The following is a 72,089-nucleotide window of genomic DNA, read 5'->3' as shown; positions in this document are numbered from 1 at the left end:
TCGTCTCCTTGACGATTAGTCCATTCCGATCGTAGCAGATTAGGGTGTGCTTGTGACTGAGTTAGTTTTCTTCCTCAACAAGCTATCTCCTGGACCCGGCTCACTCGGAAGCGAGTCGATTCCTTTTGTCCCGACTGGGGTCAGGGATCGAACCAAGGTTGAACCAGGTTCGGTTATATTTTCTCCATATCACGAGCCCCCCAGACCAAGCGTTCGGATGATCCCGAGGGCTTGGTTTTTAACTGGGGTACTCTGTCGAACAATAGTTTTGCATAATCCCCGACCCATTAAATGTCGTATCACATTTAATGCGGCTGTATCGCTTTTTCCTTGAGCATTGTAAGTATTTTCACTTTTTGTGGGGATGACGCCACGCGTCCTCTGTAGCCGAAACTATTGTTGCTCACGAAATCGAAGCGAAGGTTTCTGAATGCCTGTTTTTGGTTCGTGAGTTCAAACTTTCGAACCGTCTCTAAATCTCGATCGTTGATGTTGAGTCCATCTCGATCATACACGTCCTGGATCACTCGTGCGAGTGCTTAAAAGCGGTTTGTTGTCTTCGTAGGTTTCATTCTCCTTGTCTGGAATTTTGAAACCTCATCGTCTTTTTCGCGCTCTAACGATCTTCTCACTCTCGAGCATTCTGCTTCAGTGATTCAGTAAGTCTACTGACTCTTTAGCGATCTTTACTTTCGTCTCCAGGTTTCTTTTTCTTGTTAAAAACCACAACCAGACTTTTGTAATGGAAAGTGGTAGGGTTTTTTTCTGAAATTCCTCCTGAACTTAGTGCTGGTAAGGGCGACTCTGGTGACGAGGCCTTTGCCTCAATCCCTCCTGAGCAATTGGATAGTGACCAGAAAACCTTAACTACCATTTGGCATGACTTTGAAGAAGTTAGCCAACAGAAAAGGGCAGAAGAAAGTGATAAGGCTCCTTCTGCGCTTCCTGAGTGTGGACCATCCAAAATTCCACGGGCGACTGCCGAATCCTCTGGGCAGTCTAAACAACCTATCAAGTCCACTGATGGACCTGGTTCTGTTGCTTCCCCCTTTACTGAGGAGAACCTTCTGCTAGCCATCGAACGCTTCGACTTTCCTTCCTCATTCCATGTTAGGGCCCCCGTTTCTGATGAGAGGGTTGATTCGACCCTTCCTAGCGAATTTTCCCTGTACATAGATACTTTGGAAAGCGGGGTTCGCTTTCCTTTCTTTAATTCTTTTTTTTCTGTTGTTCTAAATCACTAGGATATATTTCCTGGCAAGCTTCTTCCCAATAGCTGGCATCTCATCGTCGGCTTCTTGGGTTTATGTTTTGAACTTGGCATCACACCTTCTCTTCCTCTTTTTGTACATTTTCATGTTCTTTCTCTTTCCTATCCTCTTGGCTGGGTTGATCTTTCCAAGCGCAACAAAGTTGAGCTTGACTGGTCGGGCAGCATTCTTGCCAGGGGAACCTGCCCTTCCAATCACAAAGGGTGGCGCAAGCGGTATTTCTTCTGCCGAGCGCCTCAATCAAACCTTAACTTCCCGACCACCTGGAAACTATACACTTCATACTCTAAGGGCAACCGTGTCCCTCAACTATCCAAAGAAGACAGAGCTGCTGTCAGGAAAATCAAGTCAATTCCATGGTATCAAGAGATACATAGATATGAGATGGAATACAACTCCATTCTTCAATACTGAGGGCTCTAATTGCCGCGTTTTGTTTTCTTGAATATACTGCGAACTTTTTCAACTTTCTGACTTTTGTTCTTCTTTGCAGTGCCTCCAAGAATCAATCCAGACAACCTTCGGGTGAAGGCTGCCAAAGCCATTCTAACTGCAGAGCAATGGTCTCCTCGAGCATTGATTGCAGAACAGGTGGCCTCTATGCCTCCCCCCGACCCTTTTTATAAGGGTACAAGAAACTTTAAGCCAGTGGTTGAGGCTTCGGGGAGAGGGAAGAAACCGATGGTAGAAGAGGTCGAAGCCCCCTCTCCCATCCGAACCAAAAGGAAGCATGACTCGGTCGATGCTTCTGCCCTAAAAAATCCAAAAAGATAAAGATTCTGAGGAGATCTTCATCCCTCAATGGTCACTGGCGGTGACAGACCGAGTCACGCAGGACCACGAGAAGGCTGCCAAGTGGAGCTCTCTCGGCCTTATGCCTGCCGATCAGCAGGCCTTTGAAACCTTTCAAGACGACGATCTGGTTCATCTTTCCACGAGGTATTATTTTTCTTGAGTTTTTACTACTGGCTTTGTAATCTCTTCTGGGATTTTTGATAATTTTCTTGCTTTCCTAGGAATGCCGTATTGAGCTTCTACCAGCATATGGAGGTCTTGAACCGAGTTGGTCGTAGCGGTTCTTTGCTGCAGTCCTGTGAAGAGAATTTGGCAAAGGCCAATTCTGAGGTTGACCGGTTGAAGAAAGCAGCCGAAGAGTCGAAGGAGGAAATGACAAGGCCATTAGTTCTTTGAGAAAAGAACTTGACTTGTCGATCAGTCGTGCTGCTGCTACAGAACGCGAAGCCAAGAAGCAGAAAAATCTTGCTACCGCGTGCGGTGAGAGCCTCGAGCTTCAAGTCATGGAAAATGATTGCCTGAAGAAGATGGCAGTTCCTAGCAAGCCCGAACATCTTTCACAAGATCTTCGGAGGGACTGTATTTGGAAGTATCTGAATAGCGTTCCTTTCAGTGACCTGATGGGTTCATTCAACCTTCAAGCTTATCAAGAGGGGCAGAATGATGTTTGGAAAAATATTCTTGAATTTAACCCTCCCTTTGACACAACTCCCTTTTGGGGCGTGTGTCACAAGGAACTCTTTGAGAAGCTTGAACTGCCTTTCCTTGATTGGGTTTTGGAAGAAGAGGACCCTATACTAGCATATCCAAATATCGAGAAGTATCTTGTTGATTCGCCGCCTCTTCCCGAAGAATCTCCAAAGCTTGCCCCAGACAAAGATCCTTCGGCCAAAAATGAGATAGAACAATAGGAAGCTATCTTCTTCTCTCTTTTTTTTGTGTAAAGGTTGGCCCCCCACGGCCTTCTATAATGAAATAGAGATTTGCCTCCTTTTTCTCAAACTCTTCCAATGATTGCCATAATACTTTCTCATGTCGTACCTAGGGAATTGTCTATTCTCTCACGTAAGAGATTTTTAAGAATGAGATAAGTTATCATGTAGATAAACTTGTACCTTAATTGAAGATAACGTTCGGGACATCAGAGAGATACGTTTGGGAGCATTAATTTGATTCATCCGAACCTTTTATGACACTTGACAACTTTATCTCCCGATTGCTCCGTCTTTATGACGAAGCCCAAACGTTTCCTTGTATTCGCGTATAAGTTGTTCTTCCCAAGAAATTGGAAATACTCTCTTATTTAATACGTATGCGACGTTTTGTATTTGGCAGTATCCTCGTATCAGGTGCACATTGTTCCACGTGGAAACTTAGATCAGCTTTCAAGTTTCGAATTTGAAGCGCCGTTATCTCCTGACCGTTGATCCTGCATTTTTCGGAATTCGAAACGTCTCTTCCATCCTATCCCTTGATTAACTTGGGCTTTCAACCGTCACATCACTCCCTGAGGCTATTTAAGTTCCTCAAGGGTGCATCATTTTTATCTTCGCTATCCGCAAGTTATTCTTGTCTGCTAAATTTGCAAAGTAGTATTTTGTCTTCCTTTGCCATCTATGTACTCTTATCCTCCAACAATATCTTCGATCAGAACCTGAACAAGTAAGTCTTCTTCTCTGTCGTTCAGTTTTATCACGAACTTCTTCTTCTCCCTAAGTAATCTCCACAGTATTCATACTTGGGGTTTACTCATTATGGAAGTTCCCTGTTGGATGTTCTTTGTTTCATCTGTTCGTCAGAAATCTAGGGTTTTCCCTTTTTTGCAATATTTTGTTGGATTTCTCGTACTGACAATGCTTGCCTTCATTTATAGTGCCTTCAAGAATTAACTTGGATAATATTAGGGCGAAATCTTGCAAGAAGACTGCTCCAGTGCTGACGAAAGTTGTTCCCTCTGAGGTGATTGTCATTGGTGAATCTTCTAAATGTGGGGAAATTGATGTTGGTGAATCTTCAGATCAGATTCCCACAGCTTTCGCTGATGCTTCTCCAACGCTTCCTTTTCTTAGAAAGACCGTTCGGTCTTCTAAGGAGGATGTGGCTCCTTTCGTCGTTGTTCGCACTACTGAAACCCCTGTTGGCACTACGCTAGAGTCCTCTTCCATGATGAAGACCCTTCGGGATTCTAAGGAAGATGTGGTCCCTGCAGTCGTCGTTCGGGCCTCTGACCTTGACTCTAGTGCTTGTTTGGCATCCTCCTCCAACCCTCCTACTGTGGAGGTTTTCGAAGAGGCCGAGGATTCTGCTTCTAGGAAGCGCCCTCGGTTGGCCGATGATGTGTTTCATCCTTCCTGGTCGTTGAAGAGATCTGACTTGGTGACAGGCAATTTTAACAAGGCACTAAAATGATGCACTGCTGTTCAAATGTCTGCCGAGAGCAGAGCCTTCTCTACGATCCTGGATAGGGAATTTATGAAATCCCTGGTGATGTAAGTTCTTCTTCATTACCTTTAGTTCTGAAGATTTTTCTTTTGCTGTTGACTAACTCTTAAGTTGTTGCAGGAGTCTCACTGGTAATTTCCACAATCAAGTGGAGGCAGCCTTTAGACTCAGTAGACTGAGTGATGAGCTTTCCATGCTTCGGGAAGAATCCAGAGCCAAAGATGTTGAGATTGCTCGTCTTGGAAACAAAGCTTGGGAGATTGCTGGAGAGAAGAATTCCGAGAACGAGCGTCTTCGTTCGGATTTGGATGGTGACAAGGAGAAGATCCGGCAGCTGGAGCGGGAAGTTGGAAAACTTTTAGCAGGGGTGAAAGGATTTGGAGCTGTATCAACACCCCAAAGGCAAGCTGTTACCCTTTTGCCCGAGTCCCTTCCGACTGATGTTCGCAGGGCTTGCATCTTCAAATATTTGCAGAGTAAGCCTTTTGTTGACATGCTGAACGCTTATAACTTGCAAGCATATTGGGATGGTGAGAACGAGGTATGGGAATCGATACTAAGGAGAAATCCTTATTTCAACACGACTCCCCACCGCGCCAATTGTCATCCTGAAGTGTTTGCAAAGCTGGGACTTCCTCTTCCTGCATGGGCCAAGGACATGATGGATTCTCCACCAGCAGGTCCGAAATATAATGCATCATCTTGACGACTCTCCTCCTTTGTCTCCTCTTAAAGGATTAAGCTATGAGGAGCTTGCCTTGAATGCAGGTTTGATCAAAGATCAGGCTTCTTCTGAAAAAGCTAGATAAAGAGTATGGAATTGCGGAGGGTTTTGTAAGTTAAAATTTACAAAATGCTTCGCAATCCCCGAGGGAGATAAACAAATGATAACATATGTCTTCCCGACTCTGTTCTTCTTGAATCTGTGTTGCTTCTTGACTTTGTGTTGCTTCTAACAAAGCTGCTTCGGTCTTGTTTTAGAATTCTTGACGATCACCGACGATGACTTTCCTTTTTGACCGAATGAAGATTGTACCTCAACACTTGTTATCTCATATGTGTATTTGATGTAAAGGTTGGCCCCTTCTGGTCGTTTTAAAGGAATAAAGAATTAACTTCATCTTTGTACTTTGTCAATCACTTGAGTCTCTGTTGCAGTAGGTCTTAGTTGTTTTAAAACAATGCCTTTACGAGATTTCCAGAGAAATTCAATAAGTTTGAGAAGGAACTCACTCGGGTTTTAATCCGATGCCTTGTAGAAAGTCCCACATGGGTTTTAAACCGATGTCTTTACTTAAGGATTTTCGGAGAAATTCAATAAGTTTGAGAAGGAACTCACTCGGGTTTTAAACCGATGCCTTGTAGAAGGTCCCACATAGGTTTTAAACCGATGCCTTTACTTAAGGATTTCTGGAGAAATTCAATAAGTTTGAGAAGGAACTCACTCGAGTTTTAATCCGATGCCTTGTAGAAGGTCCCACACGGGTTTTAAACCAATGCCTTTACTTAAGGATTTCTGGAGAAATTCAATAAGTTTGAGAAGGAACTCACTCGGGTTTTAATTCGATGCCTTGTAGAAGGTCCCACACGGGTTTTAAACCGATGCCTTTACTTAAGGATTTCCAGAGAAATTCAATAAGTTTGTGAAGGAACTCACTCGAGTTTTAATCCAATGCCTTGTAGAAGGTCCCACACGGGTTTTAAACCGATGCCTTTACTTAAGGATTTTCAGAGAAATTCAATAAGTTTGTGAAGGAACTCACTCGGGTTTTAATCCGATGCCTTGTAGAAGGTCCCAATTTTAAACCGATGCCTTTTGATTTTGTCGCTGGATCTAATCTTGAGTGTTGTGTGTGTCCCCAATCAAAAGACAGTATGTTGAAAACGGAAATTGTATTGATTGACTTGAATTTTGTTACATCATGAATGAAAATGATAATCTCCTCAAGGATAATATTTCTTCAAGTGCCTGGCATTCCACGAACGATCCATCTCTTTATGCGTTGTCATGTTCCTTAGCTTATAAGCTCCCAAACCGACTAGTTTAATAACCATATATGGGCCTTCCCATGAAGGGTCCAATTTCCTCTGATGGCGTGGATCTGAAGCTAAGGTATTCCTCAATACCAAGTCTCCCACTATGTATCGACGATTCTTCACTTGGGAATTATAATGTGACGTTATCCTTCGTTGATAATGTTGAGTTCGTGCTATTGCTTTTGCACGAACTTCATCTAACAAGTCAAGGCTATCTAGCAGTCCTTGTTCGTTCGCTTTTTCTTCGAACTCTCTTTCCCGTAGTGTTCCAGCCATTACTTCAACATGTGCCAATGCTTCAGATCCATAAGCCAGCTTAAAAGGGGTTTCTCCTGTGGGTGTTCAGACCGTAGTTCGATAGGCCCACAAAATGTTGTGCAATTCTTCGACCCATAAGGCTTTATCAGCTTCGAGTCTCCTCTTTATCCCCTCAAGTTTTGTTCGGTTTGTAACCTCTACTTGGCCGTTGCTTTGGGGGTATGCCACTGATGACATACGATGCTTGATCAGATAAGTTCCGCAAAATTGTTCAAATTGTGGGTTATTGAATTGAGTGCCATGATCAGTCAAGATTATTTTTGGCATCCCGATCCGATATATGATAGACTCAAGCACGAACTTCTCCACCTTTCATTCAGTGATGGTTGCCAGGGCACTAGCCTCGACCCATTTGGTGAAGTAGTCAATTGCTACTATAAGATATTCTGTTCCGCCCGACGCCTTGGTGAATTTTCCCATGATATCGATTCCCCACATCGCGAAAGGGATGGGGTCTAGAATCGAAGTCAAGGATTCAGGTGGGCTTTTAGATACCGTAGCATGGATTTGGCAATTGCTACATTGACGAACATATTCCATAGCAGCTTGCTAAAGCTTAGGCCAATATAGACCAAGCCTCAAAATTTTGTGTGCCAGGGCCCAACCGCCCATATGAGCACCACAAATTCCTTAATGCACTTCGGCTAGAGCTAATTCCGATCCTTTGAGACCCAAGCATCTTAAGAGGGGTCCGGCATAGGATCTTCTATATAGCCTTTGGTTCTGCATAATGAATCGTACTGACCGCACCTTGATTAATCTCTCTTCTTTCGGATCTTCTGGCAATTTGTCATCTCTCAGATATTCCATGATCGGATCCATCCGGCACCATTCAGCTTCAATATAGGATATCTCCTTCTCCCGATAACTTGGGAATGTTACTTCTTCTATATAGACCGAAGGATCTAAATTATTTTCCTTGGCATTGGCTAATCTGGATAGCTCATCTACCATCTTATTTTCTTTTCTTGGGATTTGACATACTTTCAGATTCCTGAATTCCTTCTGCAATGCTTGCACAATCTCTTGATATTTTTGTAATTAGGGTTCTTTGATGCCATATTCCCCTTGTACTTGATTAACAATAAGCTATGAGTCGCTAAAAATAGTTACCTCTGCTATTGCCAATGCTTATAACAATCAAAGTCCACCTATTAGGGCCTCGTACTCTGCCTCATTGTTACTTGCTTCGAATGCGAATCTTAATGCATATCGAATAATAAAACCAGCTGAACTCTTCAGAAGAATTCCAGCCCCTGCTCCTTGCTTATTACTCGAACCATCCACGTATACCTCCCAAACAGTTGGAATAGTGGGTTCGACAATTTCCTCGATCTGTGCAGTAGTCTCTACTACGAAATCGGCCAATTCTTGGGCTTTAATTGCCGTTCGACCAAGCTACCATTCTTCCAGACAAATCAGGTTTACGAAGAACTTTACAGAGGGGAAAAGTAGTAAATACCTCGATTGGATGAGCCTGAAAGTATGGCCATAGTTTTCTAGCTGCTATCATAAGAGCTAAAGCCTACTTTTCGATCTGAGAGTACCGTGTCTCTGCGTCAAGTAATACGTGGCTGACATAATAGATTGGCCACTGCTTTTTGTCTTTTTCCCGAACGAGTACCGCGCTTACTGCCGAAGGGGATGCTCCTAAATATAGCTGTAAAATTTCTCCCTTTTCGGGTCAGGATTATAGCGGTGGTCTTCCCAGTGTTTCCTTCAGGTCTTCAAAAGCCTTCTGACACTCCTCAGTCCATTTTGCCTCCTTACTGCCCCTCAAATCTTTGAATGCTTTGAAAAAAGGTAGGCACTTTTCTTCTGACTGTGAGATGAAACGATTCAACGTGGCTACTCTCCCCGTTAAGCATTGCACATCTCAAACAGTCTTGGGGGCTTCCATATCGATCAAAGCTTGTATTTTGGCCGGGTTAGCCTCAATACCTCTTTGTGATACCATAAAGCCCAAGAATTTGCCCAACAAAACTCCGAAGGCACACTTTTCAGGATTCAGCTTCATTTGATATTTTCGCATTTTCGCAATACTGAAAATACCTCTGCTAATCTTCAATATGCTTTGTTCTTGCAGTGCTTTTTACCAGCATATCGTCAACATATGCTTCCACGTTCTTCCCGATCAAGTCTTTAAAATTTTGTTGACAGCCCTTTGATAAGTAGCCCCTGCATTTTTCAGGCCAAACGGCATGACTTTGTAATAAAAACTCTCACGATCAGTCATGAAAGCCGTAAACTTTTCATCCTCTTTGTTCATGAGGATTTGGTTGTATCCTGAGTATGCATCCATGAAACTCAATGTTTCATATCCTGCTGTTGCATCTATCAACAAATCAATCTTGGGCAACGGATAATAGTCTTTTGGGCAAGCCTTATTGAGATATGTGTAATATGTACACATCCTCCACTTTCCATTTGCCTTTTTGACCATTACCACGTTGGCCAACCAGATCGGGCATTCAATGGGTTCAATGAAACCCGAGTTCTTCAATTTTTCAACCTCACCCCGAACGGTTTTGTACTTTTCTATGGAGAAATTTCTCCTCTTTTGAATTACCGGTTTCACCTTCAGATCTATCCAAAGTTTGTGCTCTGCAACTTGCCAATCAATTCCTGGCATATCGTCCGCAGACCACGTGAACACATCGTTGTTTTGTTGAAGAAAAGACTTCAACTCCTTTTTGAATTCTTCCAGCTGCTCAGACCCGATATAAGTAATTCTTTTTTCATCATCGGGATACAGCTAGATTTGTTCCAACTTTTCTACTGGCTCGGGCCTTTGCATTTCTGCCTCGTCCCGATCATCCCGTAGTTCTATTGGTAATGCAGTTACCTTTCTTGGGCCCTCCTTACCATTTAAATATGCTACATAACATTGTCGAGAGATTCTCTGGTCAGATTAGACTTTATTGATCCCCATTTCTGTCGGAAATTTTATTTTCAAGTGCTTTGTTGAAATTATAGGACCTAACTTTGATAAGGATGGCCTTCCGAGGCTAACGTTATAAGCCGGAAGCTCTCGAACCACCAAGAAGTTTACCCGAACATTAGCCTCTTTGTGGAAGCTTCCAATTGACAGATCTAGTTGTACTGATCATTCTGTTTCGGCTTCTGCTTGTTCTCAGGGGCCTTCTATTCTTTTGTAGAGGTTTTATTCTCCCCCTGGCGTGCGTCTAGGATCTTCGTCACCTCTGCCTACTTCTGACATCTTTGCACCAGTTCAGCATAAGTGGTAGGCATATCTTGAAGTAATAACTCCAAAAGTCGTCAGTTAGTGAGTCCGGTGAACAAAGCAGTTTTAGCCACTTGTTCATCTAGATTCTCTATCTCCATTGTGACATTGTTGAATCTTTTCAGGTATTCCCGAATCGATTCACTTTTCTCTTGTCTGATAGTGAACAAGGTCTCCTCGGTCTTTTTGATCTGGATTCCGCTTTGGAATCGTCCTATGAATTTGCGCGCCAATTCTTCAAATCCACGATCCTTCTCGACGGGAGATTCGAAAACCATTTTTGTGCTACTCCAGTCAAGGATGAACCAAAAACCCTGCAAAGGATTTCACCGGAATTACCCGCAACAACCATAGTCTGTTGATAATAACTGATGTGAGCGGTGGGATCTCCCGAACCATCGAATGTGGAAAAAGTCAGCAAGCGGAACTTGTGAGGAAACTGATATCCGGCTATAGGCCCAGCAAACGGAGTTTTTCAAATAACCGAATAAATATCATCGGTTATTCTCCCTCTCACCAATCGTCCAAGTTTTTTTTATTGATATTGGCCAATTCTTAACCAATATGTGCGGATCAATCTCCGACGACACAATCATTCTCTCGAGCAGCAGGTCTGATGGTTGGTGAGTGAGTTCGTACTCCTGCACCCAACCTCGTATTTGAATCTGTTGTACTTCCTTGCGGTCCTTCGAACCGACCGTCCCGCCTAGGGAGTTCTCCCGTTCTCCTAGGTTCTCTTTCTCACCACTGGCCGCCTTCTCGGAAATTTTGACCGACATTCTGTTCATCAATCAGTCTTTGCTCCCGTTGTAATGCTCGCCTTCCCGCATCACGGTGATCGGGAGCTTGCGGTGCCAACACTTGTCTGGTTAGCGTACGAAGCATCTGACTCACCTCCAATAACTGGAGTTTCAGTTGATCCATTTGATACTGGAGTGGATCCGGAGGATTATAACCTCCTTGTCCGCCATCTTCCCATACTTCAAGAGGTCGACTCCCCTCAGGGATATCTGGATTATTTGCTCCAGGAATTTGGACGCCAGCATCTCGCTGGGCCGCAGCAGCCGCTGCTGCCGATGATCTAGTCACCATGGCTTTCTGAAGCGATTCCCACAGACGGCGCCAAATGATGCGTCCAAAATCTGCTCAACCCTTAGATCTCCTATGGATGACCTGCAAAAACAAACATCAAAAGTGGCCCGACCGCTGGGATCGGGAGTCCACCTCCGAAGGCCAAGTCAGTTGATGAACTTAATTACAAACGGCTCTGCTTGAGCACAGAGCTAAGGAATGAATAATGAGAATACGATTCATATTGTATGTGTCTCCCTACCTTGTGAGTAGGTGATGTCTTATATAGAGTGTACCTTCAAATCTCCTTCGTTGGATGTATTTGAGCCTTCTTCGGATAGTCGTCAGATCTTAACGGATAGAACTGTTAAGTGATAGATCCCTACTAGGTTGGACTAGTAGATGACTCCTTTGATAATACGATCGTTATATGGTAGTTATCCATATAATAGCGATAAGTGATAGCTGCCAAATGCTGCTACCCGTCTCCTTAACGATTAGTCCATTCCGATCATAGCAGATTAGGGCGTGCTTGTAACTGAGTTAGTTTCTTCCTCAACAAGCTATCTCCTGGACCTGGCTCGCTTCTGAGCGAGTCAATTCCTTTCGTCCCGACCGGGGTCGGGGATCAAACCATGGTTGAACCATGTTCGGTTATATTTTCTCCATATCACAAGCTCTCCGGATTGGCTAAGGATCTTCATCTTTCAATTGTATTGAATTTGGGGACATGGGTGAAACTTTGCCTTATATTTAAATTATACATAACAACTACTACACTAAAAAAAGAAAGAAAAAAAAAAGAATGTATTGGTCTTTGAGGAGAAAAAATTCTGACCTGCCGGATTCGAACCAGCGACCTAAGGATCACCTATTAGGTATTCTCCAACTACAGTCCTCCGCTCTACCAACTAAGCTAAGGTCGGAAGCATATCGATTCCTTTCGTCCCGACCGGGGTCGGGGATCGAACCAAGGTTGAACCATGTTCGGTTATATTTTCTCCATATCACAAGCTCTCCGGATTGGCTAAGGATCTTCATCTTTCAATTGTATTGCAATTTGGGGACATGGGTGAAACTTTTCCTTATATTTAAATTATATATAACAACTACTACACTAAAAAAAGAAGAAAAAAAAAATGTATTGGTCTTTGAGGAGAAAAAAATCCTATTCCCCCTAGGATCTCTTGAGGTATTCTCCAACTACGCACCCCCCAACTAAGCTAAGGTCGGAGCATATCGATTCCTTTCGTCCGACCGGGGTGTCGAACGACGAAGGTTGAACCATGTTCGGTTATATTTTCTCCATATCATTGCAATTTGGGGCCATGGGTGAAACTTTGCAGAAAAAAAGAATGTATTGGTCTTTGATGAGAAAAATTCCCCGCCTCCAACGGACCTAAGGATCACCTGTTAGGTATTCTCCAACTACAGTCCTCCGCTCTACCAACTAAGCTAAGGTCGGAAACATTGTGGCTGCTGGGATTCGAGCCCAGGTCTCCACGGCCACAACGTGGAATTCTCACCACTAAACTACAGCCACAAGATGTTATATAATTAAAATTTTATAAGTAATCACATGTAAATCTCTAACTAAACATCCCGGGGATAGGCCCCCAAAGGCCAAAATGTGGAAAGAAAGTATTGATGAACACCAAAGAAATTTTATTTTGCGGATAACAGATAACTAAATAATTTTGCTTAATTGAAAAATATCAGGCTCAAGAAGGGTCTCAGCCGAAGCATTTTTGATAACGTTTTCACCGTGCATGAATTTTTTCCATTTTAATTCATCCCAATCGGAATGTCTTTATCTTTGCTATTCTTAATTGATACATCCAGTTTCACATTTTGGAAAAAATCTAAGGAAATTCTTGTTGACGTGTATAATGATGATGAGTTTTTGAAAAAAATCAAAGAAATTCTTAGTAGGATATTACCAAACATCATACACTCATTGCATAAATGAAAAAAAATATATATATATATATATATTTAATGAATACAAACAATTATCAATCTGTTGTTGCAGTTAGGATATCTAGTTTTTCACCCAGGAAACCCGGGTTTAACTCTTGGCAATGGAAATGTTACTTTAAAAAAATAAACGAATAAAACATAATAAAAAAAATTCCAATAAGAGCATAAAATTTTATTTACAAAACGCCCTTTGAGATTTTGTATTGACTTTTATGATTATAATAACTCATCAGCAAAAGTCTAAGTAGGACTCAATCTTCAGCAAGAGTTTGGGCAGGACTCGATCACTAAAGGGCATGTAAACATCTTGGAATCTATATAAATAGATCTAAGGACGAGAAAAAGGGGAGCAAAATCATTTAATAAATTGATTGGTTAAATTGCTCCCCTTATTTTGCTCCCCTTTTTCTCGTCCTTAGATCTATTTATATAGATTCCAAGATGTTTACATGCCCTTTAGTGATCGAGTCCTGCCCAAACTCTTGCTGAAGATTGAGTCCTACTTAGACTTTTGCGGGTGAAACTTTGCGAGCACTCATAGCGTAGTCGTTCTTGTTCGTTGTCGTAGTGAGCTAGTTGGGCTCAGTTGGGCTCCGTTACGCTTGCTTTCGAGCCTTCTTTATATTAAAGAAAGGAGCTTCCTAAGACGAGGAGAAGGGGTCGGATCCACGTCAAGAATTGCGGTCCGGGTAAAGCCCTAAAAAAATTCCGACCTGCCGGATTCGAACCAGCGACCTAAGGATCACCTGTTAGGTATTCTCCAACTACAGTTGGAACTCCGCTCTACCAACTGAGCTAAGGTCGGAAGCATTGTGGCTGCTGGGATTCGAGCCCAGGTCTCCACGGCCACAACGTGGAATTCTCACCACTAAACTACAGCCACAAGATGTTATATAATTAAAATTTTATAAGTAATCACATGTAAATCTCTAACTAAACATCCCGGGGATAGGCCCCCAAAGGCCAAAATGTGGAAAGAAAGTATTGGTGAACACCAAAGAAATTTTATTTTGCGGATAACAGATAACTAAATAATTTTGCTTAATTGAAAAATATCAGGCTCAAGAAGGGTTCTCAGCTGAAGCATTTTTTATAACATTTTCACCGTGCAGGAATTTTTCCATTTTAATTCAGCCCAATCGGAATGTCTTTATCTTTGCTGTTCTTAATTGATACATCCAGTTTCACATTTTGGAAGAAATCTAAAGAAATTCTTGTTGACGTGTATAATGATGATGATGAGTTTTTGAAAGAAATCAAAGAAATTCTTAGTAGGACATTGCCAAACATCAAACTCTCGTTGCATAAATGAAAAGAAGAAAAAAAATAATGAATACAAACAATTACCAATCTGTTGTCGCAGTTAGAATATCTAATTTTTCACCCAGGAAACCTAGGTTTAACTCTTGGCAATGGAAATGTTACTTTAAAAAAAATAAACAAATAAAACATAATAAAAAAATTGCCAATAAGAACATAAAATTTTATTTACAAAACACCCTTTGAGATTTTGTATTGACTTTTATGATGATAGTAGTTGCAAAACTTTTACAAAAGGGGGACTTTTTTTGTTTAGTGCAGTAATGAATCTAATCTATCCAGGTTGTGGACATTGATTCATTTCCTTCTATTTGTGGCATTTGGTTTTCCTTGACCTTATTTTTAGCTTGGATTTCATAAACCTATAAATGAACTTAGAATATCTATTTTTTCTCCAGAATAACTCTCTTCCTACAACCAATCCAATTATTAAATGATTTTGCTTCCCTTTTCTCGTCCTTAGATCTAATTATATAGATTCCAAGATGTTTACATGCCCTTTAGTGATCGAGTCCTGCTCAAACTCTTGCTGAAGATTGAGTCCTGCTTAGACTCTTGCTGATGAGTACACTCAGGACTTTTTTATCTGGATAACCTCTTAACCTTATCTGTTCGGTAGTTTGTTATGGTTGGAAATCCGATCGTTCTTGATTGATCTCCATGGTTGTCCGTTATGGTCGAACCGTCCATCAACTCTATTTGACCGGCTCATTAGATTGAGTATTGGTCAAATCGAACCATGGTCGGTCCGGTTTGGATATTTGATCATTAACAAATAGATTGCAACTAATATAAAACTCAAATGAAGTTTCCTTCTTGGTTGGATCAATTAATTCCTAAGCTCGTATTAGTGATCAACCAATGTCGCAAGTCGGAGAATCTGTCAATATTCAAAGAGAGAGAAACCACTATCAGTCAATTTGTAACTTGGAATTGCAAAAGGAGACAACATATGATAATAGTATTTACTGAAAGGGGAAAAGAGGATAACGATGGCTTCCACCAAGTGAATTAGAATCCCATTGTTCAAGATTCTCATGAATGAAGAAAGAAAGAAAGAAATTTGAATTTTAAATATGGTGTTTTGATTTTTAACAATTATTTTAAATGAGGATGATTTAATATTTTAACTATTAGAGTGATTACGATAAATTAAGGTTTAAAATAAAAAATATTTTTAGTCAAGGTAGTTTGGGGTTTTAGAAAAATATTTAACGGTTAAAAGTTAAATTTAACCCAGAAAGTTAATAGAGGGGAGTGTTTGATATATTTGCTAGGTAAGTGATATTATTCAACTAAGAGGGGATGTAAATGCTATTTATCCAGTTAAGAGGGGAGGTAAGTGATATTTACCCTATTTTCTATTATTCTTCTTCTCAAAAAAATCTATTTCCTGATTTGAGGTTTCTACGGAAAATTTGTTTTTTAATTTGAACTTCGATTATATACATTCAAAGAAAAAATTAAAAAAATAAATAGAAAAAAAGGTTTCTATTTGCAGTTAAGGAAAAAATTTTTGGAGATTGAAAAGAAAAATAGTATATCTCAGTTCTAGCGAAAATCTCTTTCCTATTTAATCAAAGACTTTAATTTGTGGTTCATATAGGTAAGGTTGTTTGAGATTGAAAAAAATAAAGAAAACAAATAGTATTTTTTACTCTCTTTTTTATGAAAAAATTCTTTACCAATTTGATTTTAAACATTGAAATAAAAAGAAAAATATAAAGGATACTAATTTATAAGAAAATAAATAAAATAACAAAGAAATTAATCTACAAAATATAATATTAGAAAAAAATATAAAAAAGATTTACCACAAAAAAAATTCATGCTTTCATATAATAATATAATAGTATAATACGCCTTCTAATCTCATTTTGAGATCAGTAATTGTTACCAAACCTAACATGGATTGACAATTGAATATTACTGGATCAAGAAAATCATCTCCTATCTTGGAATATAGGGGTGCATATTACCCACCTTTACGCAAAGCCCAATTTATTTTATGCTTGAATCTTTGAGATTTGTTGTCCAAAAAATATTCTTAGTTGTTTAAATTAATTTATAGGCCTTTTTTTTTTTTTTTTTGTTAAGTTTGTTTTAATTGATGTATTTTCCATTAGCTCAACTTAGGCCTTTATTAGTTATAGTTGTGGACAGCGATCCATATGCCGATTCTTGGGCTTGGCTTAACTTGTAGGCTTTCATATATAAATTGTTCTACTTTTGAGTGGGCCCATCAATGGAGAGTAATTTGTATTCCGATTGATGGTGAAGGCATTTGATCTGTTAATAATTTGATATATGAACATAATGAACTTGAGAGTTGAGGCTGCTACAAAGACGGGCTGGGCTGGGCTGGGCTGGGTCGAGTCTTTCAAAATAAAATCCCAGCCCAGAATGCTGGTACTAAGTTTATTTCTGTTGTGACCTTGGCTTAGGGCCTAAAATTTTTATCCTTGAACCCTGATTAGCCAAGCCAATCAAGCCTTGATTGGCCTAGTCCCTCTAAAGTCTAGCATTGGCAGTAACAAATCTGAAATAAAAATATCTCAGCTAATTGTAAATGAGTTGCCAATTGAACAATAAAATTTTCAAATCTGAACTGTTATTTAAATTTTATATAAGAATCACAGAGAAAAAAAACTTTGGAGCTATTATTGTCGTTCATGTCTTAAATTTGACATAATAATATATCAACAAGATGCACAACGGAGACACAAACTTCCATAATCATTTCTGATGTTAAATCTAAATCATTTGTAAAGAAAGAATGGAACCTCCGAGCTAATAACGATTGTTTATGTCTTTGTTAAATCTCATATCAATAATATCTCAAGTTAAATGCATAACAAAAAATTTAAAAATAAATAAAAAAATAAAAATAAATAATAATAATAATAATAATAATAATAATAATAAATAATAATAATAATAATAATAATAATAATAATCATAATCTTACATGTCCTTAAATTTGAATCATCTAACTTACATATGGAAATTAATGAAGCAATAAAACTTCCGAGTCGCTATTAAATTTGATATAAAAAATCAAGAAAAAAATAAAAATAAAAATAAAAAGGAAGTCGAGTCATGGGGTTGAAATGACGCAAGATCAAGATTAGAGCCTAAACCAAGGTTAATATGAAGAACAATATTAAGGTTAAATTATGGGTATAAACATAAGGTCCGATTAGGGTTAAATCAAGGTCGGATCAAGGCTAAATTCAAGGCCAAAATAAATGCAGAAAAAATCAGGAACAAGATGAGTTGGCCAAGACAAACATTATTTTGATAGATTCAAAATAAAATAGTGAGCATAGAGTTGATCAGTGAAATTCATGTGTCATGTTTGAGTGAAGATCAAGTACTTACAATGATGCTTGTGGAGTAATCAGAGGTAATGAAAATTCCAGAAATGTGATAACATTAGAAAGATCAAGTGCTGCCAAATAGTATCTCACCGCTAATTCTATTACCACCAATATCTAGATTTTTTTGGTAGGAAATCCATTTATTAAGGTGGAGAGACTGAAATTCGCACTCAACTGGGCCTTACGATCTAAACTCAATTCCTTGAGATCCTTAAGGAAGTATATAAATGTTATACCAATTATTGTCAAAAAGGACTAGGGTAGCTAATCCCCATTGATTCTTGAGAAAATTTCTGCGAAATGTGTCAATGTTGCACAAATTTCAAATTCAAGTTAGAAATTTGAGCATGGACAAAGTTGATGTAACCAACATGATTTTTGTTGCAGAAACCGTTTCTAACTTCTTCTAAGTAGCCTGAGTCATGCAATGAAAGGTCAAGTATTCTAATTAAATGTTTAATTCTTTGAAAATGATCTCATAAGGTCCTGTCCTTTATGGTACTTAACATAAATTCTAGTGTGCGATGGGTGGAAAAAAAAAAAGAGTTGTCGTGAATAGGAGGAAGCTCATTTACGATCGCTAATAACAAGAATTGGTTAATAGACAAATCCAACCACAAAGCAATAATGAATGGATGGCCCCTTCAAATAAAAATTAAGTCATTCAAGAATAGTTCCTGACAATGTCAATGAGGATATGGCGAAAAGCAATTATGATCTAGATTAGTCACTTAAATTTTTAGATAATATGTTCAATGGAAGTTTATTTTAATTTTTAACACACTTGCTGCTGAAATGCTTTTCTACACAGTTGTGTTGGACCTAATTGATTACTAATTTTGGCATTTGGTTAGAGGTGAAAGACTTTATTAGTGGCATGATATACAAGGAATTTTTCAGTCACAAACCATTCAATTTATGGGGCCAATTCCATGGAAAGGTCCCATGTGTACATTGAATATCAATTTTTACCATATGAAATGTTTTGGGGCTTGTTAGAAGGCTTAAACACGTTGGCATGGCCCTTTTTCAAGATACGCCATCGCTAATGTAGTGGAAAGGAACTAGGGCGGGCCACCCATTGGTTGGGCTGGTCCACAATAAGACCAGGTTCGACATTGCTCAGGCTAGAGGGAAATAAGCTCAACCTATTTAACAAGCCAAGTACATGACATAAGCTCGTGCAAGCTGCAAAGGTTTGCAACCTCGAGCGAGAATTATAAAGCAACACCAAAGTTCACGAGATCCAGACGAAGGGCACCATCCGCCTCGACCATGGACAAAGCTGAGCGCATGGAATTGGAGGCTCGTGTAACGGTAAGAGAACAGGTCAGGCCACCATAGTGGTTGGGCTGGTGTGCAATAAGACTAGGCTTGGCATAGCTAAGGCTAGAGGGGTCGGGCCTGCCCTTGCTAGAGTTAGTGAAGTTCCCCCCAAGGACTAAGGTCAATTGGACGGTTCAAACAGATCAATCAAGGGTTATTATAATTTGTTTGGGGATGGAACCAAACTATTGGGTTTGTTGTGCTGTTTTTTTGATTTAATTTCCCCTTTTTTTTTTTGTTTTTTTTTTTTTTTTTTTTGTTTTTTTTTTTTTTTTTTTTTTTTTTTTTTTTTTTTTTTTTTGTTTGGTTAAGGAAATAACCATCCAATCAGCCGATGGCGAAGATAACATCAAGGAGTGCCTTTGGGGATAACAACTCAATTAGAGCCAATCTAGGGAATTGCCATATGTGGGGATATGGTCCTGAAGGAAACTGGGATCACATCCGACTGTCCATACCATCGAGTGAGCTAAATACATGGGCTAAATGGTTTGAGCTAATGCCTATATAAATCAAGTCCTTGAGCCTTAGCAAGTATGAGCAACCCTCTAATGCTATTTGTTTATGTTCTGAGAACTTTACTTTGAGCCTTCACTGTTGGGTCCACATTGATTTGATTGTTAGAGACGGTTCCTTGACTTACCAAAGGTCTGGCTGCACTAACTCTTCCGTGTGTGAGGAAATCCAACTGATTGGGCAGCACAAGCCTGTTCTAGAGACAACAACTAATAAGCATGTGTCTTATTTAGAATTTTGAATCCCTCAAAATAGCTGATTGTGGGCCCAAACTATTTGAACGTCTTGTATTCCTTTCTTCTTTTTTTTTTTTTGGGGGGTGGGTTTAGGGGCAACTTAGTCTTCCTAGAAGTAGGTTTTTACGTATAACTATTTATAGCCTTTTAATAGGGTTGAGAAGGGTAAAGAAACTGTTAAGTTGCAATTTTGTCATTCTTTTATGTCTTTTTTTATTTAAATATGTAAAATTAAATTAAATTGAGAAAAAATTTTCCTAGAAAAGAAAGTATTTTTTTCAATCTCAAACAATTTTCCTTATAAATCACTAATAAAAGCCTCTATGAAAAAAAAGGAAGAGATGTTTTCTAACTACTATTATAAAAGCATGTTCTCCTCTTTTTATGCAAATATTTCACTTGACTATTGTATCCTTTATCTTTATTTAAATGTCATCTTTTTTGTATTAGGTTTGTTGTTATTTAATATTTTACACATAAATTATTGGTATCCTTTTTATATAGTTTTTTTATTTAAATTCGTAAAATTAAATTAAATCGAGAAAAAAATTTCTTTAAGGGAGTATTTTTTTTTTTTCAATCTCAAATAATCTTCCTTATAAATCACTAATAAAAACCTCTATGAAATAGGGAAGAGATGTTTTTAAAATTAGAAAGTATATATATATATTTATGTATTTTTTTTTAATCTCAAACCATTTTTCTGGTAATCGATTGTTAGAAAAAAAAATTTCCAATGATAAAATTCAACATTATCCGAAATAAAAAAAGAGATTTTTTTTTTTAATGAAAATAAGAGTAAAACATAATAGTTTTTCTTTCCTTTTTTTTTGAAGAGTCACATATATTTTTTTTTTGTGAAATGTCGCCGGATGGGTGCGAACCCAAGACCTTGATCCCCATGAAAGTCTAAGCTTTTAACCGATCAACTAACCCACCATTGGCAAGAGAGTCACATTTTCGTTTTCAATCTCTAACAACCTTTCATATGAACCACTAATAAAAGCATCTGATGAATTCACTCATAAATTTTGTCATTTTAAATCCAATGAATCCATTTAATTCATAATAAAGAACTTTTTGTTAAATTACACCTTTCTTTTATATCAATTGGTCCAATCTCTAATATCATACCAATGGGGAGGTCATGGGTTCGCATCCATCCGGTGACGTTTAATTTCCAGTATTAAAAAAGCACCAGTACCAAAAAAAAAAAAAAAAAAATTCCACCTTCCTTTTATATTAATTGATCCAATCTCTAATATTCTATTTAAAAAAATCTATTTATAATGAAGAAAATTACCTTTTAAGAAACAAAAACTCAAAAGTTTAAGCCAACATTTTCAGAGAAAGTTTTCTTATAATTTTATGCATTCCACGATTTTGGTTTTCTATTTTTTTAATAAAATTTCAATCCAATTTAATGATTCCCAATTTAAAAAAAATAAAAATCCTCATTGGTTTTTTTTATTGGATATTTTTTACATTTTAGTTACTAATTAATTATATTTAGAAACAATAAGAAGAAAATATTTTCCTAAATCCTATCATTTCCTCAACGATTTTATTTCCTTTTACTCTATTTGAATTTTTGAAAATAAATAATATTTTATATTTTGGGGAAAAAATACTGTCAATATGGTACTTCTTTAATAAAGTAATAAAATAAGGTACAATTTGTATTTTTCTTTGAAAATGTAATAATTAAAATAAAATATTGATAAATAGGTAAATTGTGGTTATCCTTTTAAGGTATATTTAAAAAAAAAAAATCTTATGTACAATAGGAAGGGACAATATATTTTTAAAAAGTTAAAATTTCTATGAAAATACCACAAAAATCACAAATGAGCAACGCAACCCAAAATATAAAATAAGATTCCAAATATCGTACTTTCATATTTTTCTCTAGGGATTTCATAGAAACCGAATCACCAATCTTCAAGATTTTAAAAAAAAAAAAAAAAAAACACTTGTACAATAGGAATGAGCAATATATTTTATAAAGTAAAAATCATATTAGGAAAGGATTTTCTATTGAAATATCACAGATATTACAAATGAGCAATGCAATCTCAAAAATAAAATAAAATTCCAAATATTATATCTTTCAACTTTTTCTCTAGGGATTTCATAGAAATCGAATCACATATCTTCAAGATTCCAATGATCTATGAAGGTACTCTAAATCTCCTCTCATGAATTGGGAAGACGAAGCAAGGTATTTCAATTGATATCTCTCAATCTCCTCCTCTCACGAATTGGGAAGACGAAGTAAGGTATTTTAATCAATCTCTCTCACTCTCTCTCAGTCTCTCTCGATCTCTCCCAATCTCCTCCTCTCATGAAGGGAAGACGGAGCGCATATCATGTGAATCTCTCTTTGTTTACCTTAATCCCTAATTTTTGGGCAATTGGGCAGCTGTTCCAATAGTTCTTCTCACTTTGACAACATGATTTAGAGGACTGTAAAGATGCTAGCTTGCTAGAATTTATCTTTTCAATTTTTTTTTGTCTCATGGTTTTTGTCATTGAAATTTCGTTAGGTTGAAAATTGAGGGAATTTATCCTCAGGTTGACCCCTCTACATTGTTTCTGTGATGCATTGATCCAAGTTCCAATGGATCAATCTTGCTAAAATCTTTGTTTTGTGTTCAGGGTGTCTCAGGATGTTGTGTCTACAAGTGGGAAGTGCTTCCTTTTGAAATGGGTTTATGGTAAGTCTTCCTACTTTTGATTTATTTATAAAACTTCTTCAGTGTCCCACGAGTTAGAATTATAGGGGTTTATTAGAATTATACTAATTTTGTGGTAAAATTTATTGCATCACTTCTGTTAAGAAATATAACATATACACAGTGGAATTGAAACAAGAAATAAAGAAAGAACAAGACACCAGTAATGTTACTTGGTTATGTCCTTAAGACCTAAATCCAAGGATGAGTTGTGAACTCATCATGACATGTAATCATCCAGTAGTCAAGAGAAGGAGATTACAGCTCTATGAAATCTACCCAACAAGAGCCCAAGCATGAGACAAGAAGAGGATAATCTAAACAAGAACGAAAGCACCTGTTTACAACAGTGTTCCTATACTCTCTTCAAGGCAACCGAATACACCATATGCAGGGATTCTCTCAAGCCTTCAGAAGCAAGCAAGCTTCAACAATCACACTTCAATGGGTCTTGAACTAGCAGCTTCAAGCACAAACAGCAAGCCTTTCGGCTTCTCTTGCAGACCAGAAAGCAAACGAGAACTAGAGGAGAGGGAGAAGAAGATGAGAGGAAAAAGAATTGATGCCCTAAACCCCATATGCTAAAGCATATATACAAAGGACTGATAAGACAGAAATGCCCCTCGAACATATACATAAGACTCCCCTATTCTATTAAAGAGTAAAAGACAAGTATACCTGTACAATATACAAGATTCTCCACCTTGACTCTGCTATTTTGACGTTGCATGTACCTGAGAGTCAACACAAACCCATCAAATAAATATAAAAAAGAAATGTAAAACAAACTATAGAGATAATAATTTTAACAAGTTTAAAGCAGACTTAAACTTATCAACAGGTACTACTTTGGTCATAATATCTGCAGGGTTAATAAAAGTATCTATTTTACATACATCAATTAGACTCATAGAAATTATATACCTAATAAGGTGCAATTTTACATCAACATGCTTTGTTCTTTCATGAAACACACTGTTCCTAGCAAGACACAAAGCACTCTGGGTATTACAATAAACAAGAGAATGCAAGTCATGAAAACCAAGCTCCCCTAGAAACCCCTTAAGCCACATGCATTCCTTAACAGCCTTAGACAAGGCAATATACTCAGCCTCAGTGGTTGAAAGTGCCACCACATGTTGGAGTGTGGACTTCGACTTCCAACTCACTAGATTCCCACCAATAGTAAACAAATACCCAGTTATGGATCTTCTTTTATCCAAATCAACGGTAAAATTAGAGTCACAATACCCAATAATGCTAAGCTTATTAACACAAGAATTATCATAAACAATCTTATAAGATGCAAAATTTTTTAGATATCTCAACAACCACATAACTGCATCTCAATGTGAATCACATGGCCTACTCATGTATCTACAAACAAGACCAACTAAATAAACAATATCAGGCCTACAACAAACCATAGAATACATGAGACTACCAACACATTCTTGATGTGGTCTATCAGTTACAACAGCATTAGAATCCATTCTAAGCTTGAAATGAGCACTAAGAAGAGTATTAACAGTTCTAATATTATCATGTCCAAACTTGCTAACAAGTTTATGAATATAACCAACCTGAGACAAGGTCAAAACAACACTAGGCCTATCCCTATGAATATCTATGCCAAGAATCCTTTTAGCAGCCCCAAAATCTTTCATTTCACATTTAGATTTCAACATAGACTTAAGTTTACAAATCTGAAATTTATCCTTTGATGCAATCAGCATGTCATCCACATAAAGCAAGAGATAAATGAGAGAATTAGGACCAAACTCACAATAATAAACACAATTATCATAATAGCTTCTCTTGTACCTATTCTTGAGCATGAATTCATCAAATCTTTTAGAACATTGCCTAGGTGATTGTTTTAAGCCATACAAAGACCTTAATAACAAACAGACCTTAGTCTCACTCCCCTTAACAACAAACCCCTCAGGCTGAACCATATATATATGCTCATCCAACTTACCATTCAATAATGCAGTTTTAATATCCAATTGTTCAAGTTCAAGATCAAAGAGAGCACCAAGGGCAAGAAGAACCCTAATAGAAGTATGTTTCACAACAGGTAAAAATACTTCATTATAATATATTCCTTCAACTTGAGAATAACCCTTAGCTATTAGTCTTGCCTTATACCTTGGTTGTTCTACACCAGGAATACCAGCCTTAAATTTATAAACCCATTTACAACCAATTAGCTTCTTTCCTTTGGGTCTATCAACAAGAGTCTAAGTATGATTTTTCATCAAAGATTCCATTTCATCTTCCATGGCAACAAGCCAATGCTTGATATCCACATAATCAAGAGACTCTTTATAGGTCCTAGGCTCACATTCCTCAAACTGGTCAACCACAATAAGAGCATAAGAAGTCAGATTTGGACATGAATTAGATTCACTCATACTAGCATATCTAGAAGGCCTCTTAATCTCTCTTTTAGACCTATCTCTAGTCAATAAATAATTATCTAATGGATCCTCATTTTCAAGCTCTTTTTAACCTCTAAAGAACCACTACTAGCTTCTAGATCATCATCCTCAACCTTAGGATCAGATTCATCAGTCTCAGTTTCAGATTTATCCCATAACTCCACCTCTAAAATGGTCTTATCTAGGTCATGAGCGTTAGATCTAACACTAGATGAATCAACTTTCATAAATTCAAGTTCATTGAACTTTACATCTCTACTAATTACAATATTCTTTTCTTGTAAACACCAAAGCCTATATCCTTTTAACACTTAAAGGATACCCTAGGAAGACACACTTCCTACCCCTAGGCTCAAGCTTACCCTTGTTTTGGTGAACAAAACAAACACAACCAAAAGATTTTAACACATTGTAATTAGCATGTACATTACTCAACCTAAAATCAGGTGTATCAAAGTCAATTGAGGAACAAGGAGATTTATTAATGCCATAACAAGCTGTACTAGCAGCTTCAACCCAAAATTAGGCTAGATTCAATCAACATGCACCTAACTCTATCCATGATTGTCCTATTCATTCTCTCAGCCACTCCATTCTACTGAGGAGTATATGTGCATGTCCTATGTCTAGTTATTCCATGTTCCTTACAAAAAATCAGAAACTTTTCATTCACAAATTCAATACCATTATCAGTTCTAAGTTTCTTGATTTTCTTCTCAGTTTGATTTTCAACCAAAACTTTCCACTCTAGAAATTTATCAAAGACAACTGATTTATCTCTAAAAAAGTATAGCCAAGTCTTTCTAGAGTAATTATCAATAATAGACAAGAAATATTGGGCACCTGAAAGAGACAAAGGTACATTTGGACTTCCTCACAAATTAGAATGTATATATTCAAGGACATGAGTGGTCTTATATGAAGAATGAGGGAATTTAGTCTTATGAAACTTACCCATAGCACACACATCACAAAAAGTCAAAGGGCTGAATTTCTTAAGGCTTATCTAGCCACTTTTATACAAGTGGCCAAGCCCCTTACTACTTATGTGACCCAAATTTCTATGCCAAAGCTCCACAAAGAACCCCATTAGAGACTGGTGCAGTCCTTAAAACCACATTTCCATTTAAGAAATATAAACCATTCTTCAACTCAGCAGTTAACACAACACTACTACCCCTCATAACCCTAAGAGAACCATCCTTAGAGGTGTAATGAAAAACCCTAGAATCAAGTTGACTCAAGGACAACAAGTTTCTCCTAAGTCTTGGCACATGTCTCACCTTTTATAAATCTCAAACAGTCCCATCATTCAATCTTAGTATAATAGATCCAATCCCCACAACATCACATGCATGATCATTACCCATTAATACCTTACCACCTCTAATGGACTCAAAAGTGATAAACCGCTCCCTTCTAGGAGTCATATGGAAAATATAGCCTGAATCTAAGATCCAAGCATCATGATCACTACAAGGGGAAAGAACAAGAGCATCACTAGTCACATCAACTACATGTGTACCTTCCATTCTCTCATTTCCATCCTCATTTTGTTTCTTTTGTAACCTCTCTCTACAATACTTCCTAATATGTCCTTCCTTCTTACAATAATAACAGATTCTTTTATTATTATTAAACTTTTCATTAAAATTCTGATTTGTACTTGCATTACCATTCTTAGCAACAAACTTCTTCTTTTTCTTATTATTATTGAACTTCTTCTCAGTTTCATACACACTTCTATTTTCAGAATTAACATACAAACCCTCATTCACATGCTTTCCCTTCCTCTCAGTTTTCAACTCTATATCCCTAACTTTCAATTCTTCCATCACATCATCAAGGGTTATAGACTTTCTACCATATTTAATAGCATTATTAACACCAACATGAGAATTAGGCAAAGAATTCAATAATAGGACAGCAAGATCAGATAATTCCTCATCTAAATCAGCCAAATCACATGACAATTTATAGAATTTCTCTACATTATCAGTTAGAGTCTTAGAAGCATCTATTTTGAAACTACACAATTGTTCTTTCAATAAAGTAACATTAGGAATAGATGCAGCCATATAAAATTGTTCAAGTTTAAGCCAAACCTGAGCTACAGTCTTACAATCTCTTACCCTTCTCGTAACAGTGTTACTCAAGTGCAAAATTATAGTGCTATAGCACAGATCTTGCATATCTTCCATATCTTCTTCAATCATAGATAAAGAGACCTCTCTATCAGTCTTTAAAGCCTTATGACATCTATTTTGAACTAGAATTGCATGCATTTTGTTCTTCCATACCATAAAATCATCCTTACCATCAAATTTCTCCAACTCATACCGGGTTGGGGCCATGACAAAAGAATAAAGTAAACTCAGTCAGATTATATCTAACTAATTAAATCAGTAACACAAAATATTATCTACTTAACCAATTTCAGAATTTAAACAAACAATTTCTAAAATAAATAGTATGATAATGTCAGAATAGGATCAAGAGAACAAGTAATAGATTACTAATGTATCACAGATTATAAATCTCCAATAATAATAATAACCAAGAGCTGTTAACAATAAGTAATAAATAAAAAATCAAATTTCAAACTATATGCAACTTATAATTAGAAAACTAAAATATGATTAATTTCAGATTATAAGCATGAATCAAACATCTATTTCATACATCCAATCTGTTTAGCATAAAAGCCCCAAACCAATTTGAAGAAACCCTAAGGGCCGAACTAGTCTACAAGTCAGGCAGCCAAATTTGATCTCAAATTCAATCAATAAACAAGGGGATTTTTAAGCAAACTATACCAATTAGACATATATATAAAAGCCCTCAATCAATTTGAGTAAAACCCTAAGTTAGGGTTTCGGTAATAAATAAAGATTTACTAGAAATTGTAACCAAAGCTAAAGATGTTTAAGAATGAATCAATAAAACAACATATAGTAATTTGAAGCTAACAGAATCACATACTAATAGAGTATTATAGGTTAATCAAGAATTAACAAGTCCAGCCAGCAACCGAATCAATGCTCTGATGCCAAAACTGTTAAGAAATATAACATATACATAGTGGAATTGAAACAAGAAATAAAGAAAGAACAAGACACCAGTAATGTTACTTGGTTATGTCCTTAAGACCTACATCCAAGGATGAGTTGTGAACTCATCAAGACATGTAATCATCCAGTAGTCAAGAGAAGGAGATTATAGCACTATGAAATCTACCCAACAAGAGCCCAAGCATGAGACAAGAAGAGGATAATCTAAACAAGAACGAAAGCACCTGTTTACAACAGTGTTTCTATACTCTCTTCAAGGCAACCGAATACACCATATGCAGGGATTCTCTCAAGCCTTCAGAAGCAAGCAAGCTTCAACAATCACACTTCAATGGGTCTTGAACTAGCAGCTTCAAGCACAAACAGCAAGCCTTTCGGCTTCTCTCGCATACCAGAAAGCAAACAAGAACTAGAGGAGAGAGAAAATAAGATGAGAGGAAAAAGAATCGATGCCCTAAACCCCATATGCTAAAGCATATATACAAAGGACTGATAAGACAGAAATGCCCCTCAAACATATACATAAGACTCCCCTGTCCTATTAAAGAGTAAAAGACAAGTATACCCTTACAATATACAACAACTTCAATTAAGGCTCTCTCTTTTTCTTTCTGAAAACGGTCTCCATATGGCTATTGTATATGTAGGCCGTCTACTCTCTTATTTTGGCATGGCCTCTATGAAGGTCGGCATGAAGCTGAATCCTTTTTTTTTTCTTTCCACAATCTCTGATAATATTGTTGTTATTTTTGCATAATCTTCCTATAGTTAGTTGGTTGGCTGTATGATGATAATGTTCCTGAATTTCATTACGTGAAGGCAAAGTAGGTTGCATACACTCGATGGTGTTCTATTCTGTTCTTAGCTTTCCCATCCTTAATTTCTACATTTTTGTGATTTTATTGATTTGAGAATGACTTTATTAATTGAATTGTGATTTTATTGTGTTTAACTCATATAATACTGAGTTCTTTTGGTGTGGTAATTTTTTATTTTTTTATTTTTGGTGACAGATCATGAATTTAGGTTTCTTCTTGATTTCATAAATCTTTGGCGAAGGACTACTTATTCCGACTTCACAAATCACAACTAGAAGAACTATTCTACTATTCCTTTTTTGCTCTTAGAAGGTATGAACATCATCTAATATTTGAATTTGAAGAGAATAATATGGCATTACTATTTGTATTTACACCTAAATATTTGTGTTAGCACGATCTTGAAAATCTTGCACTAAGTATATGAGGCTAGATTTTTTAATCCATTCATTCATGTCATTCTTACCAACTTTTTTTATTTCAATTTATTTTTTAAATTCATTTATTTATTGACTTCTATCAGTCCTCTTCAATAGGATAAAAAGCAAGATTTTTCAATGCATTCTTCTGTTTTTTAGAGAGTTGAGATAGTAACACAAAAGTGAAGAACAAAAATAATAGGAGATGAAGCAGAAGAGAGGTGAGACATATGGATACCTGTCTATTACAGAGTGCATGAATTTAACATACTCTTCGTTTTTGGAGGGAGTAATGGTAGGACAATGAAGGTAAGAGAAACATAGAACACAAAGGAGGAGACAGTGGAGATCTTGTGGTATTTGTTGTTGGATGGTGTGTTTATGTGTTGATCAAGAACTAAACAGAGAAGACTTGATTTTCTTCCTGGTGATGTGACCATTGATTGAGCCCCCAGCCAAGCCCTAAAGTGGGCCCCAAGAACCCCCTAATCATGCTAATTGAATCCATCATAGGGTTATTAGATCATTTTCCTTGTCCCTTTAGGGGTTAATATGGATATAGCTAGAATCCCCCTCGATCGATCCGAGGGCTATGGAAATAGTTTTATTTTTACTTTTTTATTTGAGTTGGTATTTTGAGAATTACAATCCATTTTAGTTTATTGAGTTATGTTTGACTTGGTCAAAGTTGTGGATAAGGTAAGACTCTTTTACAAGAAGGGTTCTTATCTTTTAAGAGTTTGTTTTTTTTTTTTTTTATAGAATTTGTGGTTTAGTTAGGTCTAGGAGTCTTTTGTTATCAGTCATTCTTTTAATTCAAGAAGTCATTGTTGGTAGTTAAGTTAGTTCCAAGTCTAGATCTTCTAATGACCACTAGCATCGAGTAAATGTTCATAGTTCTAATGAAAATTTCCTAATTCCTTTTGAAGCTAATTCCTCACAACATGAGAGGCAAATGCATGAGAAAGGCAAGGCTTAAGCAAATTTAAATTTAAATTCTTACTTATGATGTATTGATATTTTATAATTTAATCAACTCTTGAAGTTGAACTTTTAGGACCTATGATCCGATAATTTGACCGGTCCAAACATTGGAGTAAGGAATGCCTAATGAATTTTTTTTTTTGGGGTAAGAGAATGCCTAATGAGTTGATGTGAAACAAAAGTAACCTTTGTGAAATCGTGTTAATTTTGTCCCTCTTATTAATTTGTTTCTCATCTTCTTCTTACTTGTGTATATACACGTTTAGAAATATTGAGGGAAAATGGCTTGCAAAACAGCTTCTTCAGAAAAAGAGATTGATAGGTGCGCTAAATCAGTGTTGAGCATCACCTCAAGCTACAGTGCAAATTAAATACGACATCTTAGTTTAATGTGTAATTAAATCCAATCACGAGACATAATATAATCGATGCCAAAAATATGTTTGAATTAACTAAAAACAAAAATAAAAGGACTAAATGGCAAGAGAAATTAATTGCTAGAGTGTCAAAGCACCCAATTGAAATTTTTGTTTTTAATGTTGATCTGTCTTTCTACTATTTGCCGATGGATTATGAATTGATCATTTGAAACAATAGATCGCTAAACTAGAAAAGAAGATTACTATACACGCAATGTACATCAATTGTTTCAAATGAAGTTTTTATTGTTTTTATATTGGTTTAATGATTTAAACATGCCTTTTCATTTTAATGCATCAAGTAATTAGTTGGGCATCAATTATAGTGTTGAAATTCCGTCAAGTACAAAAGATGATTACTTGATTGTGCATATGAGAAAGCCAATACCCATTGACGAACAAGTGACTTAAGGATTGGCAAGTTTAAAAAGGTAGTGCTTATTATCTACAATAACAATTAAAAGAATAAGCAGCTTCTTTACACCAAATCAAATTCTCTATAAAAAGGTGGTTTGAACTCTAAATTCTCTATGATGAGGTGGAGTTCAATCAAAGAAGTGAGAACCTAACATACAATTTAAGAAATTTGATATAGCTAAATTCTCATTTGTTATTCGATATAGCTTTGTAAGTAAAACCTTCTTTATGAAAAATTTTGTAGTTTCAAAGCTGAAATTGTCATACATTAAAAAGAGTATTGTCAAAAAAGAACACAACAAAAAATAATATAAAAAACAAAGACAAATTCAAAGGACTACCTAAGCATTAGATGATATAAATGAAACAACAATTTTAAGTTTATTTGAATTAAGCAAATAAAACATCTATTATTATAGACATCAATTAACTAATGACCTTAAAGTTTAAGATAAATACACATTCAAAGTTAGGTTGTATAACATTGATTAAAATCCTTGTTTTTTTATTTTGTTTTCCATGTTTATATTTCATTAGCAGTCTCTTTCTTTTCTTCCTTATTATTATCTTTTTTCTCATGTATAGTCACGTGCATTTGCACATGTAATTTTTTACTAGTATATATATATACACACATGACTTCAACCCTAAAAAGTTAGTTGCAAGCCAAAATTTTCTTTGGTATGGATGTAAACAAATTTTTTTTTTAAGGGTAATAGATGCAAACCAATGGTAGTTACCTTTACTAACTATAGATATTTTATTCACAAATCACAATACAAAATCACATAACAAAAATTGCAGAAAAAATAATGAAACATAGAATATAAAATCAAATAAAAAGAATAAAAAAAAGACAAAAGAGAAAAAGAGAAATGATAAATAAATTGAGAGAGAGAAAGAGTACCTAATTGTCTAGTATATGTTTTTTCCAAATTTTCTTAATCCACGCTTATAGAAAGGGAAGAGAATAAATAGGAAGAAAGGAAGGAGAGAAGAGATAGAAGAGAATAAATAGTGATTGAGGAGTTAGTTTTTAATTAGGAATGAAATTTTGAATATCTAATAAGATTTTTTTTCAAAATTTTCCTTAACCAACGTTTATAGAAAGAGAAGAGAATAAATAGGAAGAAAAGATGAGCGAAAAGAGAGGAGAGAATAAATAGGGATACCCACGTTTATAGAAAGATAATAGAATAAATAGGAAGAAAAGATGAGAGAGAAGAGAGGAGAGAATAAATAGGGATTGAGGAGTTAGTTTTTAATTAAGAATGTTGTTTATACCCATTATTTTACCTTTGAAAATTGTTCTCAATATTTGGGGGCGGGGGCAAATATTGACATTTCACATGTGGGAAGAGAAAAAATCAGAAAATTTAAAGAAATTTATATAAAAACTATAAAAAAAATAAAGGAATTAGTACTATTTTCTAAAAATCCGGGGGGGGGGGCATGGCCCCCCTTGGCCCCTCTACAAGTCCGCCCCTGTGCATGGTTTGTATGTTTAGACATAGAAGCAAGTGAAAAGTATCACATAACCTACATGGAGTTGATAGAAATCTTTTTTGGGCTGATACTTGCATGTACATTCTAGTTGGCTTTTATACTTGTGTAAGTTGAGAGTCCCAAAGAGTGGTCTCTTTTCCAAAATTTTAATTATGGACATGTTATCTAATATGGCAAATGTGGGGCGTGTTAGTTGTAATGCACATCAGAGACTAACCTAAGTGGATGTAGCGTGTTTGGCCTCCGCCAATAAAAACTTATAGGCGAGTTCTCTAAACATTCATGAATCCAAGACAAGGGACATGGCCGGTTCAAAAGTCCAATGTGATATATAAAGGGTAGCTCCAAAAGTCGACCTTTAGGATATGGATGATGGGACGGTTAACTACGCTAATGAGGAAAGGTTCAAGGTGTTCGACTCTTCCTGTACTTTGTAGTGTGACTCATTAGACTTAGTGTAGGTTCAAGTCCCGAACACACTTACAGTGATGTGTCATTTACTGTCTAATACAGTCACAACACGTGACATTTTTTGTAATTTTGAAACTTGTGGGGGATTGTTAGGTTTTTTATTAAAATCTATTTAGTTTCAAAACATTCATGAATCCAAGACAAGGGACATGGCCGGTTCAAAAGTCCAATGTGATATATAAAGGGTAGCTCCAAAAGTTGACTTTTAGGATATGGATGATGGGACGGTTAACTACGCTAATGAGGAAAGGTTCAAGGTGTTCGACTCTTTATGCACTTTGTAGTGTGACTCATTAGACTTAGTGTAGGTTCAAGTCCCGAACACCCTTACAGTGATGTGTCATTTACTGTCTAATACAGTCACAACACGTGACATTTTTTGTAATTTTGAAACTTGTGGGGGATTGTTAGGTTTTTTATTAAAATCTATTAAGTTTCAAAATTAGTTTTTGCATTTTTTTTATTTAATTGTTTTGTTAGTTTGTGGGACCCATGAGGTACGGGTGGTAATGAGGCACCCATGGGTAAAGGAGGCCCTTCATGACCTTGGTTATGAGGCTCTTCATGACATTGATCATGGGTTTTAAAGGTCTTGATCATGGTGATGAGATGGGCTTACTGCTTGAAGGGTGGAATTTACTCAAATTCTAATTATTGACCTTCAATTCTCATTTATACTTCATGACCATTCATGGTCATTAACATGAGTGTACTTAAGGTTATTGAATGGATTAAATCAAACTCATACAAAAGAGGTGAATGTGAGAGTTAATTCTCCATTTAATGGGGAGGTTAGGTCAAGGTGGTTTATTTTTACATTAGTGGAGAAGGGACAAGCCCATTGATTCTCCCCCTTGTGATGAGGTGAGTCATTGTGATTTAATGACCCAATTCATTGCCTTGTGAATCTCAAGGGGTGTAAGGTGTGGTTTGGATCTATATAAACTAAACCCTTTCCTTGCATGTGGTGTGTAATAGAGACACTCCTCACACTTGTATTATTTGTTACTTATTTTAAAAGTTTCTTCCTTTGAGTTTGTCTGAGTGTTGTGCTCTAGCTTTTGTCTCCTTGAAGGGAGTGGAAAAACTACCTCATCTTCTAGTTGGAGGTGGTGGTGCGAAGAACCCTTGGTAGTAGGGTGCATCAATTAACTGAAAGACAACACTCAAGATGTGACTCAACTTCATTCATGTGGTTCGCTCGATTGCAACATCAAGCTCTCCAGATTGGCTAAGGATCTTCATCTTTCAATTGTATTGCAATTATTTGTTACTTATTTTAAAAGTTTCTTCCTTTGAGTTTGTCTGAGTGTTGTGCTCTAGCTTTTGTCTCCTTGAAGGGAGTAGAAAAACTACCTCATCTTCTAGTTGGAGGTGGTGGTGCGAAGAACCCTTGGTAGTAGGGTGCATCAATTAACTTAAAGACAACACTCAAGGTGTGACTCAACTTCATTCATGTGGTTCGCTCGATTGTAACATCAAGCTCTCCAGATTGGCTAAGGATCTTCATCTTTCAATTGTATTGCAATTTGGGGCCATGGGCGAAACTTTGCCTTATATTTAAATTATATATAACAACTACCACAGAAGAAAAAGAAAAAAAAAAAAAAAAAAAGACCTGGATTTGAACCAGCAACCTAAGGATCACCTGTTAGGTATTCTCCAACAATAGTCCAAATCACCTGTGGCTGCTCTACCAATTAAACTAAGGTCGGAAGCATTGTGGCTGCTGGGATTCGAGCCCAGGTCTCCACGGCCACAACGTGGAATTCTAACCACTAAACTACAGCCACAAGATTTTATTTGACTGGAATTTATAAGTAATCACATGTAAATCTATAACTAAACATCCCGGGGATAGGCCCCCCAAAGGCCAAAATGTGGAAAGAAAGTATTGATGAACACCGAAGAAATTTTATTTTGCGGGTAACAGATAACTAAATAATTTTGCTTAATTGAAAAATATCAGGCTCAAAAAGGGTTCTCAGCCGAAGCATTTTTGATAACGTTTTCACTGTGTATGAATTTTTTCCGTTTTAATTCATCCCAATCGGAATGCCTTTATCTTTGTTGTTCTTAATTGATACATCCAGTTTCACATTTTGTAAAAAAAATCTAAAGAAATTCTTGTTGATGTGCATAATGATGATGAGTTCTTGAAAGAAATCAAAGAAATTCTTAGTAGGACATTGCCAAACATCATACTCATTGCATAAATGAAAATATCTATATATATATATATATATATATATATATATATATATATATATGAATACAAACAATTACCAATCTCTTGTCGCAGTTAGGATATCTAGTTTTTCACCTAGGAAATCCGGGTTTAATTCTTGGCAATGGAAATGTTACTTTAAAAATATAAACGAATAAAACATAATAAAATTTTTTTTTCCAATAAGAGCATAAAATTTTATTTACAAAACGCCCTTTGAGATTTTGTATTGACTTTTATGATTATAGTAGCTGCAAAACTTTTACAAATGGGGAAGTTTTTTTGTATAGTGCAGTAATGAATCTAATCTATCCAAGTTGTGGACATTGATTCATTTCCTTCTATTGTGGCATTTGATTTTCCTTGACTTTATTCTTAGTTGGATTTCATAAACCTATAAATGAACTTAAAATATCTATTTTTTCTCCTGAATAACTCTCTTCCTACAACCAATCCAATTATTAAATGATTTTGCTTCCCTTTTTATCGTCCTTAGATCTATTTATATAGATTCCAAGATGTTTACATGCCCTTTAGTGATCGAGTCCTGCTTAGACTCTTGCTGATGAATTCGCTCAAGACTCTTTTATCCATATAACCTCTTAACCTTATCTGTTCGGTAGTTTGTTATGGTTGGAAATCCGATTGTTCTTGATGATTGATCTCCATGGTTATCCGTTATGGTCAAACCGTCCATCAACTCTATTTGACCGGCTCATCATATTGAGTATTGGTCAAACCGAACCGTGGTCGGTCCGGTTTGAATATTTGATCATTAAGAAATAGATTGCAACTAATATAAAACTCAAATGAAGTTCCCTTCTTGGTTGGATCAATTAATTCCTAAGCTCGTATTAGCGATCAACCATTGTCGTAAGTCAATACAACACACTGTCTTTGAATGCTACCCCAAAGGTAGGAGAATCTGTCAATATTCAAAGAGAGAGAAACCACTATCAGTCAATAGTAACTTGGAATTCCAAAAGGAGACAACATATGATAATAGTACTTACTGAAAGAAGACAAGAGGATAACGATGGCTTCCACCAAGTGGATTAGAATCCCATTGTTCAAGATTCTCATGCATGAAGAAAGAAAGAAAGTAAGAAAGAAATATTATCTATTATTCTTCTTTCTCCAAAAAATCTATTTCCTGATTTGAGGTTTCTACGGAAAATTTGTTTTTTAATTTGAACTTCGATTATATACATTCAAAGAAAATATTAAAAACCAACGGGGTTGGTCCAAGTGGTAAGCAGCTTGGTCTGCTCAAGCAAGGTTCTGGTATCGAATCCTTGTGGATGCAAAAAATCCCCTCTGGGAAACTCACCCACCATAGCTAGGTGTGCAATGTAACTTTTTTTTTTTTTTTTTTTTTTTTTTTTTTTTTTTTTTTTTTTTTTTTTTTTTTTTTTTTTTTTTGGTTACAAAACATTGTGGTTCATATAGATAAGGTTGTTTGAGGTTGAAAAAAATAAAGAAAACAAATAGTATTTTTACTCTCTTTTTATGATATATATATATTTTTTTGGTTACAAAACATTGTGGTTCATATAGATAAGGTTGTTTGAGATTGAAAAATAAAGAAAACAAATAGTATTTTTTACTATCTTTTTGTATATATATATATATATATATATATATATATATATGTATATTTTGTTACGGGGTCAAAGACCAAAAAACAAAACAAATCAAACTAGAGCACAACTCTTGAGACAACCTCTCTAAGGTGTCGTCATTTCCTGCGGGGGATCATTGAAAAAGACCAGATCATCTCTTCCAATTAGCTGCCTCTTAGACAACCAATCAGCAGCCTTGTTATTTTGACGCCTCACATGACTAAATCTAACATGGCCTCGAGAAGCATATAGGCTTCGGTTCCAGTAACCTTATGGCCTTCAGCGAGTCTGATTCTATTTGGAGTGGCCATGCTCCCATATCCAACGCTACCTTTACCCCTTCTTTGATTGCGCGTAGTTCCGCCTCTACTACATGGCATAGAGGAATCTTGATAGCAAATCCTCCTCTGAACAGGCCTTCTTGATCCCGAATCACCCCAGCTAATTGAGCGTAGCATTCCTTCACTTTCACAGCAGCATCCGTGTTGCACTTAAACCATCCTCTTCTAAGGCATGTCCACCCTAAAACTTCCAATTCTTTACTTGGATATTATGTATTTTTTTTTTAATCTCAAACAATTTCCTTGTAATCGATTGTTAGGAACTTTTTTTTTTTTAAAATGATAAAATCCAACATTATCCAAAATTAAAAAAGAGATTTTTTATGAACATAAGAGTAAAACATAATATTTTTTCTTTCCTTTTTTTTTTGAAGAGTCACTATTTTTTTTTTGTACGAAATGCACCAACCCAAGACCTTCCCATGGAAGTCTGAGCTTTTAACCGCTCAACTAACCCACATTGGCAAGAGAGTCACATTTTTGTTTTCAATCTCTAACAACCTTTCATATGAACCACTAATAAAAGCATCTGATGAATTCACTCATAAATATTGTCATTTTAAATCCAATGAATCGATTTAATTCATAATAAAGAACTTTTTATTAAATTACACCTTTCTTTCATATCAATTGGTCCAATCTCTAATATCATACCAAAATTCCACCTTCCTTTTATATTAATTGATCCAATCTCTTATATTCCATTAAAAAAAATCTATTTCTAATGAAGAAAATTACCTTTTAAGAAAAAAAAACTCAAAAGTTTATGCCAACATTTTAAGGGAAAGTTTTCTTATAATTTTATGCATTCCACGATTTTGGTTTTCTATTTTTTTAATAAAATTTCAATCCTATTTATTGATTCTCAATTAAAAAAAAAATCCTCATTAGTTTTTCTATTGGATATCTTTTACATTTTAGTTACTAATTAATTATATTTAGAAACAATAAAAAGAAAATATTTTCCTAAATCCTATCATTTCCTCAACGATTTTATTTCCTTTTACTCTATTTGAATTTTTGAAAATAAATAATATTTTATATTTTGAGGGAAAAAGATATGGTCAATATGGTACTTCTTTAATAAAGTAATAAAATAAGGTACAATTTGTATTTTTTTTTGAAAATGTAATAATTAAAATAAAATATTGATAAATAGGTAAATTGTGGTTATTCTTTTAAGGTATATTTAAAAAAAAAAATCTTATGTACAATAGGAAGGAACAATATATTTGTAAAACTTGAAAATTTCTATGAAAATACCACAGAAATCACAAATGAGCAACGCAACCCAAAATATAAAATAAGATTCCAAATATCGTACTTTCATATTTTTCTCTAGGGATTTCATAGAAACCGAATCGCATATCTTCAAGATTAAAAAAGAAAAAAACACTTGTACAATAGGAATGAACAATATATTTTATAAAGTAAAAATCGTATTAGGAAATGATTCTCTATGGAAATATCAAAAATGAGCAATGCAATCCCAAAAATAAAATAAGATTCCAAATATTATATCTTTTAAATTTTTCTCTAGGGATTTCATAGAAATCGAATCCATATCTTCAAGATTCCAACGATCCATGAAGGTACTCTCAATCTCCTCTCATGAATTGGGAAGACGAAGCAAGGTATTTCAATTGATCTCTCTCAATCTCCTCTCACGAATTGGGAAGACGAAGTAAGGTATTTTAATCAATTTCTCTCACTCTCTCTCAGTCTCTCTCGATCTCTCCCAATCTCTTCCTCTCATGAAGGGAAGACGGAGCACATATCATGTGAATCTCTCTTTGTTTACCTCAATCCCTAATTTTTGGGCAATTGGGCAGCTGTTCCCAATAGTTCTTCTCACTTTGACAGCATGATTTTAAGGACGGTAAAGATGCTAGCATGCTAGAATTTATCTTTTTAATTTTTTTTTTGTCTCATGTTTTTTGTCATTGAAATTTTGTTAGGTTGAAAATTGAGAGAATTTATCTTCAGGTTGACCCTCTACATTGTTTCTGTGATGCATTGATCCAAGTTCCAATGGATCAATCTTGCTAAAATCTTTGTTTTGCATTCAGGGTGTCTCAGGATGTTGTGTCTACAAGTGGGAAATGCTTCCTTTTGAAATGGGTTTATGGTAAGTCTTCCTACTTTTGATTTATTTATACTTCTTCAGTGTCCCACGAGTTAGAATTCTAGGGGTTCATTAGAATTATACTAGTTTTGTGGTAAAATTTATTCCATCACTTTTGTTAAGAAATATAACCTATATACAGCGGAATTGAAACAAGAAATAAAGAAAGAACAAGACACCAGTAATTTTACTTGGATCGGTCCTTAAGACCTACATCCAAGGATGAGTTGTGAACTCATCATGACATACAATCATCCAATAGTCAAGAGAAGGAGGTTACAACACTATGAAATCTACCCAACAAGAGCCCAAGCATGAGACAAGAAGAGGATAATCTAAACAAGAACGAAAGCACCTGTTTACATCGGCGTTTCTATCATCTCTTTAAGGCAACCGAATACACCATATGCAGGGATTCTCTTAAGCCTTCAAAAGCAAGCAAGCTTCAACAATCACACTTCAATGGCTCTTGAACCAGTAGCTTCAAGCACAAACAGCAAGCCTTTCGGCTTCTCTCGCAGACCAGAAAGCAAACGAGAACCAGAGGAGAGAGAGAGAAGAAGATGAGAGGAAAAAGAATCAATGCCCTAAACCCCATATGCTAAAGCATATATACAAAGGACTGATAAGACATAAATGCCCCTCAAACATATACATAAGATTCCCCTGTCCTATTAAAGAGTAAAAGACAAGCATACCCTTACAATATACAACATTCTCCACCTTGACTCTACTATTTTGACGTTGCATGTACCTGAGAGTCAACACAAACCCATCAAATAAATATAAAAAAAATGTAAAACAAACTATAGAGATAATAATTTTAACAAGTTTAAAGCAGACTTAAACTTATCAACAGGTACTACTTTGGTCATAATATCTGCAGGGTTAATAGAAGTATCTATTTTACATACATCAATTAGACATTTAGAAATTATATCTCTAATAAAGTACAATTTTACATCAACATTCTTTATTCTTTCATGAAACACACTGTTCCTAGCAAGACACAAAGTACTCTGAGAATCACAATAAACAAAAGAATGCAAGTTATGAAAACCAAGCTCCCTTAGAAGCCCCTTAAGCCAAATGCATTTCTTAACAGCCTCAGACAAGGCAATATACTCAGTCTCAGTGGTTGAAAGTGCCATCACATGTTGGAGTGTGGACTTCCAACTCATGCACCAATAGTAAACAAGTACCCAGTTATGGATCTTCTTTTATTCAAATCAACGGTAAAATCAGAGTCACAATACCCAATAATGCTAACCTTATTAGCACAAGAATTATCATGAACAATCTTATAAGATGCAAAAATTTTCAGATATCTCAACAACCACATAACTGCATTCCAATGTGAATCACATGGCCTACTCATGTATCTACAAACAAGACCAACTGAATAAGGAATATTAGACCTACAACAAACCATAGAATACATGAGACTACCAATACATTCTTGATATGGTCTATCAGTTACAACAGCATTAGAATTCATTCTAAACTTGAAATGAGCACCAAGAGGAGTATTAACAGTTCTAATATTATCATGTCCAAACTTGTTAACAAGTTTATAAATATAACCAGCTTGAGACAAGGTCAAAATACCACTAGGCCTATCCCTATGAATATCTATGCCAAGAATCCTTTTAGCAGCCCCAAAATCTTTCATTTCAAATTCAGATTTCAACATAGACTTAAGTTTACAAATCTGAAATTTATCCTTTGATGCAATCAGCATGTCATCCACATAAAACAAGAGATAAATGAGAGAATTAGGACCAAACTCACAATAATAATCACAATTATCATAATAGCTTCTCTTGTACCTATTCTTGAGCATGAATTCATCAAATCTTTTATACCATTGCCTAGGTGATTGTTTTAAGCCATACAAAAACCTTAACAACAAATAGACCTTAGTCTCACTCCCTTTAACAACAAAGCCCTCAGGCTGAACCATATATATATGCTCATCCAACTTACCATTCAAGAATGCAGTTTTAACATTCAATTGTTCAAGTTCAAGATCAAAGACAGCAGCAAGGGCAAGAAGAACCCTAATAGAAGTATGTTTCACAACAGGTGAAAATACTTCATTATAATCTATTCCCTCAACTTGAGAATAACCCTTAGCTACTAGTCTTGCCTTATATCTTGGTTGTTCTATACCAGGAATACCAGCCTTAAATTTATAAACCCATTTACAACCAATTAGCTTCTTTCCTTTGGGTCTATCAACAAGAGTCTAAGTATGATTTTTCATCAAAGATTCCATTTCATCTTCCATGGCAACAAGCCAATGCTTGCTATCCACACAATCAAGAAACTCTTTATAAGTCCTAGGCTCACATCCCTCAAGCTGGTCAGCCACATTAAGAGCATAAGAAATCAGATTTGGACATGAATTAGATTCACTCGTATTAGCATATCTAGAAGGCATCTTAATCTCTCTTTTAGACCTATCTCTAGTCAATAAATAATTATCTAATGATCCTCATCTTCAAGCTCTTCTTTAACCTCTAAAGAACCACTACCAACTTCTAGATCATCATCCTCAACCTTAGGATCAGGTTCATCAATCTCAGTTTTAGATTTATCCCCTAACTCCACCTCAAATATGGTCTTATCTAGGTCATGGGCGTTAGATCTAACACTATATGAATCAAATTTCATAAATTCAAGTTTATTGAACTTTACATCTCTACTAATTACAATATTATTTTCTTGTAAATACCAAAGCCTATATCCTTTTAACACCTAAAGGATACCCTAGGAAGACACACTTCCTACCCCTAGGCTCAAGCTTACCCTTGTTTTGGTGAACAAAACAAACACAACCAAAAGGTTTTAACACATTGTAATCAGCATGTACATTACTCCACCTAAAATCAGGTGTATCAAAGTCAATTGAGGAACAAGGAGATTTATTAATGACATAACAAGCTATACTAACAGCTTCAGCCCAAAATTTCTTACTTAGGCCATATTCAATAAATATACACCTAACTCTATCCATGATTGTCCTATTCATCCTCTTAGCCACTCCATTCTGCTAAGGAATATATGTGCATGTCCTATGTCTAGTTATTCCATGTTCCTTACAAAAAATCAGAAACTTTTCATTTACAAATTCAAGACCATTATCAGTTCTAAGTTTCTTGACTTTCTTCTCAGTTTGATTTTCAACCAAAACTTTCCACTCTAGAAATTTATCAAAGACAGCTGATTTATCTCTAAAAAAGTATAGCCAAATCTTTCTAGAGTAATTATCAATAATAGACAAGAAATATTGGGCACCTGAAAGAGACAAATGTACATTTAGACTTCCTCACAAATCAAATTGTATATATTCAAGGACATGAGTGGTCTTATATGAAGAATGAGGGAATTTAGTCTTATGAAACTTACCCATAGCACACACATCACAAAAAGTCAAAGGGATAAATTTCTTAAGGCTTATTTGGCCACTTTTATACAAGTGTCCATGCCCCTTACTACTTATGTGACCCAACCTTCTATGCCAAAGCTCCACCTCACTAAGAACCCCACTAGAGACTGATGCAGTCCCTAAAACCACACTTCCATTTAAGAAATATAAACCATTCTTCAACTCAGCAGTTAACACAACACTACTACCCCTCATAACCCTAAGAGAACCATCCCTAGAGGTGTAATGAAAACCCCTAGAATCAAGCTGACTCAAGGATAGCAAGTTTCTCCTAAGTCCAGGCATATGTCTCACCTATTCTAAATCTTTAACAGTCCCATCATTCAATCTTAGTCTAATAGATCCAATCCCCATAACATTACATGTATGATCATTACCCATTAACACCTTACCACCTCTAATGGACTCAAAAGTGATAAACCACTCCCTTTTAGGAGTCATATGGAAAGTATAGTCTGAATCTAAGATCCAAGCATCATGATCACTACAAGGGGAAACAACAAGAGCATCACTAGTCACATCAACTACATGTGTAACTTCCATTCTCTCATTTTCATCCTCATTTTGTTTCTTTTGTAACCTCTCTCTACAATACTTCCTAATATGTCATTCCTTCTTACAATAATAACAGATTCTTTTATTATTATTAAATCTTCCATTAAAATTCTGATTTGTACTTGCATTACCATTCTTAGCAACAAACTTCTTCTTTTTCTTATTATTATTGAACTTCTTCTTAGTTTCATACACACTTCTATTTTCAGAATTAACATACAAACCCTCACTCACATGCTTTCCCTTCCTCTCAGTTTTCAACTCTATATCCCTAACTTTCTATGCTTCCATCACATCATCAAGGGTTATAGATTTTCTACCATATTTAATAGCATTCTTAACACCAACATGAGAATCATGCAAATAATTCAATAATAGGACAACAAGGGTATTATCAGATAATTCCTCATCTAAATCAGCCAAATCACATGACAATTTATAGAAATCCTCTACATTATCAGTTAGAGTCTTAGAAGCATCTATTTTGAAACTAAACAGTTGTTGTAAAATCCAGCCCAAACCTAACCAAGACACCCTATTTGTTTTGGGATAAAGAAAGACTCGTTTGATGTTAGACCTTAAAGTTGGACCTTGATTTTAGTGTTATTATCTTTGAAAGCCTTAGGAAGTCATGCCAGACCTTTCCCTGAGGGTAGATATATAATATCCGGCCTTATCCTAACCTAGACCCGGCCTGGAATCTGTTATGTTTGTAGGTCCGAAGACCCGAAGTGGGGGGAAAAGAGACTTGTGGACCCTTTTGGTTGATGATTTGGTGTCGTAGCCCAAGCCCATGGACATTGACGATGATGCCCCTCACTTGAGAGCATTGTCAGTGTTAGTTTTGAATCTGCGCACTGAAGAGGGGTGAATTAGTTGAAATACCTAATGAACTCATGTGCTCAATCTAAAAGTATTTCCTGAAACTAGACTTCTTTATGGACTTGTAGGAGAAAACCTCACTCAATTTGACCCCATATAGCCCTCCAAATCCTTGCCCGAAGTTGCTGAACTATGTCTGGAAAATCCTGCTTGCGCATCGAAGAAGGTGAGATTAGTTGGTGGACCTAATGAACTCCCATGCTTGATCTGAAGGTATTTCTGGAAACTAGACTTCTTGATTGACTTGTAGGAGAAAATCTCACTCAATTTGACCTTGTATAGCCCTCCGAATCCACATCCGAAGTTGCTGAACTATTCCTAAAAATTCTGTTGAAACTATCTTGGGTCGATACCATCAACCAAGAGCATCGACCCAACAAGCCCAGATTCGAATAAAAATGTGCTATTTGGATATTCCTTCCTCCTTTTAAGTGAAACCTCGAACCTAAAACATTATTTCACTCATTTCAACATCTGAGAACGTGGGAAAGCTCCTCTAAGCCTCCTCCTTGGCTTGGGTGTTGATCTTCTTTAAGAATCCTTTGTCTTTCTTCTCTAATCTCTTCTACAAGGTATGTAATCTCTTACTCTCTCTCTAATCTACTTCTACCTCACCTTATTCTTGCTGTTGGGGCTATGAAGGAGGTGTTGCAACCTTGCAACCACCTCTTCTAATGTCTCTTGTGATTCCTATAAATCCCCATTCATTCTATCAATGCTATGTATCTCATATCGATTCTTAACCTTGTCTTTCTTATGAAATTCCTCCATAGCAACACGATTTCATCTCCTAAATTGATTCCTATAGTATGCTAAGTCTAATTATATATTAATAATCATTCATAATATATTGCTTACCATTCTCTTGATTGAATCCCTGATCTCCCTTGCAATTGCATTGATTTCATTATGAAACTTGATGTTCTTGCTCTCTTACTTTGATTCCTCTTCATGGCAACATGAGTTCATTTTCTTAATCTGATTTTCTTTAGCAATGAGGTTTGATTATATGTTAGTAATTGTCTATATTCTGCTGCTCATCATTCTATTGATTAAATTCCTAAGCTCTCTTGCATTTGCAATTGATTCCATTGAAGACCATGAATTCCAACTCTTGAACTTGATATGTCAATTTGGGGTTTTCTAAACTGACCATTGGATCATGTTAATTCCTTGATAATTAGTGTCTCTATATTGTGTTTGAACTGTTCCCCAAGTTTTGTATCGATTCGAAACCCGAAAGACCAATTTTGAGCCAAAACCCAAAAATCCAACTTGTTGTCCGAGACTCTTTGGGTTGATACTGTTGATCGATACCATCAACCCAATGTATCAACCAACAAGTTGCTGTCAGCAACTTTGGCCCAGTTTTGATCCGTTCGATCTCCGATTGTTTTGATTTCTTTTATAATCCTTCATGTATGTTTGTTTAGGGCTTTAAGACTATAATTGGACCATTCTCTTGTGACTTCGGATCATCTTCTTCACAATTTGAGGTAAGGACAGTTATTACCATAATTACATGAATTATGTGAATTATGCCTCTATGTTGGAAACTTGGTAGATTCACATTAATTGTTGTATTTCTAACATCATATGGTTATTGTATATACTTCAAGGCAGTAGTACCATGTTATACATCACTTTGATTATCATGATTATGTATTCTTGTTAATTACATATGTGATTGATCATGCTATATTACATCTCGTTCATATGATGAAATATCATTTATATGTGATGTGATGTGATGGAATTGAGAATGTGATTGAATAGGTATGATTTGGGATTGGGGAATGTCCTATTGATATTTCTGTCCTTGGACATCGGAGGGAATAGTATGGGATGTTCTCCGAAGATGGCCATCGACGCTTTCCCTGATCATTGGATGACATACATAGGATTGTCTAGATGTATGGCTAAGACTATCCTTGTTGTATCAAACCCGAATCGGAAGGGTATTGAGACCGAACAACCCGTGGTAGAGTATGGTTGATGGGCGCTCATGACCGGTAACCACTCCGTGAGAGGACTTAAACCATACTGCCGATACCCGAAAGGGGCTATTTATTGGTAGGGTTGCAAATGGATAGACCTGGGCTCACGGGCGCTCAAGACCGGTAACCAACCCATGAGAGGACGTAAGAGCTTCCTGTTTACCATTTGTAGATGACCAATAGGGTTGATGAGTTCGTAGTCCGAGTTGGTCGGTGCCATAGGATACGCTGACTCTAATGTGAAGGATACGGAACCGAGTTGGTCGGTGCCATAGGGAAAGTATCCGGATCTGACGTGATACGACTGAGTAGATGACTTGCATTGGGTTAGGCTTCACTGTGACATGCGCCAATACTTATACCAATGGTGATGTGAGAGAGTGGTGACTAAATCCCCAACCATGGTTTTGATGAGGACTTTACCCAATTACCCTGGCAGACCCAAGATATCATGTATGATTGAGGGGGAGTGACTGACGACCCAAAGCAGTATGGTGCTATGACTTAAAGCATGTCTATCAATAGAGACCAGCATACATAGAGTTAGATTCATACATGCATCATCTGTCTCATATCATATTGCATCGTGCTATGTTCTGTATCATGTAATTTATGTTGTTATGGAATGACCTGCCTTGCTGAGTTCTTTTGAACTCACTCCTTTTTTGCAATATCTTCTGTTAGACTTTTTGCAGGTATTACTACTGTTGACTATGATGGTCAACACTATGAAGACCAAATTGATAACTCTTACACTACTGATTTGGTGATTACATTGGTGAAGACTATCAGTACGAGACTGATATTTGTCAGGAGCAGATTCGGCCTGGTCTAGTTTCTTATGATTTTGTTATTGAGGAAACATTGTATAAGTTAGAAGAAACTGTAACTTAGTTGCGTATCTTTTCTTCCCCTTCTTTTGAGAACTGGTTGTAACCTATACTTTATCTCGATCTACCTTCCGTTGTTATTGTAGAATGGGTTTCCGCCTCATTCCACATTTTGATTATTTATTTTATTGGTATCTTTTCCGCACTCTGATGTTCTTTTGTGATCCTTCTGAGGTCCTTTATTGACTTTTATTATTAATGTAATTGAATACAAATATTTGTTCTTGCTTTTGATTATATTATTGTGCTAAGTGGCTATGATCATTCATAAACTTGATCGGCGGGACTGTGGATCACTTCCCCGAGTAATCCAGATAGGGTAACCCCTGGGTGGATTAGGGCGGGATGAGACAGTTGTTCTTTCAATAAAGTAACATTAGGAACAGATGCAGCCATATAAAGTTGTTCAAGTTTAAGCCAAACCTGGGCTGCAATCTTACAATCTCTTATCCTTCTCATAACAGTGTTACTCAAGTGCAAAATTATAGTGCTATAGCATAGATCTTACATATCTTCCCTTTCTTCTTCAGTCATAGACAAAGAGACCTCTCTATCAGTCTTTGAAGCCTTATGGCATCTATTTTGAACTAGAATTGCATGCATTCTGTTCTTCCATACCATAAAGTCTTCCTTACCATCAAATTTCTCCAACTCATACCGGGTTGGGGCCATGACAAAAGAATAAAGTATACTCAGTTAGATTATATCTAACTAATTAAATCAGTAGCACAAAATATTATCTACTTAACCAATTTCAGAATTTAAACAAACAATTTCTGAAATAAATAGTATGATAATATCAGAATAGGATCAAGAGAACAAGTAACAGATTACTAATGTATCACAGATTATAAATCTCCAATAATAATAACTAAGAGCTGTTAACAGTAATCAATAAATAAAAAATCAAATTTCAAACTATAAGCAACTTATAATTAGAAAACTAAAATATGATTAATTTCAGATTATAAACATGAATCAAACATCTATTTCATACATCCAATCTGTTTAGCATAAAAGCCCCAAACCAATTTGAAGAAACCCTAAGGGCCAAACTAGTCTACAAGTCAGACAGCCAAATTTGATCTCAAATTCAATCAATAAACAAAGGGATTTTTATGCAAACTATACCAATTAGACATATAAACAAAAGTCCTCAATCAATTTGAGTAAAACCTAAGTTAGGGTTTCGGTCAAAAATCAAGATTTACCATAAATTGTAACCAAAGCTAAAGATGTTTAAGAATGAATCAACAAAACAACATATAGTAATTTGAAGCGAACAGAATCACATACTAACAGAGTATTATAGGTTAATCAAGAATTAACAAGTCTAGCCAACAACCGAATCAAAGCTCTGATGCCAAAATTGATAAGAAATATAACTTGTACACAGCGGAATTGAAACAAGAAATAAAGAAAGAACAAGACACCAATAATTTTACTTGGTTCGGTCCTTAAGACCTACCTCCAAGGATGAGTTGTGAACTCATCATGACATGCAATCATCCAATAGTCAAGAGAAGGAGATTACAACACTATGAAATCTACCCAACAAGAGCCCAAGCATGAGACAAGAAGAGGATAATCTAAACAACAATGAAAGCATTTCTATCATCTCTTTAAGGCAACCGAATACACCATATGTAGGGATTCTCTCAAGCCTTCAGAAGCAAGCAAGCTTCAACAATCACACTTCAATGGCTCTTGAACCAGTAGCTTCAAGCACAAACAGCAAGCCTTTCGGCTTCTCTCGTAGACTAGAAAGCAAACGAGAACCAGAGGAGAGAGAAGAAGATGAGAGGAAAAAGAATCGATGCTCTAAACAACATATGCTAAAGCATATATACAAAGGACTAATAGACAGAAATGCCCCTCAAATATATACATAAGACTCCCCTGTCCTATTAAAGAGTAAAAAACAAGTATACCCTTACAATGTACAACAACTTCAATTAAGGCTCTCTCTTTTTCTTTATGGAAACGGTCTCCATATGGCTATTGTATATGTAGGCCGTCTACTCTCTTATTCTGGCATGGCCTCTATGATGGTCTGCATGAAGCTAAATCCTTTTTTTTTTCTTCCACAATCTCTGATAATATTGTTGTTATTTTTGCATAATCTTCCTATAGTTAGCTGGTTGGCTGTATGATGATAATGTTCCTGAATTTCATTACGTGAAGGCAAAGTAGGTTGCATACATTTGATGGTGTTATATTCTGTTCCTAGCTTTCCCATCCTTAATTTCTACATTTTTGTGATTTTATTGATTTGAGAATGACTTTATTAATTGAATTGTGATTTTATTGTGTTTAACACATATATTACTGAGTTCTTTTGGTGTGGTAATTTTTTATTTTTTTATTTTTGGTGACAGATCTTGAATTTAGGTTTCTTCTTGACTTCATAAATCTTTGGCGAAGGAGTACTTATTCCGACTTCACAAATCACAACTAGAAGAACTATTCTACTATTCCTTTTTTGCTCTCAGAAGGTATGAACATCATCTAATATTTGAATTTGAAGAGAATAATATGGCATTCCTATTTGTATTTACACCTAAATATTTGTGTTAGCACAATCTTGAAAATCTTGCACTTAAGTATATGAGGCTAGATTTTTTAATCCATTCATTCATGTCATTCTTATCAACTTTCTTTATTTCAGTTTATTTTTTAAATCCATTTATTTATTGACTTCTATCAGTCCTCTTCACTAGGATAAAAAGCAAGATTTTTCAATGCATTCTTCTGTTTTTTAGAGAGTTGAGACAGTAACACAAGAGTGAAGAACAAAAAGAATAGGAGATGAAGCAGAAGAGAGGTGAGACATATGGGTACCTGTCTATTATAGAGTGCATGAGTTTAACCTACTCTTCGTTTTTGGAGGGAGTAATGGTAGGACAATGAAGGTAAGAGAAACATAGATCACAAAGAAGGAGACAGTAGAGATCTTGTGGTATTTGTTGTTGGATGGTGTATTTATGTGTTGATCAAGAACTAAATAGAGAAGACTTGATTTTCTTCATGGTGATGTGACCATTGATTGAGCCCCCAGCCAAGCCCTAAAGTGGGCCCCAAGAACCCCCTAATCATGCTAATTGAATCCATCATAGGGTTATTAGATCATTTTCCTTGTCCCTTTAGGGGTCAATATGGATCTAGCTAGAATTCCCCTCAATCGATCCGAGGGCTATGGAAATAATTTTATTTTTACTTTTTTATTTGGGTTGGTATTTTGAGAATTACAGTCCATTTTAGTTTATTGAGTTATGTTTGACTTGGTCAAAGTTGTGGGTAAGGTAAGACTCTTTTACAAGAAGGGTTCTTATCTTTTAAGAGTTTTTTTTTTTTTTTTTTTTGAATTTGTGGTTTAGCTAGGTTAGGAGTCTTTTGTTATCAGTCAGTCTTTTAATTCAAGAAGTCATTGTTGGTAGTTAAGTTAGTTCCAAGTCTAGATCTTCTAATGACCACAAGCATCGAGTAAATGTTCGTATTTCTAATGAAAATTTTCTAATTCCTTTTGAAGCTAATCCTTCATAACATGAGAGGCAAATGCATGAGAAAGGCAAGGCTTAAGCAGATTTAAATTTGAATTCTTACTTATGATGTATTGATCTTTTATAATATAATCAACTCTTGAAGTTAATTTGTGTCCCTCTTATTAATTTGTTTCTCATCTTTTTCTTACTTGTGTATATACATGTTTAAAAATACTGAGGAAAAATGGCCTGCAAAACAGCTTTTTCAAGAAAAGAGATTGATATGCGCGCCAAATCAGTGTTGAGCATCCCCTCAAGCCAAAGTGCAAATTAAATACGATTTTTAATTTAATGTGTAATTAAATCCAATCATGAGACATAATGTAATCAATGCCAAAAATATGTTTGAATTAACTAAAAACAAAAATAAAAGGACTAAATGGCAAGAGAAATTAATTGCTATAGTGTCAAAGCACCCAATTGAAATTTTTGTTTTTAATGTTGATCCGTCTTTCTACTATTTGCCGATGGATTATGAATTGATCATTCGAAACAATAGATCGCTAAACTAGAAACGAAGATTACTGTACACGCAATGTACATGCATCTTGTTTCAAATGAAGTTTTTATTGGTTTTATATTGGTTTAATGATTTAAACATGCCTTTTCATTTTAATGCATCAAGTAATTAGTTGGGCATCAATTATGGTGTTGAAATTACGTCAAGTGCAAAAGATGATTACTTGATTGTGCATATGAGAAAGCCAATACCCATTGACGAACAAGTGACTTAAGGATTGGCAAGTTTATAAAGGTGGTGCTTATTACCTACAATAACAACTAAAAGAATAAGCAGCTTCTTTACACCAAATCAAATTCTCTATAAAAAGGTGGTTTGAACTCTAAATTCTCTATGATGAGGTGGAGTTCAATCAAAGAAGTGAGAACCTAACATACAATTTAAGAAATTTGATATAGCTAAATTCTCATTTGTTATTCGTTATAGCTTTGTAAGTAAAACCTTCTTTATAAAAAAAAATTTGTAGTTTCAAAGCTGAAATTGTCATACATTAAAAGGAATATTATCAAAAAAGAACACAAAAAATAATAATAATAATAATAATATAAAAAACAAAGACAAATTCAAAGGAATACCTAAGCATTAGATGATATAAATGAAACAACAATTTTAAGTTTATTTGGATTAAGCAAATAAAACATCTATTGTTATAGAAATCAATTAACTAATGACCGTAAAGTTTAAGATAAATACCCATTCAAAGTTAGGTTGTATAACATTGATTAAAATCCTTGTTTTTTTTATTTTGTTTTCCATGTTTATATTTCATGAGTAGACTCTTTCTTTTCTTCCTTATTATTATCTTTTTTTTTTTCATGTATAGTCACGTGCATTTGCACGTGTAATTTTTTACTAGTATATATATATACACACATGACTTCAACCCTAAAAAGTTAGAGAAGTTAGATGCAAGCCAAAATTTTCTTTGGTAAGGATATAAACCAAATCTTTTTTTAGGGTAAGAGATACAAACCAATGGTAGTTACCTTACTAACTATAGATATTTTATTCACAAATCACATAACAAAAATTGCAGAAAAAATAAAGAAACATAGAATATAAAATCAAATAAAAAGAATAACAAAAACAAAAGAGAAAAAGAGAAACGATAAATAAATTGAGAGAGAGAAAGAAAGAGTACCTAATTGTCTAGTATATGTTTTTCCAAATTTTCTTAATCCACGCTTATAGAAAGGGAAGAGAATAAATAGGAAGAAAGGAAGGAGAGAGGAGATAGAAGAGAATAAATAGGGATTGAAGAATTAGTTTTTAATTAGGAATGAAATTTTAAATATCTAATAAGAATTTTTTTTTTCAAAATTTTCCTTAACCCACGTTTATAGAAAGAGAAGAGAATAAATAGGAAGAAAAGATGAGAGAGAAGAAATGAGAGAATAAATAGGGAAACCCACGTTTATCGAAAGATAATAGAATAAATAGAAAGAAAAGATGAGAGAGAAGAGAGAAGAGAGAAGAGAATAAATAGGAATTGAGGAGTTAGTTTTTAATTAGGAATGATGTTTATATATATAGGGATTGAGGAGTTAGTTTTTAATTAGGAATGATGTTTATACCCATTAACAAATATTTGGGGGGCAAGGGAAATAGTGACATTTCACATGTGAGTGACATTTCACATGTGAGAAGAGAAAAACCAGAAAAATTAAGGAAATTTATATAAAAACTTTAAAAAATAAAGGAATTAGTACTATTTTCTAAAAATCCTGGGGGGGCAAATAGTGATATTTCACATGTGGGAAGAGAAAAAATCAGAAAAATTAAGGAAATTTATATAAAAACTATAAAAAAATAAAGGAATTAGTACTACTTTCTAAAAATCCAAGGGGGGGGGGGGGGCATGGCCCCCCTCGGCCCCTCTATAGGTCCGCCCCTGTGCATGGTTCATATGTCTAGACATAGAAGCAAGTGAAAAGTATCACATCACCTACACGGAGTTGATAGAAATCTTTTTTGGGCTGATACTTGCATGTACATTCTAGTTGGCTTTTATACTTGTGTAAGCTAAGAGTCCCAAAGAGTGGTCTCTTTTCCAAAATTTTAATTATCGACATGTTATCTAATAGGGCAAATGTGGGGCGTGTTAGTTGTAGTGCACATCAGAGACTAACCTAAGTGGATGTAGGGGGTTTGGCCACCGCCAATAAAAACTTATAGGCGAGTTCTCTAAACATTCATGAATCCAAGACAAGGGACATGGCCGGTTCAAAAGTCCAATGTGTTATATAAAAGGTAGCTCCAAAAGTCGACCTTTAGGATATGGATGATGGGACGGTTAACTACGCTAATTATGAGGAAAGGTTCAAGGTGTTCGACTCTTCCTGTACTTTGTAGCGTGACTCATTAGACTTAGTGCAAGTTCAAGTCCCGAACACACCTACAGTGATGTGTCCTTTACTGTCTAATACAGTCACAATACATGACATTTTTTGCAATTTTGAAACTTGTGGGGGATTGTTAGGTTTTTTATTAAAATCTATATTAAGTTTCAAAATTAGTTTTTGCATTTTTTTTAATTTAATTATTTTGTTAGTGTGTGGGACCCATGAGGTACGGGTGGTAATGAGGCTCCCATGGGTAAAGGAGGCCCTTCATGACCTTGGTTATGAGGCTCTTCATGACATTGATCATGGGTTTTAAATGTCTTAATCATGGTGATTAGATGGGCTTACTGCTTGTAGGGTGGAATTTACTCAAATTCTAATTATTGACCTTCAATTCTCATTTAAACTTCATGACCATTCATAGTCATTACCATGAGTGTAGTTAAGGTTATTGAATGGATTAAATCAAACTCATACAAAAGAGGTGAATATGAGAGTTAATTCTCCATTTAATGGGGAGGTTAGGTCAAGGTGGTTTATTTTTACATTAGTGGAGAATGGACAAGCCCATTGATTCTCCCCCTTGTGATGAGGTGAGTCATTGTGATTTAATGACCCAATTCATTGCCTTGAGAATCTTAAGGGGTGTAAGGTGTGGTTTGGGTTATATAACCTGAATCCCTTCCTTGCATGTGATGTGTAATAGAAACACTCCTCACACTTGTATTATTTGTTACTTATTTTAAAAGTTTCTTCCTTTGAGTTTGTCCAAGTGTTGTGCTCTAGCTTTTGGCTCCTTGAAGGGAGTAGAAGAACTACCTCATCTTCTAGTTGGAGGTGGTGGTGCGAAGAACCCTTGGTAGTAGGGTGCATCAATTACCTTAAAGATAACACTCAAGGTGTGACTCAACTTCATTCATCTGTGGTTCGCTCGATTGCAACATCAAGCTCTCCGGATTGGCTAAGGATTTTCATCTTTCAATTGCATTGCAATTTGGGGCCATGGGCGAAACTTTGCCTTATATTTAAATTCTATATAACAACTACCACACTAAAAAAAAAAAAAAAAGAATGTATTGGTCTTTGAGGGAAAAAAATTCCGACCTGCCGGATTCGAACCAGCGACCTAAGGATCACCTGTTAGGTATTCTCCAACTACAGTCCTCCGCTCTACCAACTGAGCTAAGGTCGGAAGCATTGTGGCTGCTGGGATTCGAGCCCAGGTCTCCACGGCCACAACGTGGAATTCTCACCACTAAACTACAGCCACAAGATGTTATTTGACTGGAATTTATAAGTAATCACATGTAAATCTATAACTAAACATCCCGGGGATAGGCCCCCCAAAGGCCAAAATGTGGAAAGAAAGTATTGATGAACACCGAAGAAATTTTATTTTGCGGGTAATAGATAACTAAATAATTTTGCTTAATTGAAAGATATCAGGCTCAAGAAGGGTTCTCAGCCAAAGCATTTTTGATAACGTTTTCACTGTGTATGAATTTTTTCTGTTTTAATTCATCCCAATCGGAATGCCTTTATCTTTGTTGTTCTTAATTGATACATCCAGTTTCACATTTTGTAAAAAAAATCTAAAGAAATTCTTGTTGATGTGCATAATGATGATGAGTTTTTGAAAGAAATCAAAGAAATTCTTAGTAGGACATTACCAAACATCATACACTCATGAATAATAATAATAATAATGAATACAAACTATTACCAATCTGTTGTGGCAGTTAGGATATCTAGTTTTTCACCCAGGAAACCCGGGTTTAACTCTTAGGCAATGGAAATGTTACTTTAAAAAAATAAACGAATAAGACATAATAAAAAAAATTGCCAATAAGAGCATAAAATTTTATTTACAAAATGCCCTTTGAGATTTTGTATTGACTTTTATGATTATAGTAGCTGCAAAACTTTTACAAAAGGGGAACTTTTTTTGTGTAGTGCAGTAATGATTAATGAATCTAATCTATCCAGGTTGTGGACATTGATTCATTTCTTTCTATTTGTGGCATTTGATTTTCCTTGACCTGGCCTATTCTCAGCTTGGATTTCATAAACTTATAAATGACCTTAGAATTTCTATTTTTTTCTCCAGAATAACTCTCTTCTTACAACCAATCCAATTATTAAATGATTTTGCTTATCTTTTTTTCGTCCTTAGATCTATTTATATAAATTCCAAGATGTTTACATGCCCTTTAGTGATCGAGTCTTGCTCAAACTCTTGCTGAAGATTGAGTCCTGCTTAGACTCTTGCTGATGAGTTCATTCAGGACTCTTTTATCTGGATAACCTCTTAATCTTATCTATTCGGTAGTTTGTTATGGTTGGAAATCCGATCGTTCTTGATGACTGATCTCCATTATTGTCTGTTATAGTCGAACCGTCCATCAACTCTATTTGACCGGCTCATCAAATTGAGTATTGGTCAAACCGAACCGTGGTCGGTACAATTTGGATATTTGATCATTAACAAATAGATTGCAACTAATATTAAACTCAAATGAAGTTCCCTTCTTGGTTGGATCAATTAATTCCCAAGCTCGTATTAGCGATGAACCAATGTCGCAAGTTAGTACAACACACTGTCCTTGAATGCTAGCCCAAAAGGTAGGAGAATCTGTCAATATTCAAAGACAGAGAAACCACTATCAGTCAATTAGTAAGTTTGAATTCTAAAGGAGACAACATATGACAATAATACTTACTGAAAGAAGAAAATATTGTAGGAGAAGAAAAGAGGATAACGATGGCTTCCACCAAGTTGATTAGAATCCCATTATTAAAGATTCTCATGCATGACTAAATCACACAATCAAATTTTAAAATCAGTTGCAACCTTTGAGTTTTTATCATAGGAAAGATTGTTTGAGATTGAAAAAAAAAAAAAAAAGAAAGAAGAAAAAAATATTATCTATTACTCTTCTTTCTCCAAAAATTCTATTTTCTGATTTGAGGTTTCTACGGAAAATTTGTTTTTAAATTTTAACTTCGATTTTTTACATTCAAAGAAAAAAATAAAAAATAAATAGAAAAAAAAGGCTTTTATTTGCGGTTTAAGGAAAAATTGTTCTAGATTGAAAAGAAAAATAGTAGGTATTCTCCTTTCTAGTAAAAATCTATTTCCTACTTAAGCTCTTTTTGGAATCAATTTTTATTCTCTATTATATCTATTTAAAATAAATAAGTACAATAATTCATTATTGGTAAAAAGTGAAAAATGGTTTGGTGAATTTTGTTAAAAATAAGTTATAGAATGAAAAATAAGTTTGGTGTCAAAATAAAAACTTATTAGTAAATAATAGTGAGCAAGTATAAAAGAGGGGAAAATGATGATTTTTACAAAAAAATGTGTATTGACTATTTTACCCTCATCTTAACCATAAAATTTTAAGCAAACTTATTTTTGGTAAGAAATCTTAAGTAAACATGCGCATAAATGAAGATAATGAAATTCTCACCATAATTCATAATAGACAAAAAGTTCATTATTGATTTTGGAAGATTTTTTATTATTTTAAATAAAAATAAAACCGATAATAAATGCCAAACAACTTAAAATAATGAAAAAACCTCATAATAGAGAATGTGAATTGATACCAAAAAGAGCCTTAATTAGAGACTTTAATTCGTGGTTCATATACGTAAGCTTGCTTGAGATTGAAAAAAAAAATAAAGAAAACAAATAGTATCTTTTACCCTTGTTTTTGTGAAAAATTTCTTTACCGATTTGATTTTAAATATTGAAATAAAAGGAAAAAATATAAAGGATACCAATTTATAAGAAAAATAAATAAAATAACAAAGAAATTAATACACAAAATGTAAATTTTAGAAAAAAATATAAAAAAGATTTACCACGAAAAAGAAATTCATACTTTCACATAATAATATAATAGTATGATACACTTTCTAATCTCATTCTGAGATCAGTAATTGCAACCAAACTTGACATGGATTGACAATAATATTACTGGATCAAGAAAATCATCTTCTACCTTGGAATAAAAGGGTGCGTGATATCCACCTTTACACAAGACCCAATTTATTTTATGCTTGAATCTCTGAGATTTGTTCAAAAATATTCTTAGTTGTTTTAATTAATTTTATGGGCCTTTATTTTGTGTTGTTTGTTTTAATTGATGTATTTTCCATTAGCTCCACCTAGGCCTTTCAATATGAGTCCGGGGGCCCACGGTGAAAAACACTTTTTGGAAAAAACAAAAAAAAAATTTACATTTCATCCGTGGGCCCCACTGCTTTGTGTGGTCAGAAAACCCATCAGGGAGCACTCTGTGCTACCCCGACGGGGTGAGGATCCGGATTCTTTCAATATCCACTAACTTTATTAGTTGTAGTTATGGACAGTGATCCATATGTCGATTCTTGGGCTTGGCTTAACTTGTGGGCTTTCACTTATAAATTGTTCTACTTTTGAGTGGGCCCATCAATGGAGAGTAATTCGTATTCCGATTGATGGTGAAGGCATTTGATCTGTTAATAATTTGATATATGAACATAATGAACTTGAGGCTGCTACAAAGACGGGCTGCTGGGCTGGGCTGGGCTGGGTCGAATCTTTCAAAATTCAATCCCAGCCCAGAATGCTCGTACTAAGTTTATTTCCGTCATGACCGTGGCTTAGGGCCTAAAATTCTTATTCTTGATGAGCCAAGCCAATCCAGCCTTGATTGACCTTGTCCCTCAAAAGTCTAGCATTCGGCATAGCAAATCTGATATAAAAATATCTCTACTAATTATAAATGAGATGACCAATCGAACAATAAACTTCCAAAATCCAAATTGTTATTTAAATTTTATATAAGAATAACAAAGAAAAAAAAAAAACTTCCAAACTATTATTGTCGTTCATGTCTTAAATATAATATAATAATATATCAACAAGAGGCACAACAGAAACACAAACTTCCATAATCTTTCTGTTGTTAATTTGTAAAGAAACAATGGAACCTCCGAGCTAATAATACTATTTGTCTTTGTCAAATCTCATATCAATAATATCTCAAATTTCCCTTTTTATTCTGGTAAGGAATAATATATCAAGTTAAATGCATAACAAAAATAAATAAGTAAATAAATTCATAATCTAACATGTCCTTAAATTAAATCATCTAACATATATATGGAATTAATGAAGCAATAAAAGTTGCTATTAAATTTGATATAAAAAATCAAGAAAAAAAAAAAAAAAAGGGAATGATGCAGAATCAAGATTAGAGCCTGAACAGTCAACTCATGGGTTGGAATGATGCAGAATCAAGATTAGAGCCTGAACCAAGGTTACTATGAAGATCGATATTAAGGTTAAATTCAGGGTTTAAACTTAAGGTCCAATTAAGGTCAAATCAAGGTTAAATTCAAGGCCAAAATCAAGATCAAGATCAAGATCAAGATCAATACCAAAATTAATGCAGAAAAAATCAGGGACGAGGTGAATTGGCCAAGACAAACATTAATCCCAAACATGTGCTGATCCTAACCCGCCCTAAGCCTAAGAAGGTCCTTTTGGTAGTGATAAATATACTCATTATTTTGATAGATTCAAAATAAAATAGTGAGCATGGAATTGATCAATGAAACTCATGTATCATGTTTGAGTGAATATCAAGTACTTAAAATGATGCTTATGGAGTAATCAGAGGTAATGGGAGTTCCATAAATTTGAAAACGTTAGAAAGATCAAGTGCTGCCAAATAGTATCTCACCACTAATTCTATTACCACCAATATCTAGATTTTTTGTGGTAGAAAATCCATATTCGCAATTAATTGGGTTTCTTAACTAAACTCAATTCCTTGAGATCCCCAAGTAACTATACAAATATTATACCAATTTGTCAAAAAGGTCTAGGGCAGCTAATCCCTGTTAATTCTTGAGAAAATTTCTGCGAAATGTACCAATGTTGCACGAATTTCAAATTCAAGTTAGAAATTTGAGCATGGACAAAGTTGATGTCACCACCATGATTTTTGTTGGGAAACGGTTTCCATCTTCTTCCAAGTAACCTGAGTTATCCAATTAAAGGTCAAGTATTTTAATTAAATGTTTAGTTCTTTGAAAACAATCTCATAAGATCCTGTCATTTGAAATGGTACTTAACAGGAATTCTAGTGCCCGATGGGTGGGAAAAAAGAGGAGTTGTCGTGAATAAACGGAAGCTCATTTATGACTGCCAATACAAGAATTGGCTATTATTTTCATTCTAATACTGTGAGACTTAGACTTAAGGGGATGGATCGATGAGCCAAAGTTACTAGTTTCATTTATGAGTGTTTCTGTACAACAACAACAATAAGCCTTGTCCCAACTAAATGGGGTCGGCTACATGGATTCTTGCCCTCCAATCAGTTCTGTTCGAGGTCGTGCTAGATAGAAGGCCTAAGCTATACATATCCTTTCTCACCACTTCTCCTAAGGTTATCTTAGTTCTACCCCTAGCTCTTCTAGGTCCTTCAATCTGGATTATATCACTTCTCCGTATAGGGGCATTTATGAGTGTTTCTATGTTCTTCATTTATTTAATGACCATTTTGTATCAATTTTCATCCCTCAATTTTTTTTTCTTTTCATTTTTTCTTTCTTTTGATTTATTTGGTTATTTTGGTATTCATTTCAAATCCTATTTTTGTTTAAAAGAAGCAACCACCTTGACAGAATACCTTCCACCGAGCATCGCAATAGCAACTCCATAGGGCACGTTAGAACTCATTCACCTTTCATGTTTGGTTTAATAATAAATCATACGTCAAAATCAACGCATGTTTTGAGGCGATTCAAAGAGCCATAACCAATACGCCGCGCCAGCTCTTTGACCAAGGAGGCATTCCTATTAGTTGGCTGACTACTACGACTAATACAACTAAAGGGGGGAAGCAAAGTCTCTGACATTGAAGGCTTCGCTTGTCGGATGATCAGCCTCACTAGGACAGAGACACGGTCCGACTCCCACGGGGGGCATCAGTGGGGAATCTTGGACAATGGGCGAAAGCCTGATCTAGCAATATCGCGTGAGTGAAGAAGGGCAATGCCGCTTGTAAGCTCTTTCGTTGAGTGCGCGATCATAACAAGACTTGACACCCCATCCATAATAGGCTTTTTCTCTATTATGGATTGAAGATTTAAAAAAAAAAAAAAAAAAAAAAAAAAAAACCAACCTTTATTCTATTCATTTTTGTGTATGCCACCTAAAATTCAAATGCAAATTGAGGATAGAATAGTATAAACATTTTTTTTTGTGGAAACTCTATTATTTCTCTTATTTTTTTACTCTAAAACCCTAACAATTTGTTGTCAATTTTTATTATTATCTTTTATCATATATATTTTTTTTGATATACCAAAATCATTCTACAGTTTATTTTGGAAAAAAAGTTAACAACTTTTTTTTCATTTTTTTTTTACTTTTTTTCCATTTTTTTTTATCCTTGATAAAAATGAATTCTTGTATTCATTTCTTTTAAATGGACAATTTACAGAATGCAAATTAATAACAGAAAGGCCCTAAACCAGATGCATGGTTAGTTTCACATCTTGAATTGAATCAACATAACCTAGAAGTACATATATATAACAACAATAGACAACTTAGATGAATCCGTCTATAAATAATTTATGGCTGACTTTCATGTGTGTCAGTCAATAAGGAAAACTCGCATAGAATTGGTACTTGGAACCATAAATTAGAGTTAGAGAGAGACGATAGAAAGGTCAACAACATGATATGTGGCTCTCGAAATCCCTTAACTAGTAGATCCATAATTGGTTTTATAATTCGAGGATATGAAGGTCAAATTCTCTCTTTGATCTTCAATGATATCTCCATAGGTGAAGCTTTTCCATTTAGGAGTGGTCTCTTAGAAGTGGTTGGATTGCATAAGATAAGATTGAAGTCGAGTCCTATAGCTTGGAGGTTTTTATTAATGGTGGAAGCCCGATACCCTGTCGCCTAAAAGTGATCCTAAATGATATTTGCAAGTTGGTTGAAGTTCCAATTTCCTTATCCATTTCTTATAGTCCTAGAGAGTTTAATGTAGTGCAAGTGGACTATCTAATCCTAAGGGCCCTATCAAATGATTGTATGAAATAATGGCTACATTTCATTATGTGGTTAGGTGGGACCTATGGTTCCCCCCAGTCTCATGCCCTTCAGGTTGATGAAATTCTTTTTATCAAATAGATCCTTGGCTAAGAATGAAAAACACTGAATATAACTTCAAATTGTTGCTCTGCTCCTACTACCCCCTATAGAAAATAGTAAGGGAAATTTTCTATCTCTCCCCTGTACTGGCTCGTTTACTCTTACTCCGTCTCAAAAGTTTCCCATTTGATTCTCCAAAAAATATGAATTATTACATTTCCTTTTCCTTTGATTTTTCCACATGGCCAAATTTCTTTATTTTTTTCTTCCTTTAATTGATTAAAGCAATTTCTTTTTCTCCCTTTTTTTATTTAAGGAATCTGTAATAGGTGACTAGGTGTACTTTTATTTTAATAATTTTTATATTTAAAAGCTTTCTTATTTTCCCTTTCTCCTTCGATAGATTCTTATAGAAAATGGATGTGTATCCAATCATGTTTGATGGATTATGATGAAGACCGAAGAAGAAAAAGAGTAAACACATTTAGTGGATTCCTATAAGAAGATAGATAGGGAAAATAGTTTTTTGCTAGAAGGTCATTTGTATTAAGGGCGATTTTTTTTTAATTTTTTTTTATATTTATTATAGTCATACAATAATACACAGGTTGAGAGGAACCTCAAACATTCAATCATGCAACAATAGTTGCTCCAAATACCCCAATCTCACAAGAACCTCAATACTTTAAACCTGTGCTCACTCATTATTTAAAATGATATCGAGAACGTCTAGAGGCATCCCAATCTAATTTACTCTTAATCATAGCTGACCAAGGTAGAAATAAGCAATTCCAACAAATTAGGAAGAGGGAAAAAGTATAGAAATAAAAAATTACATCTAATTACATACAATGGACTCCTATAAAGGATGGAGAAAAGGAAAAGAAGTAAATAAAGGAAAATAGATATAAAGAATTAAGAAGCGAAAAACAAAGAATAATTTGCTCATTTTGAAATATCATGGGAAAAGAAAAATAAAAAAGTAAAAGATTTTTTCTTGGGGAATGAGAAGTGAAACATATGAGAGGGGAATACGAATAAATATATAGTAAGTATAAGGGAGAGAGAATATTTCTAAAAAATTAAAGATACATTTAAAGGAGGCACAGTGTCTAACTCATACAAAATATGAATATACACAAACATAAAAACATAACAGAACACAAAATGATTTTTTTTTTGTGGTGTAGTAATGAATCTAATTTATCCAAGTTGTGGACATTGATTCATTTTCATCTATTGTGGCATTCGATTATTCTTCACCTTTTTTTTCAGCATGGACACTATAAACCTAGCAATGAACATCTATTTTTTCTCCAGAATAACTCTCTTCCAGCAATCAATCCAAATATTAAACTAGAGCAATATCCTGCCAAGGCAAACCTCCAGTCAAAGATACATGTTTCATTATCATCATCATCTCCGTATTGAAATGTTGATGTGGGAGTTTAAACTTTGCACTTCCTTGTTAAAGGAAAACCACATAATCTTGCATTTCCCTCATAGGACACAATTGAAAACGTATTGAATTGGTTCCCTTGTGGAATCATTCCCTTTAAATCATTGAATGATAGATTCAAGACTTCAAGAAACGTCAAACTTGCCAATTGCATTGGGATTTCTCCAGAAAGTTTATTTCTTGATAGATCTAGTGACTCAGGTCCACTTAGATTTCCCATCGAAAATGGAATTTGACCTGTTAGGCTATTTCCGGATAAGTTGAGAACTTTCAATGCTTTTAAATTCCCAATGCATCGGGGATTTTTCCTACAAAGAAGTTGTTGGGTAGATCAATGGTGGTGAAGGTGGTAAAAATTTTCTACACTTCCAAGTATACTCCCTTCTCAGTGATTGCAATTATGTCTTGATAGTATCCAAAACCATTTGTACCATAGTAATGCAAGTCGGATGTATCCTTGTCAGACATCATAGCCTTCCAGTGACAAATGTATTGCAATGGTAAATCTCCACTAAAACTATAAAGAGAGATCAATGACAGTAGGCTTGGGAAGGGACGAGAATGAGGTTGGACAGGTTGAGCAATGGGACCAGCAAACATGTTAGACCTCATAACAAGAACTTGTAATGCAACAAGATTTCCCAACCAATGAGAAAAGGTACCATTCAACTGGTTTTCTGAAATATCCAATATCGTGAGTAACTCACAGTTGCTGAGTGATCTCGGAATTTTTCCATGAAGCTTGTTTGCATTGAGTTTGAGGGTATGCATATTGCACCCATCTTTGAATAGAGCAGGAGGAATGGGTCCATGTAAATTGTTCCTTTCTCAATTTAGCACCCCTATATTGCTTTTGTTGAGGCAAATTAGAATGCTATCGCTCAATTTGTTCTGGGACAAATCGAAGATATCAAAGTTTCTTATTTTGCAAATTGAGGAAGGGATTTTTCCAGTTAATTTGTTGTCTGAAATTGAAAAGAAAAAGGTGGTTTCAGAGAGAATGGAAGTGAGATTCCCTAAGATATGGGATACACCTCACTGTCATACTCATCAAATGTTTGGGAAGAGCATGAAGGAGATGATTGACATTCTTGCATCATGTTTGAGTGAAGATCAAGTACTTCCAACCTGTTGAAGGAGTGATCGGGTATTGGCAATTCCAGATCTGTGATCACGTTGTTAGAAAGGTTCAGATGTCTCAATTTCTTTTTCCATATCTAATTGGGTATCTCACCACCAAGTCTATTACTACCAATATACAGAGTATTCAATTCCTTGATATCCTTAAGGAAATCTGGGAATCTTATGATTCTATTTTCAGAAAGGTCCAGTGCATCTAATTCCTTCTGATTCTTCAAGAAATTTCTTAAAAATTCACTGATGTTGCAAGAATCCAACTTCAAATAAGAAATCTGAGCACTGACAAAATTGATGTCACTACTATGATTATTGTTGGGGAAACCATCATAGGAAAGATTTGTATCTTCTCCTAAGTAGCTAAAGTCATTGAGTGAAAGTTCAAGGTAATTAATTGTACCTTTGATCTTTGAAATTGAGCTCATCAGGTCTTCTCCTTTCAAATGGTTGCCCTTCAGACATAGTGAGAAAGGAGAGGAGTTGTTGTGAACAGAAGGAGGCTCATTTATGACTCTGTCAAATTGGTTATTGGACAAGTCTAAAATCATTGATGGAAAAAAAAAACAATGAAGAGTGGATAGGCCCTTGGAGTAAGTTGTTGCCCAAATCTTGTAATTCAAGATTGGGAAACCTACCCTTGGAAAAGCAATCAGGAATTTAACCACTCAGATTGTTGATTGAAAGACTCTTTATTTAGGAATCCGTTATAGGTGATTTAAGTGTAATTTTAACTTAATAAATTTTATTGTAAAATATTTCTTATGTTTTCCTTTCTCCTTTGATAGATTCTTATAGAAAAGGGAAGTGTATCTAATCATGTTTAATGGATTGTGTTAGAAGAACAAAGAAGAAGAAAAAAAAAAAAAGTAAACACATTTAGTTGATTCCTATAAGAAAATAGATAGGGAAAATATTTTTTTTAATAAAAGGTATTTGTATAAAGGCAAAAAAATAATAATTTATTATAGTCATACAATAATACACAGGTTGAGATGAACCTCAAACATCAAATCCTGCAACAATAGTTGCACCAAATACACCCAATCTCACAAGAACCTCAAGATTTAAACCTGTGTTCACTCAATATCGAGGCATCCCAATCTAATTCACTCTTAATCATGGCTGACCAAGGTAAAAATAAACAATTCCAACAAAATAGGGAGACAGAAAAAGTATAAAAATAAAACAGTTACATCTAATTATGTATAATGGACTCCAATGAAGGACGGAGAAAAGGAAAAGAAGTAAATAAAGAAAAATAGACATAAAGAATTAAGAAGGTAAAAACAAAGAATAATTTTCTCATTTTGAAATATATGGGAAAAGAAAAAGAAAAAGTTTTTTTCTTGGGGAAGGGGAGGTGAAACATATGAGAGGGGAACAAGAGTAAATATAGAGTAAGTATAAAGAGAGAGAATTTTTTCCACAAAATTAAAGATACATTTAAAGGGGGCACAATGTCTCACTCCAACCAAAATTGAGTATACACAAACATAAAAACATAATGGAATACAAAAGGGAAATTTTTTTGTGGTGCAGTAATGAATCTAATTTATCCAAGTTGTGGATATTGATTCATTTCCATCTCTTGTGGCATTTGATTTTCCTTCACCTTTTTCTTAGCTTGGACACCATAATCCTAGCAATGAACTGAGAACATCTATTTTTTCTCCAGAATAACTCTCTTCCAACAACCAATCCAATTATAAAACCAGAGCAATATCCTGCCAAGGCAAACCTCCAATCAAACATGCATGTTTCATTATCATCATTATCTCCATATTGGAATGTTGATGTGGGAGTTAGAACTCTGCACTTCATTCTCAAAGGAAAACCACATAATCTTGCATTTCCCTCATAGGACGCAATTGAAAACGTATTGAATTGGTTCCCTTGTGGAATCATTCCCTCTAAATCATTGAAGGATAGATTCAAGACTTCAAGAAACGTCAAACTTGCCAATTGCCTCGGGATTTCTCCAAAGAGTTTATTTCTTGATAGATCTAGTGACTCAAGTCCACTTAAATTTCCCATTGAAAATGGAATTTGACCTGTTAGGCTATTTCTGGACAAGTTGAGCACTTTCAATGCTTTTAAATTTGCCAATGCATCCGGGATTTTTCCTACGAAGAAGTTATTGGATAGATCAATGGTGGTGAAAGTGGTTAAATTTTTTTGCATTTCCAAGTATATTCCCTTCTCATTAATTGCAATTGTGTCTTGATAGTATGCGGAACTATTGGTCCTATAATACAAATCGGACGCATCCTCGTCAAACATCATAGCCTTCCATTGAAGAATGTATTGCAATGGTAAATCTCCACTAAAAGTATTCAAAGAGATATCAATGACATGTAGGCTTGGGAAGGGACGAGAATGAGGTTGGACAGGTTGAGCAATAGGACCAACAAATCTATTAGATCTCAAAACAAGAACCTGCAACTCAACAAGATTTTCCAACCAATGAGGAAAGGTACTGTTCAACTGGTTTTCTGAAATATCCAATACTGTGAGTAACTCACAGTTGCCGAGTGATCTCGGAATTTTTCCATGAAGCTTGTTTGCATTGAGTTTAAGGGTATGCAGATTGCACCCATCTTTGAACAGAGCTAGAGGAATGGATCCATGCAAATTGTTCCTTTCCAAATTTAGCACCCCGATATTGCTTTTGCCAAGGCATATTGGAATGTTGCCGCTCAATTTGTTCTTCGACAAATCCAGGATATCAAAGTTTCTTATTTTGCAAACTAAGGAAGGGATTTTTCCAGTTAATTTGTTGTCTGAAATTGAAAAGAGAATGGTGGTTTTAGAGAGAACGAAAGTGAGATTCCCTAAGATATGGGATACAACCTCATTGTCATACTCATCAAATGTTTGGGAAGAGCATGGAGGAGATGACTGACATTCTTGCATCATGTTTGAGTGAAGATCAAGTACTTCTAATCTGTTGAAGGAGCGATCAGATAATGGCAATTCCAGACCTATGATCACGTTGTTAGAAAGGTTCAGATATGTCAAATTCTTCTTCCATATCCATTTGGGTATCTCACCACCTAGTCTATTACCACCAATATCCAGAGCTTCCAATTCCTTGATATCCTTAAGGAAATCTGGGAATTTTATAATTCTATTGTCAAACAGGTCTATACCAACTAATTCATTTTGATTCTTCAAGAAATTTCTTGGGAATTCACTGATGTTGCAAGAATCCAAGCTCAATTCGTTAATTTGAGCATTAACAAAATTGATGTCACCACTATGATTATTGCTGGGGAGACCATCATAGGAAAATTTTCTATCTTCTTCTAAGTAGCTAAAGTCATTGAGTGAAAGGTCAAGGAAACCAATAGTACCTTTGATCTTGGAAATTGATCTCATCAGGTCTTCTCCTTTTAAATGGTTGCCACTCATAATAAGTTCAGCCAGTGAGAAAGAAGAGGAGATGTTGTGAATAGGAGGCTCATTTATGATTCCATCGAATTGGTTATTGGACAAGTCTAACACCCACATGGACGGGAGAAAAAACAATGAAGAATGGATGGGCCCTTGAAGTAAGTTTTTTCCCAACAGCAGAAACACAAGATTGGGAAACATATCCTTGGAAAAGTAATAAGGAATTTGACCACTCAGACTGTTGTCTGAAATTTCCAGCATTGTGAGATGGCTAAGATTAACAATAGAAGGAGGGACTGGTCCAGATAAGTTACAATCAGAGGCAGATAATTCCTCCAAAAACAAGAGGTTCCCAATTGAACTTGGTAACATCCCTTGGCATTTTGTATGCGCAATGGACAAATATTGAAGAGAAGTGTTCATTTGAGGAAATTCTGGCAAATGAACCAAGAGGAGAGGATTATCAGATAAGTCTATGCTGATCAACTTAGGTTGAAGAAAAAAACTGCTTGGGAAAGCCCCGTAGAATCCACAATCCCAAAGGCTAAGGGCAATGAGAGAAGTGAGATTCATCAAAGAACTTGGTATTGTGGAAGTGAGATTCTCGTTGAAATCAAGGTATAGCTCTGTCAAAGAGCGAAAGCTCGAGATCGATGCATCCAAGGGACCTGTAAGTGAACATTCAGCCAATGACAACACATGAAGGTTAGGGAGTGCAGATGATAAGTGATGACACCAATCCCTATTTATTTGAGCCGACAAATTCACCCCATCAAGACGGAGTTCTCTTAACATGGTTAAGGTTTGGACAAACGCTCTCAAATTAGGGATTTCAAGTTGAAATAAACCCCCATGTTGAGAGAGGTCAAGTGAAACCAACTTGGTAAGGTTGGAGATTTCAGATGGGATTTGGCCCTGAAATTCATTATGAGAAAGATCAAGAGAAACCAAATTGGTAAGGTTGGCGATTTCAGATGGGATTTGGCTCTGAAAGTTATTGAAAGAAAGATCAAGAGAAACTAATTGTGTAAGTTGAGACATTTTTGACGAGAAACGTCCTGAAAAAAAGTTACCTGAGAGGTTGAGATGCAATAATCCAGGGAGTCTTACAAAGCTTGATGGTGCAAAGTGATCAAAACTGTTCCATGAGACGTCGAGCATTTGGAGGTGAAGGAAATTGAAGAGGGTACTATTGGAATGGATGGAACCATGGAGTGACGAATTGAAGAGAGCAAGGCCAACTACATGACCAGTAGTGCCATCGCAAGAGATGCCTTCCCAGAAGCAGCAATCAGTATTTGGTTTTCATGAGTTGAGAGATGTAGGATAGTTTATAGAGAGATGATAGTGCTTTTGCTTAAATTGCAGCAAAGCAGAGTGCTCATCATGAAGACATAAATAAGAAGTAGGAGAAGAAGAAAGGAAACAAGGCTGAAACAGAACTAGTAAGAAAAGAAGGAATTGCCAAGACATACTTCCTTTCTATTTCTTCAAAGGAAGTAAAAAAGGGTTTGGGTTTTGTAAATGTTGGACGATTGATGCATGAAGGAGTTCTTCATGCCACTTATTTATAGACAAACCATGAGAGACAATCTTTAAGAAGAATCCTAATAGAAACGTTTTGTATGAGCGTTGATAAGAGTATTTTCCAAACACAGCAATCAATTGATTGCTCTATTTCCTTGAAGATGTCGCATGATGGTGAGTGCCCGACGGATTTTATAGGGATGAAGCCTCAGAAGATTCTTTAAGAAAACAAGGCAACAACGCATTATCGACAAGAGTGACTGGATAATTTTGTGTAAATGTCTTCATATAGTTTGGAAGCTGTATCTCTACCCCTGTCAGTTAGAGCTTTGAAATTTCTTTCAAAATTTCTTTCGGTTCAATTGGGTTGAACCAAATAATGTTCTTGTAGGAGGCATATATGACTCGCTCCAAATAAGACAAAAGGTAAACTATTAATGGAAGAAAGAGAGTAAAAAGGAAAAGAAAGAAACTAATGCATCTAGTTTTTTTTTGGTAGAAACTAATGCATCTAGTTGGGAGTTACTTTTCTTTGGTTGGATGAGGTCATACATTTTCCTAATCTACTACTATTTTTCGGTCTGCTACACTTTTTGTAGAAAAAATATATACACATGACTTCAACCCTAAAAAGTTAGATGCAAGCCAATATTTTCTTTGGTAGGAGATGTAAACCAAATTTTTTTTAGGTAAGACATGCAAACCAATGACAATTAGTTACCTACTAACTATAGATATTTTATTCAAAATTCAAAATTCAAAATCAAATAACAAAAATTGTAGAAGAAATAAAGAAACATAGAATATAAAATCAAATAAAAATAAAAAAAAAGGAGAAAAAGAGAAACGATAAATAAATTGAGAAAGAGAAAGAGTACCTAATTGTGGAGTAGATTTTTTCTTCTAAATTTTCTTAACCCACGCTTATAGAAAGCGAAGAGAATAAATAGAAAGAAAGAAAATGAAGAGAATAAATAAGAAGAAAAGAGGAGAGAGGATATAGAAGAGAATAAATAGGGATTGAATAGTTACTTTCTAATTATGAATGACATTTTGATTTTTGAATACCTAATAAGATGCTTTTTCAAAAATTTCTTTTAACCAGGTTTATAGAAACAGAAGAGAATAAATAGGAAGAAAAGATAAGAGAGAATAGTGGGGAGAATAAATAGGGATTGAGGAATTATTTTTTAATTAGGAATGACATATGTGCCCATTATTTTACCTTAAAATTGTTCTCAATATTGGGTGGGGCAAATAGCGACATTTCACATATAGGAAGAGAAAAAAATGGAAAAAACAAGGGAATTAAGGGAATTTATTTAAAAAAATTAAAAATCCGGGGGGCCATGGCCCCCGTTGGCCCCTTCATAGGTCCGCTCCTGTAGTGTTAGGTGTTGGTAGCAAAGGTGGTCTCATAGAGAGCGGAGGTGCAGACATCAACGGCCGCCAACTGTCAGAAATTTTAGCCTCTTGCAAATAAGCCAAACCGACAGCTTATGACATGTCGCAAGGGCAAAATGCCATAACTTTGCAGCGGATGTCCGAATGCAGTCCAGAAACAAAACAACTGACTAAAAACAACGTAGTAATTCTTGTTGTTTGATTAGCTAAGACCTCAAACTGACTCGGATAATCCGCAAATGTTGAAGTTTGCACCAATTTAGACAATGAAGCTTGAGAATCATCATAATCAGAAGGACCGAAACATGTTTCTAAGGCTCGAATGAAATCCAAGAGGTAAATAATTTCGCCTCAATATTGCCATTGAAACTATTGTAGAGCAATTCCATCCATATGAAACAAAACAATTAACAATCGTTGATCATCTGGTGTTCCATGGAAGTCAAAAAAACCTCTCCGCTTTAAAAATCTAGCCTAGGATCTGTTCTAGCGAAGGAAGAAATTCTAAACAAATTGTGGTAATACCATATCCGCATCCTATTATATTCGGACGGATTCGGACCTCTCCGCTTTAAAAATCTAGCCTAGGATCTGTTCTAGCGAAGCGAAGAAATTCTAAACAAATTGTGGTAATACCATATCCGCATCCTATTATATTCGGACGGATTCGGATAATACCCTATCGGATTTCGGACTTATTCAGCCGGATGATAATCAGATAGTTATTTTCTTGAATAAATTATTCTAAATGGCAATAAATATAGATTGAATACAAGTTTTCGTCTACCTAGTAACATCTTTTTTTTTTTTTTTTTTTTTTTTTTTTTTTTTTGGTTTGCCAACCCCGGTTTTTTTAAACCGGTGTTCGACCCGCGTCGCACACCTGGCTGTGGTGGGTGAGTCTCCCAGCGGGGATTTTTTGCATCCACAAGGATTCGATACCGGAACCTTGCTTAAGCGAACCAAGCTGCTTACCACTTGGACCAACCCCCGTTGGTACCTAGTAACATCTTTACCACTTTATTTGTAAGTGTTAGGTTTCAAATTTAAGAATTTAACAACTTTATAGTTATTTTAATAAAAAATCTAGAAAAATACTCACATATTTCAAGTAAAAAATATATAAAATAAGAAAAACAAATCCAAATAAGTAACTTAATCGGATAATTTTATCGGACGGATAATAACCAGATAGAAAGGGGTATACCATATCCGCATCCTATTAGTAATCGGACGGATTCGGATACCTCTAAACGGATGCGGATGCGAATTCGGAAGCGGATTT

General features: G+C 35.4%; 2 protein-coding genes and 6 non-coding genes across 8 annotated transcripts; all 8 read right to left on the bottom strand.

Annotated features, from left to right (window-relative positions):
• Positions 1 to 12,010: 12,010 nt before the first annotated feature.
• Positions 12,011 to 12,104, bottom strand: TRNAY-GUA (transfer RNA tyrosine (anticodon GUA)). The gene is made up of 2 exons: positions 12,068 to 12,104; positions 12,011 to 12,046 (listed from the first exon to the last, which is right to left on the bottom strand). It is a non-coding gene; the product is annotated as a tRNA-Tyr (tRNA).
• Positions 12,105 to 12,649: 545 nt separating this feature from the next.
• TRNAH-GUG (transfer RNA histidin (anticodon GUG)) lies at positions 12,650 to 12,721 on the bottom strand. Its single transcript has one exon. It is a non-coding gene; the product is annotated as a tRNA-His (tRNA).
• Positions 12,722 to 13,969: 1,248 nt separating this feature from the next.
• TRNAH-GUG (transfer RNA histidin (anticodon GUG)) lies at positions 13,970 to 14,041 on the bottom strand. Its single transcript has one exon. It is a non-coding gene; the product is annotated as a tRNA-His (tRNA).
• A 9,064-nt stretch (positions 14,042 to 23,105) lies between these two features.
• LOC149000435 (uncharacterized) lies at positions 23,106 to 43,529 on the bottom strand. Its single transcript, XM_089139164.1, has 15 exons — positions 43,374 to 43,529; positions 43,051 to 43,280; positions 42,307 to 42,420; positions 42,056 to 42,191; positions 41,522 to 41,720; positions 41,041 to 41,200; positions 40,806 to 40,953; positions 40,490 to 40,704; positions 40,234 to 40,289; positions 25,187 to 25,335; positions 24,653 to 24,851; positions 24,096 to 24,331; positions 23,648 to 23,936; positions 23,350 to 23,405; positions 23,106 to 23,252 (listed from the first exon to the last, which is right to left on the bottom strand). The coding sequence occupies exons 1-15, from the start codon at positions 43,527 to 43,529 to the stop codon at positions 23,106 to 23,108; spliced, it is 2,490 nt and encodes an 829-aa protein (XP_088995290.1).
• TRNAH-GUG (transfer RNA histidin (anticodon GUG)) lies at positions 34,942 to 35,013 on the bottom strand. The gene has a single exon. It is a non-coding gene; the product is annotated as a tRNA-His (tRNA).
• Positions 43,530 to 54,812: 11,283 nt separating the features above from the next.
• Positions 54,813 to 54,906, bottom strand: TRNAY-GUA (transfer RNA tyrosine (anticodon GUA)). The gene is made up of 2 exons: positions 54,870 to 54,906; positions 54,813 to 54,848 (listed from the first exon to the last, which is right to left on the bottom strand). It is a non-coding gene; the product is annotated as a tRNA-Tyr (tRNA).
• Positions 54,907 to 54,912: 6 nt separating this feature from the next.
• Positions 54,913 to 54,984, bottom strand: TRNAH-GUG (transfer RNA histidin (anticodon GUG)). Its single transcript has one exon. It is a non-coding gene; the product is annotated as a tRNA-His (tRNA).
• Positions 54,985 to 66,088: 11,104 nt separating this feature from the next.
• On the bottom strand, positions 66,089 to 69,346 carry LOC149000432 (receptor-like protein 7). The gene is given in 2 exon segments (XM_089139163.1): positions 66,089 to 68,858; positions 68,922 to 69,346. Coding segments are annotated over 2 exon segments (3,195 nt in total).
• Positions 69,347 to 72,089: the final 2,743 nt, after the last annotated feature.

Source organism: Hakea prostrata, chromosome 11 (genome assembly GCF_041222555.1).
Source record: "Hakea prostrata isolate BN-2017 chromosome 11, UWA_Hpros_2, whole genome shotgun sequence".
Taxonomy (NCBI): Eukaryota; Viridiplantae; Streptophyta; class Magnoliopsida; order Proteales; family Proteaceae; genus Hakea; species Hakea prostrata.
This window is presented reverse-complemented; position numbering and strand designations above follow the sequence as displayed.

What these genes read in the sequence shown, in the direction of transcription:
- LOC149000435 (XM_089139164.1), bottom strand. Translation starts at nt 43,529, where the DNA reads ATGGAAGTTACACATGTAGTTGATGTGACTAGTGATGCTCTTGTTGTT. An exon ending in AAGAATGTTGATGTAAAATT is followed by an intron (nt 40,290 to 40,489) that starts GTACTTTATTAG and finishes GTTGACTCTCAG; the next exon opens with GTACATGCAACGTCAAAATA. An exon ending in GAATGTTGTATATTGTAAGG is followed by an intron (nt 25,336 to 40,233) that starts GTATGCTTGTCT and finishes AATTTATGAAAG; the next exon opens with TTGATTCATCTAGTGTTAGA.